Source organism: Nomascus leucogenys, chromosome 16 (assembly GCF_006542625.1).
Source record: "Nomascus leucogenys isolate Asia chromosome 16, Asia_NLE_v1, whole genome shotgun sequence".
NCBI lineage: Eukaryota > Metazoa > Chordata > Mammalia > Primates > Hylobatidae > Nomascus > Nomascus leucogenys.
In genome coordinates, this window is record NC_044396.1 from 60907553 (window position 1) to 60979641 (window position 72089).

Consider the following 72089-nt stretch of genomic DNA (forward strand, 5'->3'; position numbering starts at 1 on the left):
AAACAATAGCAAAGAAGTTAAAAACCTTGAAAAAAATTAGAAGAATGGTTAACTAGAATAACCAATGGAGAGAGGGGCTTAAAGGAGCTGATGGAGCTGAAAGCCAAGTTTCGAGAACTACGCAAAGATTGCAGAAGCCTCAGTAGCAGATGCGATCAACTGGAAGAAAGGGTATCGCTGATGGAAGACGAAATGAATGAAATGAAGCAAGAAGGGAAGTTTAGAGAAAAAAGACTAAAAAGAAATGAACAAAGCCTCCAAGAAATTTGGGACTATGTGAAAAGACCAAACCTACGTCTGATTGGTGTACCTGAAAATGACAGGGAGAATGGAACCAAGTTGGAAAACACTCTGCAAGATATTATCCAGGAGAACTTCCCCAATCTAGCAAGGCAGGCCAACATTCAGATTCAGGAAATACAGAGAACGCCACAAAGATACTCCTCGAGAAGAGCAACTCCAAGACACATAATTATCGGATTCACCAAAGTTGAAATGAAGGAAAAAATGTTAAGGGCAGCCAGAGAGAAAGGTCGGGTTACCCACAAAGGGAAGCCCATCAGATTAACAGCTGATCTCTCGGCAGAAACTCTACAAGCCAGAAGAGAGTGGGGGCCGATATTCAACATTCTTAAAGAAAAGAATTTTCAACCCAGAATTTCATATCCAGCCAAACTAAGCTTCATAAGTGAAGGAGAAATAAAATACTTTACAGACAAGCAGACGCTGAGTGATTTTGTCACCACCAGGCCTGCCCTAAAAGAGCTCCTGAAGAAAGCACTAAACATGGAAAGGAACAACCGGTACCAGCCACTGCAAAAACATGCCAAATTGTAAAGACCATTGAGGCTAGGAAGAAACTGCATCAACTAATGAGCAAAATAACCAACTAACATCATAATGACAGGATCAGATTCACACATAACGATATTAACTTTAAATGTAAATGGGCTAAATGCTCCAATTAAAAGACACAGACTGGCAAATTGGATAAGGAGTCAAGACCCATCAGTGTGCTGTATTCAGGAAACCCATCTCATGTGCAGAGACACACATAGACTCAAAATAAAGGGATGGAGGAAGATCTATCAAGCAAATGGAAAACAAAAAAAGGCAGGGGTTGCAATCCTAGTCTCTGATAAAATAGACTTTAAACCAACAAAGATCAAAAGAGACAAAGAAGGCCATTACATAATGGTAAAGGGATCAATTCAACAAGAAGACCTAACTATCCTAAATATATATGCACCCAACACAGGAGCACCCAGATTCATAAAGCAAGTCCTGAGTGACCTACAAAGGGACTTAAACTCCCACCCAATAATAATGGGAGATTTTAACACCCCACTGTCAACATTAGACAGATCAATGAGACAGAAAGTTAACAAGGATATCCAGGAATTGAACTCAGCTCTACACAAAGTGGACCTAATAGACATCTACAGAACTCTCCACCCCAAATCAACAGAATATACATTTTTTTCAGCACCACACCACACCTATTCCAAAATTGACCACATAGTTGGAAGTAAAGCTCTCCTCAGCAAATGTCAAAGAACAGAAATTATAACAAACTGTCTCTCAGACCACAGTGCAATCAAACTAGAACTCAGGATTAAGAAACTCACTCAAAACCACTCAACTACATGGAAACTGAACAACCTGCTCCTGTATGACTACTGGGTACATAATGAAATGAAGGCAGAAATAAAGATGTTCTTTGAGACCAACGAGAACAAAGACACAACATACCAGAATCTCTGGGACACGTTCAAAGCAGTGTGTAGAGGGAAATTTATAGCACTAAATGCCCACAAGAGAAAGCAGGAAAGATCCAAAATTGACACCCTAACATCACAATTAAAAGAACTAGAAAAGCAAGAGCAAACACATTCAAAAGCTAGCAGAAGGCTAGAAATAACTAAAATCAGAGCAGAACTGAAGGAAATAGAGACACAAAAAACCCTTCAAAAAATTAATGAATCCAGAAGCTGGTTTTTTGAAAAGATCAACAAAATTGATAGACCACTAGCACGACTAATAAAGAAGAAAAGAGAGAAGAATCAAATAGATGCAATAAAAAATGAAAAAGGGGATATCACCACCGATACCACAGAAATACAATCTACCATCAGAGAATACTACAAACACCTCTATGCAAATAAACTAGAAAATCTAGAAGAAACGGATAAATTCCTCGACAAATACACCCTCCCAAGACTAAATCAGGAAGAAGCTGAATCTCTGAATAGACCAATAACAGGTTCTGAAATTGTGGCAATAATCAATAGCTTACCAACCAAAACGAGTCCAGGACCTGATGAATTCACAGCCGAATTCTACCAGAGGTACAAGGAGGAACTGGTACCATTCCATCTGAAACTATTCCAATCGATAGAAAAAGAGGGAATCCTCCCTAACACATTTTATGAAGCCAGCATCGTCCTGATACCAAAGCCTGGCAGAGACATAGCCAAAAAAGAGAATTTCAGACCAATATCCTTGATGAACATTGATGCAAAAATCCTCAATAAAATACTGGCAAACCGAATCCAGCAGCACATCAAAAAGTTTATCCACCATAATCAACTGGGCTTCATCCCTGGGATGCAAGGCTGGTTCAACATACGCAAATCAATAAATGTAATCCAGCATATAAACAGAACCAAAGACAAAAACCACATGATTATCTCAATAAATGCAGAAAAGGCCTTTGACAAAATTCAACAACCCTTCATGATAAAAACTCTCAATAAATTAGGTATTGATGGGACGTATCTCAAAATAATAAGAGCTATCTATGACAAACCCACAGCCAATATCATACTGAATGGGCAAAAACTGGAAGCATTCCCTCTGAAAACTGGCAGAAGACAGGGATGCCCTCTCTCACCACTCCTATTCAACATAGTGCTGGAAGTTCTGGCCAGAGCAATCAGGCAGGAGAAGGAAATAAAGGGTATTCAATTAGGAAAAGAGGAAGTCAAATTGTCCCTGTTTGCAGATGACATGATTGTATATCTAGAAAACCCCATTGTCTCAGCCCAAAATCTCCTTAAGCTGATAAGCAACTTCAGCAAAGTCTCAGGATACAAAATCAATGTACAAAAATCACAAGCATTCTTGTACAACAATCACAGACAAACAGAGAGCCAAATCATGAGTGAACTCCCATTCACAATTGCTTCAAAGAGAATAAAATACCTAGGAATCCAACTTACAAGGGATGTGAAGGACCTCTTCAAGGAGAACTACAAACCACTGCTCAATGAAATAAAAGAGGATACAAACAAATGGAAGAACATTCCATGCTCATGGGTTGGAAGAATCAATATCGTGAAAATGGCCATACTGCCCAAGGTAATTTATAGATTCAATGCCATCCCCATCAAGCTACCAATGACTTTCTTCACAGAATTGGAAAAAACTACTTTAAAGTTCATATGGAACCAAAAAAGAGCCCATATCGCCAAGTCAATCCTAAGCCAAAAGAACAAAGCTGGAGGCATCACGCTACCTGACTTCAAACTGTACTACAAGGCTACAGTAACCAAAACAGCATTGTACTGGTACCACGACACAGACATAGATCAATGGAACAGAACAGAGCCCTCAGAAATGATGCCGCATATCTACAACTATCTGATCTTTGACAAACCTGACAAAAACAAGCAATGGGGAAAGGATTCCCTATTTAATAAATGGTGCTGGGAAAACTGGCTAGCCATATGTAGAAAGCTGAAACTGGATCCCTTCCTTACACCTTATACAATAATTAATTCAAGATGGATTAAAGACTTACATGTTAGACCTAAAACCATTAAAAGCCTACAAGAAAACCTAGGCAATACCATTCAGGACATAGGCGTGGGCAAGGACTTCATGTCTAAAACACCAAAAGCAATGGCAACAAAAGCCAAAATTGACAAATGGGATCTAATTAAACTAAAGAGCTTCTGCACAGCAAAAGAAACTACCATCAGAGTGAACAGGCAACCTACAGAATGGGAGAAAATTTTTGCAACCTACTCATCTGACAAAGGGCTAATATCCAGAATCTACAATGAACTCAAACAAATTTACAAGAAAAAAACAAACAACCCCATCAAAAGGTGGGCAAAGGACATGAACAGACACTTCTCAAAAGAAGACATTTATGCAGCCAAAAAACACATGAAAAAATGCTCATCATCACTGGCCATCAGAGAAATGCAAATCAAAACCACAGTGAGATACCATCTCACACCAGTTAGAATGGCTATCATTAAAAAATCAGGAAACAACAGGTGCTGGAGAGGATGTGGAGAAATAGGAACACTTTTACACTGTTGGTGGGACTGTAAACTAGTTCAATCATTGTGGAAGTCAGTGTGGCGATTCCTCAGGGATCTAGAACTAGAAATACCATTTGACCCAGCCATCCCATTACTGGGTATATACCCAAAGGACTATAAATCATGCTGCTATAAGGACATATGCACACGTATGTTTATTGCGGCACTATTCACAATAGCAAAGAGTTGGAACCAACCCAAATGTCCAACAACGATAGACTGGATTAAGAAAATGTGGCACATATACACCATGGAATACTATGCAGCCATAAAAAATGATGAGTTCATGTCCTTTGTAGGGACAGGGATGAAACTGGAAACCATCATTCTCAGTAAACTATCGCAAGGACAAAAAACCAAACACCGCATGTTCTCACTCATAGTTGGGAATTGAACAATGAGAACTCATGGACACAGGAAGGGGAACATCACACTCCGGGGACTGTTGTGGGGTTGGGGGAGGGGGGAGGGACAGCATTAGGAGATATACCTAATGCTAAATGACGAGTTAATGGGTGCAGGAAATCAACATGGCACATGGATACATATGTGACAAACCTGCGCATTGTGCACATGTACCCTAAAACCTAAATTATAATAAAAAAAAAAGAATAAATTTCCTCCAAATTGTTTTATTTTATTTTACCTTTCCACAGTCATTCCCATATTTCTTTATGTTCAACTAATGCATATTTCATGGAATGAATTATCCCTGCATCTGGCTGAATCCCAATTAAACCTTTCCTCTCTTCCCATTGATATGTTCAGGAAACCAACCCTTTTCCCCACTGTAACATTCCCATATATTATGCCTTAGGCCATCCCACATAAAGTAGATGTTGTGAGTCAGACACAAGGGAAAACAGAACACAAGGAGGTAAAGGCAAAGAGATGATTTTAAGTAATTCTGAAAAATGTTAACTGTACCTCTAAAGCACTAAAAATCTTTTCCTGATATTTAGCCATATAAACACAAATCTAGGCATGAAATAGTATGCATAGTATTCATATGTTTAAAATACAATTCAACTCTAATATTCACCAATTTTGGAGATATTATAAATAACATAAAAGAAACAATTGACACTTGGCATTTGAATTTAGTATCTGTGGTTTAGATTATTTGGGAATGACCATGAATGCCACCAGGAAGTATTAATTTATACCTTGGGTAAGAATGTCTACCCTTCATTATGGTGTTTAGAGTAATAAGTAAACGTATGTCAGCACTTAGCACTCAAAGCAGATGTGCAAGGCACCTCTCTAGTAAAAGATCTAATTATTTTACTGGTATTCTTTTTTCTATTAGTGAAATTCCACATCTGAATTAAAAGCATTCTTGATTTGAGAAATTATAACAATCTTCAGAGTTATTCCTCAGCCTGGTATAGGCTTACAGACAATTTGCATAGTCTTAGGATTAAACAATAATTCTTCAAACTTTTAATATTACAGGTTTCTGATTATTTAATCATTCTTGCATGCACAAAGCTTGACATAACAGTATTTTGGAAAAGAAAGTAAAAGAGTTAGTGAAAAGGCTCCCAGAGGGAAACAATTAGTAAACATGGATTTTTACCTCCTTTTTTTCCTTTTGTATCAACTCCAGAGGGTGGAAGTTCTGAGAATAAGTGAACCTTCAGAAACTGCCATTTCTACACATCGAGGGAAAACTTGATAGCATTTCACTCGGGGCATTCAATTTATCTCTTATCTCCACAACACAAACAAGATAAAGGAGAGGATGTCTCAATGGCAGATTCAGTCTAATTTACAACAATGGCATATCAACTGCAAGCAATGGGAGAAGAAAGACTAAGTTAACAGTGCAGGTGGCATCTGTAAGCCTTAGAGCTTTGATAGAATTTCAATAGGCTGGACATGTTCTATAGTCAAGACTAAACAAACACTAAAGACCAAACAAACACTAAAACTAAAACAAACAAAAACCTGAAACGTTTGCCAACGATTAAAAATGTGTCTTTCATAGAGGGATAAAGGGAAGGGAAGGGTTAAAAAGGTGAGAATAAAGTTCTGGTAATAACTGATAAGCAGGAGAATGAGGTTAAATAAAAGAGTAAATTCCTGGATGCCATGTACATTTTTTTCCTGTTCTGAAATAGAGAGTGCTTTGAGTTTAAGATGAGGATAATACCTTATCCCTCTGTATGCAAAAGCTCGTTTGAGACAAAAGGCCCTGCCTCTTCCTGCTGGATGCCATTCTAAGAGACAGTATTTCTTTATGCTGTGCTTGTGCATTAGGATCAGCTGGTGGAGGTCATGTCTGAATGGTAATAGAAGGAATATCAGCTTGAACTGCTATTCAAGGAAGGATAGCTCTTCTTCCAGCTCATCTCACTCTGTCTTATCTCCACTTACAATTTGCTGGCTGCTAAAAATGCTTGTATCTGGTCTTTAAAAACATTCTTTACTCTCGTAGGCATCTTGAGGAATAAGATTAGTCCCAGTTTCGCCAGAGATGAACTCTCTGCCTCATTATCCAGCTGCAGAAAATCCGTAAGAACTCAATGAAGCTGAGTTTATCAGTCTTCATCCACCGGCTTTATCACATTTTTAGGGCTCTGATGTGTCTGGGCCTTCTAGTCTCTTCCCCTTCCGTTTTCAGCCTATCAAGTCAATGTGGTTTCATTTTCAGGCACACAACTTCGACACATTCTCTGTGCTTGATTAACTTGTGGTTGGAAATAGGTGTAAGAGTTGAAGATTGCATAAGTGCACACTTGCTGTTTCTACACTAAAGACCTTGGCACTGAGTTCCAGGTTTGAACTGGTGATCATAATTTAGCCAATCCTGAGAAAAGAGGTTCGGGTCTGACAAATCTGCCTTACTTAGAGTACTCTCTGCTCTCACTGTCAGTGATACTGGAATTTTTAGTCAAGATTCTGAGAGGCTTCCATCATCCTGGACTTTAAGGGATGGTTATGAGCTTGGGGACCCCACAGGCAACACAACCTAACTAAGGTCTTAGCAGTTTGGAACTACTTTTTTTTTTTTTTTTTTTTAGATGGAGTCTCACTCTGTTATGCAGGCTGGAGTACAGTGATATAATCTCAGCTCACTGCAACCTCCACGTCCTGGGTTCAAGCGATTCTCCTGCCTTAGCCTCCCAAGTAGCTTGGGATTACAGGCACATGGTACCACACCTGGCTAATTTTTTGTATGTTTAGTAGAGATGGGGTTTTGCCATGATGGCCAGGCTGGTCTCAAACTCCTGACCTCAAGTGATCCACCCTCCTCAGCCTCCCAAAGTGCTGGGATTACAGGCGTGAGCCACTGCGCCTGGCCATCTTTAGTTACTTTTAACGTTAATAACAGCTCAAGATTTATCACATACTTAACAATCTATAGAGACAGAATTTTTAAACAGATTGACTGTACATATTGTCCTAAATTATTATACTTACATACAATAAATGGAATGGAGTATCCTTATCTAAAATCTAAAGTGCTCATAAGCATTTTGACAAATTTTTCTTATTGGGGGAGGCTTTCTCTCTAAATGTGAAAAAAATGTGTAAGAACCAAACTGTTTGGTTCATATCAGAGCTTTGGAAAAAGCAACAAGTATATTGGCAGATTATTTTCAGTAGCATTAGCATAATCTAATTAACAATGAAAATACTTGCATTTACTGGTATTCCCTAATATTTAAATAGGTATGGCTAAATGACCTCATCCAGCAGGATTTTAAAAGAGATCATATTTGAAGGTGTCCAGTGAAAGCAGCGATGAGGGATAACTTTATTATTATATTATTAATTTGGGGGTTATTTCTCCCTTCCTTCCTTCGTTCATTCCTTCCTTCCTTCCTTTCTTCCTTCCTTCCTTTATTCTTCCTTCATTCCTTCCTTCCTTCCTTTCTTATTTCTCTCTCTCTCTCTCTCTTTTTAACTAATCAAAAGAGAGCTGAAGTATTGGGTTATTTCATTTGGATCTTATGGGTTCATAGGAATGTTCTTTGTAGAGGCAATGAAGAGTTTGCTTTTTTGGCTGGGATGATAAATTATTGAAGTTTCCAAGCCAAAATTATATTCTTTAACCTTCAGTGGTAAAATTCTATAAGGGATTAAATAGATTCAAAGTAATTTTCCAAGTTAGAAGGACTTTTACAAAATTTGTAGAGGCCCTCATTCATGGAAACATGGTAAGGTCTTCCACGTGGGCCACCATAAAATGTGCCTCCAAAACTTTCACAATAGTCTCAACTCTTCTCCCATAGGTCTTTGAATTAGTCAGGGTTCTCTAGCAGGAAGAACAAATAGGATAGATGTATATATGAAAGGGAGTTTATTAAGGAAAATTGACTCACCCAATCACAAGGTAAAGTCTCACAATAGGCTGTCTGCAAGTTGAGGTGCAAGGAAGCCAGTGGTGATCAGTCTGATCCCAAAACCTCAAAAGTAGGGAAGCCGACAGTGCAGCTTTCAGTCTGTGGCCAAAGGCCCAAAAGCCCCGGGGCAAACCACTGGTGTAAGTCCAAAAGTCCAAAAGCTGAAGAAGTTGGAGTGTGATGTTTGAGGGCAGGAAGAGTCTAGCACAGGAGAAAGATGAAGGCCAGAATACTCAGCAAGTCTGCTCTTCCATCTTCTCCTGCCTGTTTTATTATAGCTGTATTGGCAGCTGATTAGATGATGCCCACCCAGATTGAGGGTAGGTCTACCTCTCCCAGTCCACTGACTCAAATGTTAATCTCCTTTGGCAACACTCTCACAGACGCATCCAGGAATAATACTTTGCATCCTTCAATCCAGTCAAGTTGACACTCAATATTAACCATCACAGTCTGAAACCTGAAGAATTTGAAATTTACTTTCATTTATACACAGAATGTCAAAAACCTAAACACTCATCAGAGAATTCAACAACAAAAGAGTAGAGATTCAGCAATTTTGTCAGAAGCTTGCTTGAAAATATTTAAGATTTGAGCATTAGCAAAACATGTTCACTATCCAATCCTCAAAAGATTTCTGGCCCCATTCCTTTAATTATCATCAAAAGGCAACCTACTTGAGCCATAGTATCTTAGTTTTCTGAAAAAAAGTATCTTCCCTTTGGACTCAATATTATGTCTTTAGCTTTTAAATAGGGTCAATATAGGAAAGATCCATTTTGAGAACATTTCTGTAGCTTTGGTAAAACCATTTTTTCACTGTTACTCAATGTCCTTTATATACAGATCTGTGTGATAAATTCTCCATAGAATTTTGTGTCAAGAAGTGTTTCTCTCCCTAAATTAATACTGGCCTTCATTTTTATCAAATATTTTGTAACTTTGATCAAATATTCTTCATCCCTTCTTAATTTTAACAGAAATCTCAAGTTAACTTAAACTTGTATTGGGGTTATTGACTAATTTCAGGGATCTAGTTACTTATATTTTCTTCTCTTTCTTATCAATTTCTAATTAATCTTTTTATTGTTAAGCTTTGGTCTAACATCTAAATTATATCAATTCTTTATGAAATAGATGAAGTATAAGTATAGTGACCATATACTCTGTTTTTTTTCCAGGGATATTTTGATTTCAAGTGGCTTTATTCTTTTACTCAAAGAAGATTAGTTGAAATCAAATGATACGCTTCCACATGTCTTTGTAAAAATTTCATGAAAATAAATTCACTGGCCATTGGAAATTGGAAAAACTCTGGATCCCAATTTTGGGCTGAGAGAATATTGTCACAAAGCTTTATATCATAAATAAGCCCAGCCTTACTCCAGTACTCCAGACCCATACTTCCACTGACCATTAGCCATCTTCACTTAGGTGTTCCCCACAGACTCAAACTCAACATATCCTTCCCATTAAACCTCGTGCTTTTTCCTAAGCTTTCCATACGTTGGCTAGTGACTAATAATTCAAGTAATTTCCTTCACTGCTCCACCCCATTCAAATTAACCATCAACTTTATTGATTTGATCTTTTAAATGACTAATCAATTGCCTCCTCTTGGTTTCTCCCTTCACCATCCTAGTTTATTATTTATCCCTGGACCCTTCATAATCTTCCCAACTATCCTCACCTACTTTTCCAATCTCATCTTGATCCTATCATCTGAGTTTTCTTTATAACATTAAAATCTGATTATGCTATTTTCATTTTTAAAAAAAGAGTAGCTCTTGCGTTATCTACAGAAAAATTCAACTTATATAATCATGACACACATAGGTGTTGTCTCTGACCGCAATACCACCAGCTCCTCCCGTAACCCAAGTGTTGTAGCCTTTCACACCCCCACTTCCCTCCCCTGTCATAGCACAACTCTCTTCAATGCCCACCTTCCTCTGGTAGGTCTGGGAAAAGCTGAAGGGGAGCCGGTGCATATGAGGGTCTGCTTTTCTGCTACCACCAGCTCCTACCTGCTGCTCTCAGGTCTGGCTCAAACCTTCACCTGTTTCCCTAAGGATCATGGAATTCTTGAACAACCATCTCCCTCAACTGCTGTCGCCTTTGCAAAGTAGACCTCAGTAGAAGGGTAATTCCAAGGGTAATTCTTTTCCATGTCTTATACTTAAATTTCCCATGGACCCTTTTTCATGAGGCTTTTACGTATGACTGACTTGTATGCAAGGTTTGAAGATATTGACAGAAAATATACAGAACAATTTGGAACAGGGAACAGCTTAATATTAAAAATGTCACATGAAGCAGGGCACGGAGGCTCACGCCTATAATCCTAGCACTTTGGGAGTCCGAGCCGGGTGGATCACTTGAGGTTGTGAGTTCAAGACCAGACTAGCCAACATGGTGAAACACTATTTTTAGTAGTAGTAGGTTACTACTACTTAAAAAAAAAAAATCTGGGCATGGTGTGTGTTGTGCCTGTATTCCCAGCTACTCAGGAGGCTGACGGACCAGAATTGCTTGAACTGGGAAGCGGAGGTTGCAGTGAACCAAGATTGCACTACTGCACTCCAGCCTGGGCGACAGAACAAGACTCTATGTCAAAAAAAAAAAAGGTCACATCACAGATCTTCAAAGTCCTTCAACCATCTTTGCAACTGAGAATTTCTCAGCAAGCACACCTTTCCTTTTTAAGCCTCCACCCACAGCCACCTTCTTGAGCCCTCTGCCTCTGTTTTTTTCTCTCTGCTGTCCTCTTTTCTCCCTAGTTGCCTGTGCCCAACTCTCAAATTCTTCATTATTTATCATATAGAGTAATGGGCTGTACTTTCCGCTCACTCTCTCTGACCCCAAACTAGGCCACAGCCTTCTCTTTATTTATTATTATTATTATTATTTTACTAAAATAAAGGGACCGTGTACTTTGGCAGAGACATTTGCCATTCCACTTTTTCTCTTTACCATACACAGATTATATTCCTAGCCTGGGCTTCTCTCTCTACTACTTTCTGTAAGCCAAAGAGGAGCAATTTTTTTTTTTTTAATTCACCACCTTTCTAAAACAGGTGCACAATGATCATTTTGTTCCCGTACAGATTCGATCTTAAGATACGTGTGAATTCCTTTCTAAGTTTTATGAGTTTTCCCTTCAACATTCTCACAAGAAGAAGTGCTTATTTGTTATCTATTAACACTTTTTGGGGCCAGTTTCCAATTTCCCTTCTAGCATCTTTTTTTTTTTTTTAAACCTGGTATTACAGTGCTCTACAAATATCTTTTATGGAGCTTTATCACATCATATCTTAGCTTTTTATTGCTGTTTCCTAGGTAAAATTTTTCATTACTTACTTACTCTTTGTTTCGTTGGACTGTCTCCATAGATCAATAGATCTTGTCAGAAATGTTTCCACCTACCAAGTGGCTCACGGACAGACTTTGTGAATATGACCAAATACAGAGAGGAGGAGAAAGAGGAAGTTCAATTTGTGAGTAAAAAGCTACAGAGTAGGTCCACTGTTATAAAATAAAATGATTCCTTTTAAAAGACTGGTATGGTTTAGTATAGTGAGAAAAAATAGCCATTATTATATTAAATTGTTCTTCTACTGCAACTGGATAGAGGTCAACAACAACAACAACAAAAACTTCCCGGAATCTTATAGGCCTTTTAACAAATTTGAATGTTTTTATTGTTAAACAGATATTTATTTTTCCTCCGATGTATATAATGACACAAAACCTAAACTCGTAAAAACCCCAAAAGAAAAGGAAGGAAAATGGATGAAGTACAGTTCAGCACAAATAATGCCATCTCGCTTCCACATGAATTATTCATGGTAGCTATTTATATAGTGTAATTCTTATACTTACCTGACAATATGCTGACAGGTTCTTCTTTCTACTCTATTTTCCTCAGTAGGCTTATTCAAGTCTGAAAAGAAAGGTAAGAGAACAGCGGACTCTCTCTCTTCTTAGAAAGTACTTGGATTATGTCTCAGTTGTAGAAAAATATATTAAGATATTATATTTACAGGAAGCAGTCTCATTTTTGTGGCTCCTTTAAAAGATGAGAGCATAAATGTAAGTAAAGGAAAAACTGGGTCCTCCCACCTTTCTTCATGATTTCATGAATCACTGAATCCTAGGCCTGGAAGGGACCTTGAGAGCCTCCTTCCTACCCCTACCCTCAGCATGAAGACATGAGCTGTTCAGAGGAGAACCAATCCCATTTTTCTGGTCTCACTGAGAAGGTCCCACATCGTCCCTTGTCACTCACTCCAGTGTAACAATCCTGACATCAGAATAGTCTTCCTGATGGATAACTGAGTTCTTCAGGTTGCTTTCTTATCCTCTTATATTAACCTGGGGAGGTCAAGATAATTAATTCATACTTTACTATTTTCTCTAATTAGGCATTATTTTATTTTGTTTCCTCATTTCAAAGTTTTTCACTGTCATAGCATAGTTAAGCATATGGACTTAACACCATATACTAGCTGTGTGACCTTGGGGAAATATTTTAACCTCTCTACACTTCGATGTCATCATCAATAAAATGGAGGTAACAAAACTACCTACCTCGTAGGGATCTTAGGAAGATTAAATTAAATGAGTTAATATTTGTAAATTCCGTGACTCAGTGCTGACGTATAGTGTTACATAAATGTTTGCTAAAAAATTTAAAGCATATTTAGAAAAAAGGAAAGACAAATTTAGAACATATAACAAAATACAAAAAAATTATCAATAATTTTACTGCAGAGATAACACTGTTTATATTTCAATATGTTTCTGTCTGGTCTTATGTATATATAAATGACATATATAGCACATAATTGGGATGATGCTATATTTGAGAGAAAGCGCCGCATCATCAGCTACTTCACTTAATGTTACTTTATAAACATTTCTCCAGATTCTTAAAAATCTTTGCAAATTATGTTTAGTGGTTGTACAGCAATCCAGTTTATGGGCCTACACCATCAGCAATCTCCCTGTTGTTGAGATATGAGGTTTTTTGGGTATTTCCTTTTTTTAGCTAATTCAGTGATAACTGTCTTTATAAATAAACTTTTATCCATCTTTTTGAATATTTCTATTCTAAATTTCCTTGAAGCAGGATGCTGGGAGAAAGGATACCTTGAAGATTCCAGATACATACTGTTAAATTATGTTCCAGTAAGAAATGTATTAATTGATGCTCCTAAAAGTAATGTATGAGGTATCATCTTTCATAGCAACATTAAATGTTGCTTTAAAAAAAGAAACATAATTTCCATTTTAACAGTAAAAAACTACCATATTTTACCATAGTTTAATATTTTAATTTGAATTTTTGATTCCTGGTTAGAGTGAATATTTCTATTAACTATTATATACTAATTATTGAGTGTATACTAGCTACTGTAAACTAGTACATTTTTATTAAGTCACGCCTTAGCATTTGGCTCTCCAAGTGGAATTCATTGTTCTTTTATGTTTTCCTTTGGGTCATGTTTTCTAACTTTAATTGACTTGTGATTTTCCTTTAGAGAGTTTTTTCTTCCTTGGGTTATTTTCCTATACTGGAAACCAAGGTAAGAGGCTGTGTTGGCATTGGGGCCCAACTGACTTGTATGTGGCATAATGGGATGTTCCCATCTTTGCAAGTCAGGAAAAACCATCAAGTGACTAGTATGAGTTAGTATTGATCTGGGTTCTGTGGAGATAAGAGAGGGTCCTTACTCTCCTAGAGTTTTAAAGTCTAGTTGGAAAGAAATGACCAATGCTTGAAACAATTAGTGATCAATTAAGGCAGCCTATACTGAGTGACTTGTGGAATACATACAAAGTGCTACAGCCATTTAAAGAAGGGAGAGATCAATGATAATGTGACTAATCATCATCCATGAGGTTGGCCTTGGCGGAGGGAAGGGCAAGCAGTTTGGGTGAAAAGAACTACCGAAGTAAATGGCAGCGTATCATAGATGAAAAGAGCATGAATTTTTGTGTCAGATCTGGGTGGGAAGCCTCGGCTACACCACTTGGTAACTTTAACCTCAAGCAAGTGTACTAAGTGGATTTTATTCTCAATTCTGCCACTTATGAGCTGTGTGACCTTGGGGAAATAATTTCTATGATAAGTCTAACTTTGCTCATGCATAACATAAGGATAATAAAAGGACCTGCCTCACAGGATTGTCATGGGGATTCAGTGAAAAAATGTGAGAACTGGGGCCTGGCACATTATAAGCACTCAATAGTGTTAGCTTTTATTATTAACCTATGTAAGCATCAATACGTAAGTTACTTATTAATATGATACAGTAATGATTCTCCACTATGTTAGATAACTATGGATATTCTGATTGAGAATTGGGCAAATTTGGCACTGAAAAGGAATGGAAGAGACTGGAACTGGAAGTTTTCCTCCAAATCATGATACACATATTAAATTTGGGAGTGCAGTGCTCAGCTCTGCACTCTGGTCAGTTATTATTCATTGGAGCACACACCCACAGACCTGTTCCTTCCATTTAGCTTGAGAGCCTGATTTTTCTCTGCAAGGCTCAAAGTCAGCTCTGATTTTTTAAAGATCAAATTCAACACTCTCATCAATATATCCTAAAAAAAGATACAGTTAACATTCCTAAAATAGGAATTAAAATAGACATATAATTAAAATACTAATTAAGTAAAGAGGTACTATATTAGCAACGCTAAAGAAAATAGAAGGATTTAGAAAAATCAAAATACTGAGAGTGAAGGTTTTAAAATATGTACGCATTCCTTCTTGACATTCCTCCCCTAAAATGGTGGAGCCTAGTTTCACTATCCTGGACTGTGGGCTGGAGTTAGTGACTATTTTAATGTATAGGATGAGGTGGAAGTGACAGTGTTTGACTTCCAAAACTGGGCCATAAAATCCTTTGCAGCTTCCTTTCTGTCTTGGGTCCCTCTCCTCAGGGGACCCAGCAGCCTTGTTTGGAGGAAACTCAAGAAGCCCTAAGGAGAGGTCCAAGTCGTAAGGAATCAAATCAAGACCTCCTGCCAACAGCCGGCACAAACTTGTCAGCCATGTGAGTGAGTAATTTTGGAATAGAATCCTCCAGTCGCAGGCAAGCCTTAAAATGCCCGTAACCCTAGCCAACCGCGTGACTGAAACCTTATGAGAGAACCCTGAGCCAAAACCACACAGTTAAGCTGGTCCCAAATTCCTGACCAACAGAAAACTGTGTGATAATAAAAGTTTAATTTTTTAAACTACACTTTGGGGTAATGTATTATGCAGCCATATATGACTTACACAGCAAATGTGATCTAAACTGAGATTTTACCATGAGATACTTAACCTAATTCACTTGAGGAAAAAAGAAGGCAAAGCTCATAGTGAACTAGAGGGAGATTTTGATATGTAGAAATGAAGAAAATAAGTAGAAAAGCAAACATTAAATAGGAAATTAACTATAAGCAGGTCATACCTTGTGGAACAGACTGGTTAGCTGTTCAAACCCATTTCTTCTTTCTCCCAGATATACTGCTGGATTACATTTCCCAGCCTCCCTTGCAGCTGGATGTGGCAATAATACCAATTGCTAACCAACTGGACTGAAAATCTCTCACAAAATCTCCAATGCTGTCCCTTTTTCTGTCTGCCAGCTAGTTGTTAACAACCAGAGTAATCTTGGAAGATGACAGAGCCTTTAACAGCCTAAGGTTTTCAATAATAGTGAAGCAGACAGCCCCCCAAACCAGGCTGCTGGAGGATTTATGCCTTCAATGTGGCTTCTGTAAGTTCTTAGGCAGCTTCATCCAGCCACCAGATTGAGAAGCGAAGTGCATAAAGGCATGCTGGCTTCTTAACCACTACAGCCAGGAGGTAACTCACGTCACTTTGCTCACATTCCTTTGGTGCAAATTAGCCATTTGGACCTACCTAAGTGGAAAGAGAACTGGGAAATGCAACCCTTGTTTAGGCTGCTGTTCTCTAGCAAAAACTCTACACAAAGTAAATGGGCATGGATCTTTGACAGATGTGCCATAGTCTCTCCCTTCCTTTTTTTTTTTTTTTTCTGTAGAGACCAGGTCTCACTACGTTGCCCAGGCAGGTCTCCAACTCCTGGCCTTAAGCGATCCTCTTGCCTCAGCCTCCCAAAGTGTTGTGATTACAGGTGTGAGCCACAACACTTGGTTAGTCTATCCTTTCTTACACACGAAGACTCAACTCCCAAGGAGGAAGACTAAAGGACCCATCCAGATCATGCCTCCAGCTCCAAATCCAAGATCTCCAAAATGTACATAGTATTCTCGTAAAGTTGCCAGATGTTGTGATCTGGCAAACTATAAACAGAAGATATGTTACACCTCATACAAAACATATAATAATGGAACAGGGACATGATAACCGTAAGAAACAATCTGACATAATCATTGTTTCATCAGAATGCTGAAACTCTGTCAGTCAGGCATTGTGCTGTATTTCTGCCCTGTGGGTAGGTAAATTCCTTGGATATGCCCTGTCCTTCTTTCTGGAAGGAATCACTTGTCCATTGTTTCCAAGGCCCCTCATTCAAGGCCCTAGGAGTTTCTTCCTTTTATTTTATCTATGGCCACATCTAAAATAAATATTCAGGAACATGCCCTCTTTGGGGGCTGTTCTAGCACATTTTCTAGCCTGTTTCCTACTGCTACAAGTTTGGGGACTCAAGTGTTGTTTATTAAGGCTCAAATAGTCTAAGGCTCACGGGTTCTTTGGCAATGTATTTCCCTTACAAACTTAGGCTTTTGTGTTACTTGCTTCCCATCAGTTCCGTGTGCCAATAACCATATTAAAATTTTCCTGCCTCCAGCCTGAGTTGTTTCTTTGTTTCCTGACCCATGGCTTCTCTTTTTCAGCTCAACGATGCTCTTTTGAGATTATAAAAAACAGCTTTGACCTTATAATGCTCTTTGACATAAGACAGCATCACTACTGAACTTTTATCACTCAAAGTCTCTTTCAGCTTCATATTTTACTGTTTAGGGTCTAGGCTCTGTCTCTCTTAGCCCCCTTATATTCTGTTCACAACCAATAAATTCTTTCCTGAGCTCATCATTTGTATAAGGTATGGCTGAAGGCTGGGGGTTCTACCCTCTTCCTGCTCTGGTACCCTGATTTCCCTCCTGTGGATCCACTCAGCAGCAGGGGGCATCACTGATTATGCCATTTCAGTATCAGGAGAAAATGAGTTCAATTTTTAACAACTGTTCTTAATGTCATTTGTATTCCAGAACAGTTACTTTTGCTAATTTGGCAGATGTGGACAAGGTTCAATAAAATTCAAAGATAAATATAAACACATGAACTCTGTGGTCTGGATAAATGGCAATGAAGAACAGTCTTTTGTCAGAGTGCTCATTGATAGAATCTTTTAAGTTTTAACACTATGAATGTTAAAAACAATTCAACCAAATGACAGGATTTTGTTGGGTTTTGGTGTGGTAAAAGCTATTTTGTTTAAAAGATAATTACGCTGGGCACCATGGCTCACACCTGTAATCCCAACACTTTGGGCAGCCGAGGCAGGCAGATCACTTGAGGTAAGGAGGTTGAGACCAGCCTGGCTAACATGGTGAAACTGTGTCTCTACTAAAAATACAAAAATTAGCCAAGTGTGGTGGCAGGTGACTGTAATCCCAGCTACTGGGGAGGCTGAGGCAGAAAATTGTTTGAACCCAAGAGGCTGAGGTTGCAGTGAGCCAAGATCACACCAGTGCACTCCAGCCTGGGCAAGAGTGAGATTCTGTCTTAAAACAAAAGATAATTAAATATTAATATTTTGCCACATGGCATGCTGATGATTGGAGTTATGACTACTCAAGGTCTGGAAGATTGTAGTACAAGATATTTACATACCATACTCCACAATTAAACAAAAGACTGTTTTCCAAATTGTTTTTCCATTCATGAAGGGAGATGTAAATTTCTTTCTTGGAGGGATGTATTTATGATGGTGGAAGTAAGAGACATCCAAATAAGCAGTTTCCACATGATGATGATGATGATGATGATGATGAAGGAAGGGAGGAGAGAAAGAGGGAGTGGGAAAAAGGAGGAAGAGGAAATTAAGAAGGGAAAGGAGGATGAGGAAGAGAAAGAAGCATAAGGAAAAAAATATTACGTTTTATCATGATGATCAGTAATCATCTGACAATTGGCCCAATTCACTTTGTCATCAGCCAATAAATCAACATGAACATATAGGATCCCAAGTACCTACAAAAACTCATATTCTGCAGTTACAAAGAACCTCACTTAAGATAATGGTAGCTGTTATGATGGAATACCAGAAAAGGATTTGTTTTCATTTTTCTCTAACTTTTCTTATTTATGTTCTATCAGAGTCTTGCAAGGCAAACAGTATTATTCTCATTTTACAGATGAAGAAACTTGGCTCAGATGTCATTACAAGAGTAGAGGAGCAGGCATTCAAACTTCAGGTCATCTGTCTCCATGGTTCTGAAGCCTTTATTATTCGATGTGTTGTGGAGATTATGCAAGACACTGCACATGAACGCAGAATGCCTGGCACATAGTAAGCACTCAAATGTGACTTTCTCTCCGTCCCTGGATCCCTCACTGGAGACTAGATAAACTCTATGTTCACTGTTGTGCACACAGAAAGAGTAACTACATTTTCTTTTCAATTCCAACGAAAAGTGTCAGCATGAGCTTACTTGAACCTCATTAGGGGTAAGAAGTAGGATGGCTGTGAGTTGATAGTTTTGACATATATTTTGATAAATCACTATATTACCTAAAAGCAAAATAGTGATATGATTTCTTTATAGGAAGCGTTCCTTATTTCTCAGATCACAAGCCTGCTATTTTCTTTAGTTTATAAAATGATAAGCATAAAATAAAATAGCTAGTATAAATTGATGTTTTTATGTTTTTATAAGGGTCATATTCCTTCTAAACTTGAGTAAGTATGTAATTTTAGTGAAGGAGTCCCAGATTTTAATTCTTTTCCTACCGCTTATTAGTTATATAACTTTGGCCAGTTATTTGACATTCTCCAGCTTCAGCTTTTCATTTGTAAAATGCAGATAACACTTGCCTTGCAGAGTTGCTGAGAGAATTAAATGAGGTGAGGTATAAATTCAATAATACATAGTAAGGACCCAAGAAAGTAAGCACTTCCTCCTGTCCATGAGTTGAAAGGACGAATGTTGGCCTAATCTCCTTTTTATGATTAAAGAATACAATAAAATCATATAGGTAATATTAAAGTATAATTGTGACAATTTCTTTTTAAGCATTTAATAAAGATCTACTAAATTTGCCTTCTCTGGAGATCTTTAGCATTTTTGGCCCCCAGTATAAATGTATTAATATTAAATTGATCAAGTGATCATTAGAGAAGATGAGAATATTTATGTTCATTGATACATACTCTGCTTGAACAAAACAAAGACCTTAGAAATTATGGTAGTCATTAGTGTCATTTGCCAAACAGTCCCAACTCTCCTCATTTCAGGGCTCATGAAGGAACTGCATTTCCTGGCTTAAGTGGGACTATATGACTAGTCCTGACTAAGTACGTGTTGACCTGGTGCAGTGTCTCTTTGAGACCTTTCAGACTCTTTTCCCCTCTACCTTGGCAACCAGGGACATGTAAAAAGGTGGCTGCATCAGACTGGGTCCCCTTGACTGCTGACCTGCAAGAGTCATATAGCGAGAGGCTGTGGAATTGTAACAGCATCACTTAGCTTATTCCGAATGATCAGAGGTGATTAACAAAACCCAAAAGAACTTCTAGAAAAAAAGATACCTAAAGAAGTAGACTTTCTTCCTATAAAGGATGTAGATAAGAATCTTGATCCAATTTTTATTCAAAATAGATGGAGCAAGATATGGGGCCTCACTTCCAAATGTCTCTTTAGAGTTTTTGACCTTGACAGCACTTATATATAATAAGGATAAAATTCCAGTTAATAATATAAATTGTGATACATTCTTCAAATGAAAATGGAGATCAAAATTAGATTACAAGAAGATTAAAAGCAGGTGCATAAGTTAGTTTCATATTTGTTTCTCACCTAAACGCTGTCTAGACACTCAGATAAGTGTTTTTGAAAAATATTTATTCATGTATTTTTCCATATCATAAAATGTATACTCTAAGTTTAATACTGAGTAATTTAGAGAAACCCAAATAACTTGTACTATTTCCTATAAAACAACAAAAAATAAGGCACAGTCTACATTATATAGTGAAATGGTAGCAAGAAGAATGACAAACCTAAATTAGGGGTAAATATTCATTTTACTTTTTTTGGACAAATAATTTCAAATATAATTTTAAAAGACCAAATCAGCATTACAGATTCCAAATTAAATTAAGCTTAATAAACACAATAAAGCATTTGAATAGTTTTATTTTAAAATGATATGACACACTTGCTATTAACATATAAGGCATCAAGTGCCCTAAGAAACAGCTCATAACCTTATTAATTGCCCTTGAAAATATCAAAAAGCACATAATCAATGTCAAATTATTTTTGTTTGGCAAGAAAAGTAAAATTAAAAGCACGATGAGAACCACATGGTACAAACTCTAAATACACAATATGTAATAATTCATCTTTCTTTCTTACATGATATTTGTTTGGAGCCTGGCTAGGAAGCCTGAAGATGGCAGTGAAAAAATAGGGAGAGCTGTTCCTGAAACACAGGAGAGTTACCCAAATTTGAAACAAAGGAATATACTCCCCATAGTCCCCTGAAATAAAATGACAATCCACGGCAAAATAACTTCTAAATATCTCACACTCTAATGAGCCTGAAATTGAGAAGTTAAAAAACAAATCAGTAAACATTTGTGGGAGGCTGAACAACCAAAACAGGTTTATAATAATTATGGCATCTCATTCTGAGGCTGATTCCAAATTCTTCATTCATGACTTGTTAAACACTTCTCTTCTTCTTAATGTCAACAGTAAGGCATGCCAAATTCCTATAATAAAATTATTCTAACAACAACTTTGGATATTAAAGCTGTATAACTATATAGTCCGAATGCACATAGACTTGAGTGCACATAAATCTGCACACAAACATAAACCACGAGTACACTCTCAAGTGTAAGCCACAGATTCTTGAAATCAGTTTTATGTGTTTAAAATAACATCTTGCTTTTTACAGTGTCAATGCACTAGGCAGCCAAATTATTTCCCAAGACTTATAAAATTTGGGAGAAGATATTACAGAATATTACGAACCAAAAAATGATATAGCTAAAAATCAGCCAAAAGACAATGATATGTTAATTCTCTTTCTTAAGTACTCTTTTTAGACTAGGAAAAGCCAGTAAGAGTTCATTATAATCTTCTCATCATAGTCATTCTTTATGTCCAATTCTGGGAAAGGTTAAACCCATTACAGAGAACAGTAAGTATTGATAGTATTATATCTTGCTGTAATAGGTGAACCACTGGCAAAGGTTGTGAATCTTTTTTGTCAGACCACGTTTTTTTGATGGCATTAATTGCTGCAGTGAAATCTGACCTTCAGGTTGAAAAACTTTCTCCTAAGAGATATACATATAGAACACTTTTTTAACTTTAGACAATTAATCCAAGTAAAATTTTGCATACACCTACCATTGCACATGTGAAAGATGAAGACCAAAATGTTCACATGCTCCTGCCTAGAATTTTTGCTTGTTGGAAAGTGGTAAAAAAAAAAAAAAAAAAAAGTAGAGCCATTGGGTTCAGGCTTTTAATTCTCAATATTTAACTAGCATGGTGCTCAGTCACTCATTTACCAGGATTAAGTCACCCCTTATCCTGGGGGACTGAGGTAAAGGCACACATAAGTTTGGTAGTGCAGTCTCTTTTCAGAAGTTGTACTTTGAAGGGCATGTGCCAGCACTGGTCCAATTGGGCCCCTAAAACAAATAAGTATGAGGGAGATGGACTCATATTTTAAGCAGACAGCAAAGCATGTGATATTAAGGCAAGTAACTTGATAGAACAGAATCAAGGGTTATAGCAGTCATGTGGGTAAAAGCAACCATGGCCTCCAAGAACTTCATGGTTCCAAGCAGTCTTGTCTTCCTCTGAACTATAAATCACCTACACAGTGGGGAGCATGAAGAAAAGCTGTTCTTTATATGAGGGGCCAGTACATCTTATTACGTGATCTGCTTTAAGAGTTCCCAATGGGTGGGAAGGACACACAGCACTGCAAAGAAAACTCTTTGCAAACTCTACCACTAACAGTTTAAGGTGCCCTAAAAAGAACTAGCTTATAAAGATATTAGGAGCCTGAAGTCATCCATCAGCAGCGTGTAGATCCCAGTAATAAAGAAGAAAGACAGCTTTCTTTCTGTAACTCACCCCATTGGGCCACACTGCTGAAAGACGAGCTGTCTTCTCATTGAGATTAGGAAGATGACTCTGAGTTTAGATTTCTAAAACCATGTAAATAAGCTAAAGAGCTAGAACCACTGAACTATGTTTTTCTCCTCTAGGACTAGCAATAAAAACTTTCATAGGTAACAACCAGCACCATGTTGAAGAGACAGATGGAAGGTCATAAATCTCCATGAAGGATGCACGACCAACACCATGGGTATTGTATGCCCAATGTCTGTAGAATGTATCACCTGGTCTTGCCAAAGTACCTCTAGAGCCAAAAACACTCTTTGTCAGATTGGGAACAACAGGAAATAAAGCACATGGCTTTTCTTTGCCTGTGTTACCATTATTTTAAATTCAAGTAATCTTCATATTGAATTCAGGCACTGCCAGGATGGATAAGGGCTACATAAACCAAATACCCAGGGAAAGTCGATTAAGGCAAGTATCTGAATAATGTCACCACAGCCCAAAAGGAGTCATTCAGATGATTTTCTAAATCATGTAATGTGTAATGGTTTGCCCTCAGATAAGTAGAACCTTAAAACAGATGTGCTCTATATGTTAGCAGATTTAAATAATGTTGAAGTGTGCATTTACTTCCCTCATTTCAATTTTAAATTTTAAAGGAAATTCTAGAGTTCTAGGGAAAAGGAAGGAAATGTATTTTGATGTGTTAGGTCTTTTTCTTCCCCATTGAATTTTTTTTTCCAAAATACCATTTTTCAAAATGTTACCTCTAGATCACATTTATATTATTTGGTAGCCCTGCAAGATTCATTAAATGCTTCCACATGAAAAGTTTTATTATCAAGTGAAAAGACTTCCTAACACTTGATTCCCAAACTCCTCTTCATAAACTGAAAATCGATTCCACATTAATTCAGTTTAGTCTGCCATTTGTCTAATTAATCCTGTTTCACCAATAAATAAAGCCAAAACTCAGTTGATCTCATTTAGCTTCTATGAATAAACATTAGTTTTTTCTTTAATGCCTTCTTTTTTTTAATGCCTTCCTTTTTTAACACACAGCTCAGACCTACTCACTCAGCAGATCGTTTCCTTCTTGTTTCAACATCATCCAAAGTGGATCCTTAAGCAGGCTAGAGCTGGACTTAGAAATCTTCAGAATATAAAACTTATACTAGTGGTAAGGCAGCCTCAACAAAAATCATGAAATGAGAGTCACAGTAAAACAAAGTTTGTTCAAAAAGCACAAAGAAACAGCAACGGAAAGCAAAAATCATGTTTATGTCATCTCAATTCTTTCTTTTCAGTAATCAGTATTGCTCTATAACATAAGGCAATTAACTACATCTAGCTTCCTCTGATGCCCATATAATTTCTCATTTTTACCTAATAATTCTTTCATATGCCCATCCTCTCTTTTTACTATCTTCGGAGCCTCGCTTTTTGTATTTCACTTCAACCCTTAGTCATGTGCAGCATATCTCACTCATCAAATCAATCTCTGACACCCATGAGAGCTCATCCACATAAATATCCTGATTCACACATTTTGCCAAAGTCACCTATGTATTCATTCCACAGTTGTCCACAACAACACAAACTTTAAAAATCTGCAAAGAAATCACTTTCTTACTTCCTCATTCCTGCTGTCTCATACCAATTCCCAGCTCCTGTCCTCTTTAAGAATGACCCCCTGATCCTGGTAACGCAATCATGGAAGTTACAACAACTCTTACAGCACAGGTTGGAAAAACCTCCAGGCAGATTTGCAAAATGTAAGGCATTTCTGAGGCTGCATTTCCCATCCCTTTTCTGAACCGTCACCATAACGAGGCGGTCTGTGACTATGAACACCCAGTGTATGTCTTGCAAAGTGAGCATCTTGCTCATCATGCTGCTCTTAGAGAAGAGTTTGTGCTTTATGAGGCAAGAGCTCACAGTTGCTGAATGACATCTAGACCATTGTGAGTGGGAGGTGAGTTCTGATGATGACTACAGTCCCCATTAAATCAGTGTATTGAATCTCTCTCTCTTTCCATTTTATTTGTTTTTTTTTTTGGCTTTGGGCTTAAGGACTGCTGCTACCATGAGGGAAGTGCTTGTTGCTTGGCCTACAGCAAGTGATACAGCCTGCTAGGCACAGTCCCCAAAAGTCTAGCTGTAATTATATTGGTGGTGTTCCCCAAACAGCAATAATAAGATGTCACCTGGAAGCACACCAGAGCCAATCATGACTCAGGCCTGTCTAGATGTTTAGATGTCTGGAAATATATTTAAAATGTCCCATGCCTTGCCTCTTTGGTGTGAGAACCAGCAGACTTCAAGAGCACAGATAACCAGTATGATGGCAAAATCACAAAATATAAAATTTGTATCAGTAACTAATTTGACTTCATTTTAAAAAAGAGCTGTGGTTTAAATTCACATTGGTCTTACAACGATTTACACAATTTTCTTTTATTAGAAAGTTTATCCTAATGACTTAATTACCATTTTTGAATAGAGGAATAATTTCAAACATAACATTTTTTACAATAAGAAAAGCCCAACATCCTCAAACTTCAAAATATTCAAACTAAAAATTCCATATTTTAGTGTTTAGCCAAATTACAAGAAGGATAATTTAGCAAGAAAATGGATAAGCACCTTTGAGAATTAGATATAAGCCTTATTACTGATTAGTGCTTAGTTCTTTTTCACAAAGCAGATTAGCAATTGATCCTACTGTGTGTAGGACCACCTGGTGTCCAAAGAATAACATCACATATTTGTGTAAAAGAAATAATTTGTATACTGGGTCATTAGAAATATTTTTCTATCGAAGTAGAAGTTCTTGGCCATTACAGATTAATTAAGCCTTCAGCTCTTCAGAAGGATAGGTGTGGCTGGTTGTGGTTTCTTATACATCTTACATGGCTTTTCTTCTAAATAGAAGACACATGGAGAACAAAAACACTTACTGGCTGTTGGTTTGTGAAATAAACTTTTCTTGCCAGGCAAATAAATTGCATTGTGAATTTTTATAAATTAACTTTTTTCATATTATAAAATGCCAAGGCAGACTCTCAAGATATTCACAACCAGAATTTTAACTCTGTACAGCGAGCGCATCTTCCTCTACCAAGGACAGTTCTAGAGTGTTTTCATTCGTGCTGGTTTTCATCCTGAAGTTGAAAGAACCATAGAGTTTTGCAGACTCTTTGGAAGAGGCAAATCTGTTTCGACGATAGAGCTCCCCCTTCCACATGGACATCATTAGCAAGCAGGACAGGACGACGCCCCCCAACGTGAGGAGGCAGAGCCCCGCAATCACACAGCGGTCCAGGTGAGCCCCCAGCCTCGCACTCTCCTTCTCCAGGCGCTCCATCTCCCGGGCTGCCACAGTGTTGGGGTCCACAGACACTTCCCGTGGGACAATGTAAGAGATGATCACCAGCAAGATCCCAGTGACCAAGAACAAGATGGCGCTGATGAAACCATAGTCTATAGACTTCCCTGAAGACGTGGCTTCTGAACTTGTATCATCCTCCTCTTCAGATATCAAAGATATGGCAGCCTCTTGGGACCACTCATTTGGATTTTCCCAGCCAAGCTCCCCAGGGTGATTATGCCCTTTTGCTGATGGCGAGCTCTGGTTCCGCTGCTCCAAGTTGATGTTTTTGTCCACATAGGTAAAAGAAGTTTCTAATTCCTGGCTGCAGCAGTTACAGACTTTTCGTTCCGCTGTTATTTGGTTGTTCCCTGAGTGAAGAAGTCCTGGTGGAAAGGCGTCTGGCTGAAGAGTACTGTTTTGCAGAGAGGAGGAGGGGGATGCTGGAGAAGAACTAAGTTTAGACCCTTCCATCTCGGTTGCTCTTGGGGTGGATGCAAACTGTCTCTGACAGCAGAGAGCAGCTCTCGTGGCTGCTGTATCTGCCTGGTCACCAGGCAGCCCTCTTGAACTCCAGTCCCTGGCATCACAGAGGTCTGCCTGGTTGCTCTTCTTAGCAAGGTAGTGGAGCTCCATGAGAGCTAGTCAGACATCCCCCAGCAGCTTCCGGAAAGTCTGCCAATAGCAACAGAGTTAGATAAGAACCCAACAGAAGTTAAGGTTGTACTTCTAGGAGTGTTGCTCCTGGGGTCCCCATTTCCTTCACAGCTGCACCTGTTTAGCCCCTTTTCCACCTTAAACAGGCAAAAGAAGGGAGGGGATACCTAGTGGCAGGAAAGTGTGGAAAGGGCAAATGCTCTCACTTGTCATAGTGATTAACACTGAGAAACCTAAGTCAGGGTAGAAAGGCGCGTGGAGGAAGTGGCAGTGTCTATTGAGAAAGAATACTGCCGTCACCAAGCCAGATTTATCCAAGGACTCGCGCATTCCTGCAAAGGGATCCCTCAAATGAGAAGGCAAGTTTCCTGTAAAAAGACAAATGAGAAAGGCAAGAGCCCTTTTTAGCAGAGCTGTCGATTTTCTGGAGGACTTGGGGAAGCATAGACTTGTTAATTCAGTTAGACTGTAAGTGTTTACACTCTCCCTAGTTCAGAGCAGATACTAACACAGATTAGCTTTGGAGCATCACCATCAGTGAATGACTATACACCCCTATCAGCTGGGCAGGAACTCAGCATTTTGATTCCATAGCTCTGAAGTAGATGAAAAAGGCCAGCTTAATCAGCTGCCTCTACTAACCTTACACCTCATACATCCAATGACCCTAGTGACACAGCCCTGTATTTACAAGACCATATGCTGCTTATTCACTGTGCTTCTACTCAGCCCCATTCCCTCACTGCTCCACGGGGGAAGCATGTTCTGGACCCCAAAGCATACAGGCAACAGACCTTACTGCAATCCCTGCAAAATACAATGGGCCAACCCAGTCCTCCACACACACCTGCCTGCTCCACCTGCAGGATCTGTTACTCCCGTTCCCTAGGTCTGTGTTCCTCCCTCTCTGCATGCTTTGCTATCACACATGCACAAGAAATTGACCATCTGGATAGTTTTACAAACCCAATCTAGAAGTGAACTGATAATAAAAGACAAACTATAAACCCAAAGAGTAAGAGTTCTGTGGAGGCAAATAGGTGAGAAGCTATTTCCAAGGTTACCTCTGGACTTTTATAAACATGTCACTTCTCACCCCCCACTGCAGCAAGGGGCATTTCTGGGAAAGAACTTTGGTTTGAGCAGAAAACCATCTGCCTTTCTCTGCCTCTGCCATGTTTCTAAGGAATAAAAATTCACTTTCCACTATCATTAGAGATTTTAACCAAAGGCTCCTTTTATTTTGCTTCCAAATCCAGGGTGATAATTGATTTAACCCAACAGCTTGAGGCTTCTTATGATTCAAAATCCACAGCTCCAAAGCTGGTAACAGAAACACAGGCAAGGGTCACCTAAGGTCAACCTGGCAACTCAAAATATGGGAGAGGGAATTGACATGTTTTCTGCTACCCATAAGAGTTTAAAACAAAACAAAAAAACAAAGCAAAACAGAAAACATTTTTCTCCTGTTATCGGAGTTTCTCTACAATGAAAACAGAAAAAAACAACAGGGCAAAAGAATCACTACTAAACCAGAACAAACCCCCACTAAAGGATCCCTCAATGAATGAAGTGATGGTAACACGCTTCATCAATTACGGATAACTCTTCTTCCAGTTTTCTCAGGCATTAGGGGCTCTGATTAACCTTTGGTAAAATTAACTCATCACACTAGCCTACCTTGGATAAAATCGGCAGGGTTCTTTGAGACTTTCGGTTTGTAACAAAAGAAGAGAGAAATCCCCACTTAATTCCCTACGGCCGCCTCTACCTCTCTTTAAAGAAAAGCTACTCCCGCTTGTTCGCTTGTGCTACCGGAGGTATGCTAGCAGCACAGTCGATTTCCTTTGCAGCTCCCTAATCCGGGGCTTCCATTCTCAGTGGAGAATGGATAATCCCAGGGGACCAGCTAAAGACTCTTTTCTTCCGTTCTCTCCCTCTTTTTCCTCTGATCTGCTTAAAAGCCCAGTTAACGACATTGCACCTTAAAGCGAGGGGACATGCACTTTCCCTCGTCCATCTATCATCAATTAAAAGCATTAATATTTGCTTCAAACTGACACAGGCAAGGCTGGTCTCGGGAAGGCGACCTCTGGATGCGCCCTGTGCGAGCACAGCCAAGAACGAGCCCCAAGCACCTGGCAGCGGCGCCCCCAGCAGTCGCCGAGAAACCCGGCGATCCATTTCTGGTGAACCCTGCGCCCACTGGAACACCCGAGATACGAATGTATCCGCCTACTACCCGGAGACGAAGAATGCACCTTGGACAAGGAGCGCAGATACACGCACCAGCTCTACTAAGCTCCAAAGCTTTCACTGTCGCACTCAACGCCTCCATCCCATCCCACTCCCCGCCACTCACCTTCTGCTTCGGCCACCGGGTGCGCCTCGAGCACCGCGCGCTCTCCCGGCACTTCTCCCGGAGAAAGTCCCCCAATCACCAGCCACGGCACTTGTAGCCTCTGCACGCCGCTCGGCTCCGCCGGGTGGGCAGCGCCCGCCGCGGCGGGCGGGGTGGGGCGGGGCGGGGCGCTCCCGGAGCATCCCGGGAGTTGTAGGCCAGAGGCGGTCCCTGCATCTCTCCTGTCTCTGTCTCCTCCCACGCCTTCTGGGCTTTACCCTTCCTGCAGATGAATTCCCGCAGTACCCTCTTACTCCTCCCCAGCACTTAAGAAGACAGCACTGTTTTCTAAGCTCAGAGTGGAGTTCCCTAGCCTCAGATGTGGCCACAAGACTGTGAAAAGGAAAGTATATTTGACTCCAAATGTGCCAGATAATTTGCATATTTTGTCTTTTTAATAGTCAAAACAAATCTTCCAAGTAGATTTTATTAATCCTCATTTTACAGATGTGGAAACAGGCTCAGAGAGGGCAAGTGCCTCATCCACAGTTACCAACAGCAGCTTCTGAAATTGCATCCAGGAGTCAGATTCGAAAGTCATTGTATGTCTCACAAAAATCAGAAGAAATGTGACCATTAGGGGTAAGAGATTGTCCCATGTACCAACACATCCCCTGTACTTAGCATAGTGGTATTCGTTGAATGTATGAATAATAATGACTCAAAATAACAGTTAACATAAATAGCGCTTATTATTGCCAGGCTCTCTTCTAAGGACTATAGATATATTATCTCATTTAACGGTCACAATTTATTGTTAAAGTACTGTAAAAAAAATCCTCATTTTAACAGAAGACGAAACTGAGTTACAAAGTAGAATAATTTGCCCAATGTCACACAACTAATACTTAGTAGAGGTGGGGGGGATGAACACCAACAGATTCTAAGCATTATACTATATGGAATGAATGGAAGAAAGAACAGAAGGCCAGAATAAAAGGGGTCAGGAATAAAGGAAATCTGAAGGTTGAATCTCCTGAGTTGTGACTCTTAGGATAGGACAAGGTAACCGTGTCACCAACCTCTTTCAACCAGAATGGACTGCAATAGCCAACAGCCACTGAAAGCCCAGGGTATGTGTAGCTTGTAGATAATCTCCAGTTTTCCAGCGTCCTGTTGGGACAATTCTAGGGGAGCAAAAAAGGATTATAGTATGGATGGGCTGGGCACGATGGCTCACACCTGTAATGCCAGCAATTTGGGAGGCCGAGGTGGGCAGATCACAAGGTCAGAAAATCGAGACCATCCTGGCCAACATGGTGAAACCCCGTCTCTACTAAAATACAAAAAATTAGCCGGGCGTGGTGGTGCGTGCCTGTACTCCCAGCTACTCAGGAGGCTGAGGCAGGGGAATCGCTTGAAGCTGGAGGCGGAGGTTGCAGTGAGCAGAGATCGTGCCACTGCACTCCAGCCTGGCGACAGAGCAAGACTCCGTCTCAAAAAAAAAAAAAAAGAAAAAAGGGATTATAGTATGTATGTATGACATTTTGCTTGTAGCTCACATAAATACTGTGGTTGCTTGCTTTCAAAAGACAGATCGATCTCTAATGACAATTATGTTGGTATTTCTTTACATTGGATAGAATCTATAGTCACATGATTACAGGAGTTCACAATGCTTCCTCTTTAAAATTCTTTTTCCCCCATATGATTATGTTTGTAGCCAGTGAGGCCCATATGTTGGTAAACATGACAGATGTATTATGACTTCTCCTTTGCTTACTACATGGTTCTCCAGCATGAATATCTTTCCTCCACTGCCCTATTCCATCCACACTTCGAGGACTAGTTTATCAAGCCAAATCTACAGGGATGCATCCAGTTCTTAGTACTACATATGCAAAAAGAAATAAAGAGAGAAACTAAGATGTAGAAGGAATTTGAATTTATATTGACGAGGAAAAACTGAAGGAACTTAGGCTATTTAGCCATAGGAGAATACTGAGAGGGAACAATAAACTAGCTTTAAATATTCTGAAGTTTCTAAAAATAGAAGAAGAATTCTGTAGCATATTTAAAAGGGTAAAAGCAGAACAAATAACAATAATACTATTTTTTTAGTGCTATTATGTTATCTTCTTTAATTTTTACACCAACTTCACAAGAGAGGCAGTATTATTGCACCATTTTGCAATATAGAAATCGAGGCTTGAAAAGATGTAGTTTCTTTTCCAAGGCCTGAAAACTAATATCTGGCAGAGCCAAGGTTCTAACTTGGGTCTGTGTGATTCCAGAGACATGATCTCTTTGCCAACACATTATACTGAGCAATGCTTCACAATCTTTTTTACAGCAGAGTGCACATAAGAGGTGATACTATTTATGGCAATGTAAGAAACACAGGAGGTTTCTCATGGCCATAGTTCTGGGGCTGTGGGTACTTCAGTCTCTGCCGGACAGCTTGGAGGGCTAAGGAAATAAATAAGTCAGCACACCTGTGACACACCGGGGTGCTGGAGGATGCCAAAGCACCAATCTGAGAAGCTCTGGATAGCACTATTAAATTTAAGAAGGAGGCTGATTTGAGACTTTGTATAAGGAAGGACATTATTTCTAAAACTTTTAAATTGATGTCTCATGAAAGCAAATTCTCTGTTACTGGTGAGGATAAAAAAAAAGGAGAGCCATTTAGTAGTGATTTCATAGAGGGGATTCATCTAGTTGGATTAGAGGACCTCTGTGGTTCCCATGCTGAGCTGATTTTAAGTTACATTTTTTTTTCCTGAAGCCTTTTTCTTCCAAGGATTACACCTCCTGTGAACTTTGCTGGGACTTGTCAGTACTGGTGTTTTTGATATTTATCATCCACTGCTTTACAACATTTCTTGAATGGCTAGGTAGCCACTGCATGTGGTTTAACTTCTCACTTAGGTGCCTAAATCTCTAAGGTAATCAATCATACACTCCTTAAGGTCAGCATCTACATGCTGAACACCTTATCTCCTGCAGAAAGTGCAGTATTTCTCTTGAGAGGGAAGATGACAAGACTGAACTGAAGACTCGAGATGATTACCTATAATAATACTTGACTGTCTACATACTCTTGAGCATTAAAAATGTATCAATTCCATACCAGCACCACAAAATCCCCTTTAAAAGTCTGCTGACAAAAAATAGAGATGAACCAATTGAGCACTTGAAAACAAAAGCTCCGCAAAAATTGCCACTTGCTGGAATACTTTCCCCTTCTCTCATAAGTCTATGTCTAAAACTTTCCTGAAAATTGACTCAAGAACGTTTTTCAAAAGCCTTTCTTGTTCAACATCCTCAACTTATCGTTACCTTTCTAATTGGCTTTCTAGTAGCATAATATGCTTTCTTTTATTCTGTCATTTTAGATATAGGAAAGTATTTCATGTATATTTTATAGTGCTTTCTATGTGATCTCTCTAGATAAAATTTAAGCTCCTTGAGAACCAACATATTCTTTCTATTACTTTGAAGCTGTATGTGGGCATGAAATAGTGCGACACATAGGCAACAGTAGTTCCTCAATATATGCTGATAAAACAACTCACAGTTGTAAAATGTTATCTAGAAATCTACATAAGGATTTTGGTCTTACGCTAATTTTAATGTCTCACATTTTCCTGTTTACTTATACTCTGTTTCATGTGGGAGGAGCAATCATTACTACAGTAAGTTAACTAGTTGAAAAATAAGAAAAATTCTGAGAAGTAAATTTACCACGTAAATCAAGGGTAGTGCTGGGACTTTCAATAACCAGCCTTTTGTAATAATTACTGAGGATGTGTTCCAGTTTCTTTTTCTTCAGTAATAATAATAAGGGCTGATTAGTGGACTTAGAGTTATTATTATGAGAGGCTGGGTCCTAGAGAGGTAAGAAAGACATTTTTGGAATAGGCTGGAGGGAGGATCAGTCATTGAATAGGGACAGCACGAGGAATATGGTCCTATACCCCATACTGGTGCTAAGAATGAAGGTGACCATAATTTAGAGAATGAAGATCTTGTTAATGAACAAGATTCTAGGAACAAAAAAAAGTATTAAATTAGAAAGGTTTCCATTTAATAAGAATGCTTACAGTGGCCAAGTAAGGATGTTACTTAAATAAAGTGGCTGAATACAGAAAATAGGGACGGGGAAGATTACCTGTTAACAGCAAGTGCCTTTCCCAAAAGGGGCAGTATCCCCTAACTGTTCTGCCTGAGTTTTGTCTTAAGTGAATTTAGACATTAATGAAAGTCAGATATCACAATTTTTTACTCAAAATTCAATGTATTTTAAACCCTTAACGGGTCAGAGAAAAAAAAATTTATTGGGAACATTTGTTTCCAGTAGTAATAGACTAGGTAGTTTAGACCTACCCACTGCTGAGGGTAAGTAGAAAATCTTAACAAAATATATAAAAGTCACTTGATTGAAGGCATAAACAGTTAACAAGATAGAGAAAAATTACTGGACTAGGATGCAGAGAAGGAGAAAATCTCAGAAAGACAAGTCAGGAGCTTGGAACTTCTTTTTAGTTGGGGATGTTACATGATCCAGAGAGGACAGTTTAGCGGCAAAAGGCTAAGAAGAGTGGGGATTAGGGTCCTGAGCTCACCAAGGGAGGAAGCCAGAGTGAATCTGCTCCATTCCCTGAACCTTGGGGTTGGAATCCTGGAAGGTTGCATCTCAGCAGTGTGTTATATAGGCCCTCACAGGGCATGCATCTCAGTTTGTGAAAATCTCAATTTCTAATATTTAACCAAGGTGACTTCAGAGTGCTAAGATACCAGGTACCTGGCTGAAGAAAGTAGACTCAGTCTCTTAAAAAATAAAGCATCAACTCAAACCAATTTTACCAACAATTTTGCAAATACACTGATACAATAGAAAATAACCATGAAAAAAGCCGATCTATAAATGTCACATATTGTATGATTCCCTGTAAATACAACATTTTCAAAATGCCAAAATTATAGAGATGGAGAGCAGATTAGTGGTTGTCAGGGGTTAGAGATGGTGGGAGGTGAGAGGGTGGGTGTGGCTATAAAGGGATACCATGAGGGAGCTTTTTGCGATGATGGAAAAGTTGTGTATCTTGAATAAAAAATGCACAAGGCCAATATGTATATAGAAAGAGACACAGAATAATCAGTCGTAAGAGAAATGTAATTTAAAACCACAATGAAATAGCACATCACATGCACTAGAATGGATAAAGTGACAAAATAATTGTCAATGCCAGCTTTTGGTAAGGCATAGAGTTACTGGAACCTTATATACTGGCTGTGGGAATGTAAATTGGTATAACCACTTTGGAACATTTTTGCATTATCCACAAAAGTTAACTATGATGCAGCAGTTCGACTCCTAGATGCACACTCAACAGAAATGCACACACATGGGCACCAAGACATGTGCAAGAAAATGTCCACCAACAACAGGATAGAGAAATAAATTGTAGAATACTTATACATTGGAGTAATATGTAATGAAGGAACTGCAATTGCATGCAACAAAATGGATGGATCTCACAAATGAAGGGTATAGAGAAAATATATTTGTGTTTATGTGGCTTTCTGAGCAAATTTGGCTGAAACTTGGGATCCTGAAACCTAGGCTGAGAGCAAGCATTGAAAGTTAGTTAACATACACAAAATTAATGAGGGAACTGGAAAGAGATTTATCTAACTCTGGAGGTAGATATTAAATGGGGAATGAGGCCCAGGATCTTAGAGACATTTCTAGGTCAAAAAAAACTGGAGACACTTGGGTGCATTTGGCTTTGAAGAAATGTATTTATATTTGAAACATTTACAGAATCCAACATTATTGCATCCAAGGAGCAAAGATTTTTTTTTCTTCTATCTTTTGGGGAGGGGTGGAAAAGATATTTTTCTCTTGCTTCTATATGTAAACAGACTAAATTTTTTTTTCTCTTGTTTCTCATCTGTGATACAGACTTCAAAGTTTGTATGCCTAGGACATCTGACCTGGCTTTCATTGTGTTGTGCCAAGGGTAAGAATTGGGATCCAGAGGACCGCATGGTCATTATTTGCTCTTAAGTAAATCATCTGTTTCTGATCCAACACCATCTGTACCTTCAGGATAAAATTAATAAATATGAATATTAAAAACACAACAATAAAGCTGAAGAAAAGAAGCTAGCCACTAAAAAATACACAATGTACAATTCTATTGCATAATTTCATTGATATTTAGTTAAGAGGCAAACTATACCAAAGTATTTGGAGATATTAGCGACACAATAAAGAAAAGCAAGAATGCAGTTACCATAAACGTCAAGAGGTAGGTTGCCTTTGTAAGGGAAGAAAAGAGTAGTGATTCTGAGAAGACTAAAGGGGAGGCTTCTGAGACACTGGCACTGTTCTATTTCTTGACCTGGATGTGTTTACAAGGGCATTCTTTTTGAGCTAAATTATCGGAGGTGACCCTCTTTATTTCATGTACTTTTCTATATGCAGTTGTTCATGATAAAAAGCTGTTGGATTGGATTCAGCTGTTGGAGTGGATTCAGGTTCCAAACACCTGATTTGCAATCTCTGCATTAAGGGTTTATATCAAAATCTAAGCGTTCTGTTTTACCTTAAGAAGAACCTGAAGAGAGTTTTCTCTGGCTTACCTTCACCTGGCATCTTGCTATGGCAGGGTGGGGAGTATACAAAGGTATGCTATTCAGATTCTCCCAAAACGCTTACAACATTAGGATTTAAAGTAATCCAGGCACTGATATCTCAAAATAAGAAATGTGGAAATATTTCATGTCTAATATTTTGTATATGAACTTTATGACACCTTTAGAAAGCACACTATGGGGAGAATATTGGATATTGGTGGAAGGATTTGGGTCTGTTGGTTGCATAAAGACCCTGTTGTCTTTAGGCCACAGATTTTCTTAATAATTAAACTCACCAGAAACAAGACTGCATTCACTGGCCATAATCTTGTACCTTCATTTTCTTTTCAATCTACTATTGCTGTTAGGGTCCATGTTAATTTAATTAAGTAAAAAACACAAGTTGACAGCTATGGGTTGAATCTGATCTAAATACATGGTTTTATTGGTGCATTGAGTTGTTACAATTTATTTAGGCATTTATCAAATTTGGAAATTTGGAATACTTGAGAAAGCTATTTGGATTTCTGGTTTCTCTTGAATTATATGAAAAATCCTGAAACAGTGGACCTCACTTTTGTATGTTAACAATTAACTAGAGCTTAGTAGGTTTTGCACTCTGTAGATGGGACATAAAGTATCCAGATTTTCATAGTTCTCACCCTTAACTTATATCTGGCTCAGTTCTCCCACTACTTAGCTTTTGTGGATATGTGGGTTTGCTACCAGTGCTTTAACAGTAAGTCTCCAGAGAGAGATATTTCACATGAGGCAAAATCAATAACAGGTGGCCTTCTGTGCACTCTTCTGCTATCTCCTTTCCCAACTCTTGTCCAATGCTTTTCTTCCACATTCACTCTTGATTGATGTGTTTTTATTAAATTTAGCCCTTTTTAGCTTGGCATTTTTGATATCTGCTCTGTATTTCCTGAGAACCCTTCCATTTGCTCATTTAAATGACTGCTTGCTGCTCACCTCTTCACATGACCTTTTAGGGAACAGAACCATTCCTGATACCATTCTACCATGATCTCAAGAAATGTTTCAATGTTTTAAACTATTTCCCTGTCTTTTTATTACATCCATTTCTAGAGACAAAACCCAGTTTATGAGGTCATCACTGCACTGAATGCCTGTGTTAAGGTCATTAACAAATTTAAGTAATTCAGCCATTCACTCAATAGCCATTAATTATCAGCAAGTTCTATGTTGGTTGCTGGAGGTGCAATAGTGAACCGAATAGATACGTCCTAACTTTCAGGGAGCTTACGGTCTGGCGAGGAACATGCCAGTTTAACAGGTAAGTATAACACCATTTCATAAGTGTTGTAACAAGGGAAATAGATAATACAATGGGAACCTACTGGAAGAGAACCAAATTCCGAATTGGAAGGGTCAAAGTAGGCTCCTACATGATGTAATATCCAAGTGATACAAATATAGAAAGAAACTGGCTATTAGAAGAATAAGGCAGGATGAAGATGAACTTCTGGCAATTCAGAAATGAATTATTGGAACTGAAAAACGTTTATTGTGTCTTCAGTATGAAGTGTGAGATGAGGAATGTCAAATAACGATAATAGAAATGTTAGTAGAGGACAGATCATCTTTGGTCTTCTAAGTAAGGATAAGGTGTGTGGACTTAATTCTGAAAATAGCAAAGTGCTAAGGATGGTTTTCAAGCAGGGGAATAATATCATATTCAAGTTTTGAAAAGATCCTTCTAGGGAATAGATTGAAGATGAGCTTGTCTAGTGTCATCAAATAGCTAATAATAATAATCCAAGCAAGAGGTAATATCAGTGAGATATAAATGTAAAGACACAGGTAAGTTATAAGGAAAAGATATATCCTGCAAACATTAATCAGAAGGAAGCTGAAATGGTTATATTAAAGTAAGCTTCAGGTCAAAGAATATTACCAGGGATAGAATGAAACAATAAGTATAAAAGCGTCAGTGTATCAAGAAGACACAACAATCTTAACTATGAATGCACTCCTTGAATCTCTGTTCGACCACCTTTCCAGTTCTAGCCAATGCAACATGTGTGGAAATGATGTACATTAACTTCCAGGCCAAAGTAGTTACATGTCTGATATTTCTGCCCTTGTACTCTTCATACCATCTTCTATCTCTATATGATGCTAAAATGACCTTGAAACCACGATACGGAAGTAGCCAGAGTCGCTGAATCACAATATAGAGGAGAACCACCAGATCCATATAAGAGATAGATGTGAGCATCAAAGCAACTTCTATTGTGGCAGTGAGGTTTTGGGCTTACTTGGTATAACAGCCTTTTCTCCTTAAAAAGGAGGTCAAAAAGGAGCTCAGAAAGTGGAAATGAGTGATCTGTTCATCTACCTATATAGATAGTGGTTTAAGCAACTACTGTATTTTGCTTTCTTTAATATTAAAAGGGATAAATATTTTAGTTTAGATTTTCCATGTAATTATTATTACTACTAATTTTTAAGTAATATTATTAAGTGCTTAAACTATCTTTCTACTTGAATTTTCCACTTTCATCTGCACCTTTCCCTTTTCTATAAAACAGACATGTTAGAAAAGCATAATAATACCTTATATCTATATTTTATCCTTTCAAATGTACATCAGAGGATTAAGTCAGATTCCTATACAGGCATAAACATATGTCTCAAGAGCAGAATGTCCCCAAATATATCATCTATATAAATATTAGTTTCATGAGATATCTAACTAAATAATTCTGGAAGAAAGGATTCTGCACTTTAAAAATTCAGCAGGTTTCATTACTGTAGGGCTTCTGAGACTCTTTGATTTGCTAATATATGATTTTAAGCTCCAAGGGCAAGAGATGTTTTTAAGGTTTTCCCAAACTTACAAGATTATGAATCTTTTATTTTTCATTAAACATCTTGTAGAACTGGTGCTGTTTAAAAAAAACCCTGAGATATACTGCTATAATTTTTCATAGCCATGTCAGGTAAGAATATTTCATATTTTGATTCATATTTTTGAGGTACTTTTATAGTTCAACTCTGCCATGCTATTATGTTATCTGTTATTGTGTTATGTGTTACGTTATTGGAGGCCTGACATTAACAAGTGTCATAGGTAGTGGCTATACTTCTTTAGGGTTTCTTTTTTCAATGTTGTTAGACTTTATGGTATGCGATTTGACTTTAGTATTTCACCATTATTATTAGTCTCAGCATTGGTTTTCTGACTCTGGTTGCTACTTCTTCCTTCTTTTTGCTTCCTTAGTGTAGGTTCTCATCATCTCTTGTCTGGACTGTTGCATTTATTGCTAGTCAGTACCTTGCCTGTAATCTTAAACTGCTAAGTCACACATAACATTACCCATAGATTGATCTTGATAAAAAATATAATCATGGAAATCCCCTTGTTAAAATCCTATATCTAATTTTCATTGCTTAAATTTGTCTTGTTTAGCACTCAGTGGCCCTTTTAAAGAAGAAACATCTTTCTTCCAAGCTAAGAAACTCTCAATTATCATTTATTTACTTACTTTTGCAAAGACAAGGTCTCACTATGTTACCCAAGCTGGTCTCCCACTCCAGGCCTCAAGCAACCCTCCTACCTGAGTCTCCCAAAGTGCTGGGATTACTGGTGTGAGCCACCATGCTTGGCCCAATCATGCATTTGAATATTGCTTCCTTTTGTTATTGTTAAGCTTTCCAGGTAGAATTTCTCTTAGATGCTAGAACTTCTATGTCTATTCCTCTTTATTTCTTCATACCTTTTTAAATTGTTATTATTTTACCTACTTGTGTTGCATTTAAGAGATTTCTAGGTTGAATCTTCTGTCTATAGAACAGTGGTTTAGTAAGTGTGCTTGGAGTCAGTTGTCTCGGGTCAAGTCCAGTGTCTGCCACTTACTAGCCATGTGGCTCTGAATAAGTTTTATAAAGGAGCTGTAGTTCAATTTCCATATCTGTAAAATAGGGATGATAATATTACTGCTTATTTGACTAGTATGAAAAAGAATTAAATAAAATATGCAAAGCATTTAGAACAGTATCTGACACGTAATAAATGATCCAATATGTGTTATATTATTATTTTTTAGTTTTTGCTTTTCAGCTGTTTCCATTATGTTGTTTTTAACTTCTTCACTATTTACTTTTTTTCATTTTCATTACCATCTGTGCTATTTCTTATTTTATAATGTGATGTCCGCCCTTAACTTTCCATGGAAATTAATTTTACATATCTTCAAATATAAAACCAGGATCCATTCTGATTACTCTGTTGACTATTTCTTGGGCATAAGGTCTCCATTTAGTCTCTCTTTCTCTCTTTCATGAGATGTCTTTTCATAGTTAGTTGGCTTTTGCCAAATCGTGCTCATTTTCATAGCAAAGATTTTCTGTCGGATTTACCCCTCTGTCTGTTTTGGTAGCTTCCTTGTAGTGGCTTCATATTTCTTTGGTCACATCTCATCTACTTTTCATGTTTTAGAAATTCCTCCTGATTTCATCCCCATTAGCTGTCCTCTTTTTTGAGAGTAGTTTGTTCTTTCAGAGAAAATTTATGACTGGCCTATGCCTACCTCTTCCTAATCTCCTAACCTAGGCTCCATTCTCATAAACTATAGGATTTTGAAATAATTTTCCCAGCTGTATGAAAATATCCCTTGTCTCAAGCTTCCTCCTCTACTTAGATGAGCTAGTTCAGAATTTTACTCCCCTAGCTATTTGTAAGTCCAGGTAGCACCTACATAGGAGTCCACTCTGTTAGGCTATGGTTTTCTTTATAAGCCTCTTCCTTAACAGCCCCCTCCCCATCCTTCCCCACTATTTTCTTTATACCTCAGCCTCATCTAATTATTACACTCCTATCAAAGAACCAGTAATATATTATTATCTTTATTTGTCTATGTAAAAATGGAGAACTTTAGTCATAATTTAATCCTTGATTTCTAACCTTCACTTCCCTTCTAAAGAGGCAAATGCAAAGGAGTGTCTTTCAATTTACTGAGCCTGGTGATATTTAAAAGTGCAAACCAGGGAGCTGAAAAAGGTTTAAGTAGTACTATACAAGGAAAGAGGTGGGGGAAGGCAAATCCCAGAATGGGAAGGAGGCTGAAACTAGACACTGACAGGCTAGAAGAGAGGGACTTTGGAGGAGGAGGGAGGGAAACAAAACAAAACAAAACAAAACAAAACAAAACAAAACACTCTGAAAGGAGATTAGGGAAGCTGTTTTGTGAGTAGGATGGACAAAGGCAAAAAGAAAAAAATGGCTAAAAATTTTTCTGTGCAAAATGGATTTTCAGGTTTCCAAATTTTTGAGTCAGATATATTTCAAGATTTGGGTAGGTTGTTTTCGGTTTTTTTTTTTGTTTTTGCTTTGGCTTGGTTTGGGAGTGTGTGTGTGCGTGCGCGCGTGTGTGTGTAATTTAGAAAGCTAACACTTTGCATACACAATGAATTTTGTAAAATCCTCATTGGAATTTGGGGCAGCATCCTATGGCAAAACACATTAATATCTTTTTCAGCAAAACATATGTGTATTCACACAAAAAGTTAGGATAAACGAAGAGTGCAAATAGCCTTACATAAGTTCAGATTTGGTTTTGCTGTGAAATGAGTCTCCTATAAATTAATGGAAATCCTTTTGCTTTTAAGAGTTTATTGGATTTCAGAATGATGACTAAGCAGTGGCCCTATAGGGTATATATAACCCTTGCTTTCGCCTCCCTGCCAGACACTCCTGGTCTTGACTGGGCTTATCTGTTTGTCTATGGTCAAAGACTGGGTCATTGAGTGTTCTAGAATGACCTGAGCTGAGACAACTTGTATTTTCTTCTTGTGGCCCCCCGTCCTCCAGCTAACTAGACCAGGCTAGGTAGCAGGATGGCAGCAGGAGTACAGGAGAGTGAGTGGGGGACACAAAGCTTCTTGGGGGACAGGCTTAAAACTGGCACACAGTTATTTTCAACACACTTTTATTATGTTAAATCAAATTGCCATTCCAGCTCCGATTCAAAGGATGGGGGAATAACCTCTACTTTTTGATGGGATGACCTACAGAATCATACCGCCAGTGATGTGAAACAATCAAGGCTATTTTTTTTCAATCGGTCTACTGTCCTATTAAAGTGCTGAGTTTGAACATTAAGTGGGAATGAGTGGAGAACCAACACTATCTATGGAGACTCAGTCACATAGTTATTGGTTGCCTTACCGAAATAGATTTCCCTTCATTCTCTTTCATAGCAGCACTTGGATTTCCCTTGAGGTAACTGTCTTCCTCTTTTATTTAGCAACTTTGCGGTTTGGAGGAGATTGACTCTATCCTCTGCTCGAAGGCACAAATCAATAAGTCTAATCATTTTCCCCATGCCACAAAGGAAGGAAAAAGTCCTAAGCCAAATCAAATATGGGACTTCCTTAGCCACAATGGTCTCAGAAATAGTCCAATCAAAATAAAGTTCAAAATGTTGACCACTGGTTGGGGGCAAAGGAAGCACGTAGTCCCTGTTTCTGCTTGTAACCACAAGGTAAGTTGGCCTGAGAACAAAGCGAACACACAGAAGAGTCTAAAGAATCACAAAGAAATAGAGTGATAGTCAAGGTTAAGCTGTGCAGAAGTTCTTCTAAATTTTGAGCTTCTTGGTGACTTGAGTCAACAAATCATCAGCTTGAGTTGGCTTTTGTGATAACTATGAAAGCATCCAAGTGTGATGTGCTTTAATTTTATCTCACTAGACTCTTTGAGGTAGTACTAGACTTAATTTACACTACTTACCAGTTTCAGTATAGTGCCTTTCTCATTTTAAGTGTTTAAGGACTCTATATAATCTGAAACCTACTGTAACATAGCCCTCCGGTATAAATAAAGTAGAAGCAATATTCATAAATTAAAAAACAAAAGGCAGTAAGCACACCCCAATTCACAGGGTTCGGGTGATATTTATAGAATGAAAGTATACATAAATCAATTGATAAATGAAGAACTTAAACCTAAAGTCTTTCATTCTATATAGTTCTCCCATTTTGCTATCATCATAGCTAAAACAAAAGCTATGAATAAATGCCTTTGGTTTAAAATAAAAACAAAGAAACACCAAGGACCAAGAAAAGCCTCTAACCAAAAGGAAGAAAATGTTCCAGAAAGGACAATCCAATCATTTTTTAATGAATAGTGAGTTTTAGAATAAAAGACTAAGAAAAGGAAAATACATTGCAGGAAAATTGAAGAACAAGTTCATGGCAAATATCATCAACACGGCAGTTCCCCAAACAGCATTCTCATTTTATAAAATGTACAAGCAAGCTAAGGCTAATTCTCTAAGTCCTTATTAACATTTTAATTTCAGTGTTCCTAGGAAAAGGGAGTTTGGTTATCTGGCAATGGCTGTTGCAAAAATTAACCAGAACGGGTGCTTTGCTAAAAGGAGAATCAAATAGCAATGTGGAGTGTTTAGTTCAGTGAGCCGGAGCTCTTTTATATGGTATAAATTCTTTCTTTCTTTGATCTTATGAGAAGTTGAACGTAATAATATATGTCTTAACCTGCAAGAAAAAAGCCCTTCCTTTTAAAAATCAAGACAAAGTAACTTTGAGCAGTGATAGAAATGAAGGCTAAATATTGGGGAAAAACACGATAATGAACTATAAAATATGTAATAGAAGAGTCCGTCACCATGCAGAATCAATGTCAAAGTCATATCTGCTAAACTATGACATCCATCTATCAAAAGTAATTTAGAAATAATTAAGTGGATCATTAAAGTATTACTCTATCTGCCCTTCACTGTGGGGGCAGACTGTGTAACTCATTACTAAATTTTCTTAACCCAGCATAGTCCTCACTTCTATTTTTATGCATCTATTAAGATCTTACATATTCCTCATAGTCATAACACATGAGGATATTGCATGCATTTCTTCAAGATTTATGAAGTACCACAGAAGTCCCAATGTTTTCTTCTACAAGCAATTGTTTCTATGTATTAAATGTCTTGCAGCTCATTTACCCACCTAAAGTTCCCTTAAATATCTCTCAAACTTAGCCTAGTTGTTTGACTGAACCACTTTAAATACTTGGCATTCTCCTGAGTAGAATGTGCTGATGTCTTCTATAAACTGAAAAGTTCTATTTCCTCTGTCTTCTCTCAACAACAGTGAGCAGCCAAGTTCTCTTGGGGCAAGATTAGAAGAAATTACCTTAAAATAATTAGAGATACAAGCATTGGTTTGATTCTCAAGCTAAACCAAAGGGGAAATAGTTGGCACATGTTATCATAGAAATTATAATGAAAGTAAAAAGAGTCCAAGGTAATTCTCCTTCCATCTAGCTATAAATTAATAGTGAAAGACACTATTATAGGCCTTTTATTCTCATAAATATTTAAAATTTCATGATCAGATGTACTTGCTATTTCTCTTTTAACTGAGCTGTGAGAATCCAATTACTGGAGTAGGTTAGCACTTCTGATTGTCTCAAGGGGTTTTTCTGCTATCAGCTACCCCCAAAGAAGCTGACCTCCAGTGGTTTGATGATGTGAGATATATGTTGATTTCAAATAAATGCCTATTTTCAGATGTTTGTATGAATGTGGGTAATATTATTTTTAAAAGAATCCTATTTTCAAGACATGTCCTTTATAAAATCATTTATATTTGGAAATGTATGATCCAGATATGTTTGAGTGTTACAGTTATGTATCTCAGATCTTGAATTTCTTCTCTCCCACTCTTAAAAATACATTGAATGTGAAATTTTACTGTTCTCTCTTGAATAACTTAGATGTTGAGGAGCTTTAGTCTTGCTTCAGCACTCCCATATCCTCTGCACAGATCTCTGCAATCACATTTACCACACTATTTGTCATTTTTAGTTCTCATCTCCCTCATCAAAATGTGAGCTACTGTAAAGCAAGGAATATGGTTTATTCATCTCAATGCCCTCAGTACCTAGCAGAGTGTGGGACCAAAAAGCCAAAGCATATTGGATAAGAAAGGAAGAAAGAGTGGTGGTGGATATGAAAGGAAGGAAAGTTGAAGGAATATAACAGCTATATGTGGAAAACTATTTTAATAAATGTGGCAAGAGATGGTTAGAAACTCTATTGTGAAATCTACTTGGCAAAATCAATATGTTTGTTAAAAGATTAATATGATATATTTGTCAAAGAGGAGAAAACACTCAGGAATAGAAGATAACTTCAAACATAATACTTTGAGTGGGGCTAACTTTAGTAAACTTTTAAAAAGCATAGGAGCTCAAAAATGCTAATTCGATTAGGAAGCCTCAAAAATAAAAATATGATCTTGGATTATAACAACTTGACATCACAATTTATACCTTCTATGGCTGTCTAAAACTAATAATCACACATATGATCCAGCAATTCCACTTCTGGGTAATTATCCAAAAATTTGAATCAGGATCTCAAAGAGATATTAGCAATGTTATTACCAATGTTCATTGTAGCACTATTCACAATAGCCAAAATTTGGAAACATCCTAAATGTTCATGAATGGATGGGTGGACAAGGAAAATGTGGTCTATACATACAATGGACTATTTTTGTCTTTTTTGAGACAGGGTTTTGCTCTGTCACTGATATGGTTTGGCTCTGTGTCCCCACCTGAATCCCATCTCAAATTGTAATCCCCAGGCATTGAGGGAGGGGTCTAGTGGGAGGTAATTGGATCATGGGGGTGGTTCCCCCATGTTGTTTTCATTATAGTGAGTGAGTTTTCATGAGATCTGGTGGTTTAAAAGTTTGGCACTTCCCCCTTTGCTCTCTCTCTCCTGCCACCATGTTAAGACATGCCTTGCTTCTCCTTTGCCTTCCACCATGATTGTAAGTTTCCTGAGGCCTCCCCAGCCATGCAGGACTGTGAGTCAATTAAATCTCTTTTTTTTAAATAAATGACCCAGCCTCAGCTAGTTCTTTATAGCAGTGTAAAAATGGATTAATACAGTCACCCAGGTTGGAGTGCAGTGGCACGATCATGGCTCACAGCAGTCTTGAACTCTTGGGCTCAAGCAATCCTCCCACTTCAGCCTTCTGAGTAGCTAGGACTGTAAGCATGTGCCACCACACCCTGCAATGGACTATTAATCAGCCCTAACAAAAGAAGGAATACTGTAATATGAGACATCATGAAAGAATCTGGACATTCTGCTGGGTGAAATAAGCCAGTCACAGAAGGATAAATACTTCATTATTTCATTAATAAGAGGTATCTAAAATAATCAAACTCACAGAAGTAGGGAGCAGAATGGTAGTTGACAGGGCCTGGAGAGAGGAGAAAATGGGAGAACTGCTACTCAAGGGACATAATCTCACTTAGGTAAGATAAATATGTTCAAGAGATCTGCTGCACAACAGTGTCTCTATAGTTAACAATACTGTATTGTATATTTAAGAATGTGTTAAGAAGATAAATCTCATGTTAGGTACTCTTATCCAAATAATTTTTTTAAAAAAATAAGAAAAAGGAGTTTCCTTTATAGGAGACTTGAGAGGGAGCTGAGTTTAAAGAGAACTTTCACTTTTGCTCTACATTTTGTTTGAATATTTTGTCCACTCACAAATGCTCAGTCCCTAGTGCAATGTCTGGCACATGGCAGTGACAAATAAAGATCTATTCAATAAATAATTTAAAAAAATAGTTACAGGTTTTTTGACTTGACCAAGATGTTGGACCAAGAGGTTGGATCCTATATTCCTTGAATTAGAGTGAGACTGTTTCTCATTAATAATCAAGAGAATGCAGCAGAAGTGGCACTGAATGACTTCCAAGGCTAGGTCAAAAATGGCAATGCAGCTGCCATCTTGTTTACTGGAATATCTTGAGCCCCGAGCCTACATGTAAGTCTGACTACTCTGAAAGCAATATACTGGAGTGGATATGTGGAGATGCTCAGTGGACCTCCCAGATGATCTCCCAGCAAACACCCTCCATCAATTGTTTGCCGCAGGAGTGAACCATCTGGGACTTTCATTCCATGGATCCTTTATATAAATGTATCCCCAGTTATGCAGTTTGGTGGTGTATTAGTCTGTTCTCACACTGCTAATAAAGACATACCTGAGACTGGGTAGTTTACAAAGGAAAGAGGTTTAATGGACTCATAGTTCCACACTTCTGGGGAGGCCTCATAATCATGGTGGAAGACAAAAGAGAAGCAAAGGCATGTCTTACATGACGGCAGACAAGAGAGTTTGTGCAGGGGACCTCCCATTTATAAAACTATCAGATCTCATGAGACTTATTCACTACCATGAGAACAGTAGGGGAGACACAGCCTCCAGGATTCAATTGTCTCCACCTGGCCCTGCTCTTGATACATGGGGATCATTACAATGCAAGGTGAGATTTGTGTGGGGACACAGCAAACCATATCAGCCAGGATCAATTGTGTAAGAGATTCTTTTTTTTTAATTGAGACAGAGTCTCACTCTTGTCTCCCAGGCTGGAGTACAATAGCACAATCTCTGCTCACTGCAACCTTCGCCTCCCAGGTTTAAGTGATTTTTCTGCCTCAGCCTCCGGAGTAGCTGGACATACCGGTGCATGCCACCACACCCGGCTAATTTTTATCTTTTTAGTGGAGATGGGGTTTCACCATGTTGGCCAGGCTGGTTTCAAACTCCTGACCTCAGGTGATCCGCCCACCTCGGCCTCCCAAGTGCTGGGATTACAGGCATGAGCCACCACGACTGACCCTGTGTGAGTGATCACAAAATTGTAAGCAAAATAAAATAGTTGTTTTTTGAAAATTTAATTAATTTGTCAAATTAATTTAATTTGACAAATGGAAAATGACAAATATTTCTGGTATATAATATGACATTTTGAAATATCTTTATATTGTGGAATGCCTAAATTAAACTAATTAACATATGTATTACCTCACATACATATCAGTTTCTGTGATGAGAACACTTCAAATCCACTCAGTGATTTTCAGGTGTTATACAAATTTTATGGGAGACTATTGTTTTGAACTAGCTTCCTGCATTAGACACCAGCAGACTAGACTACCTGTGCTAAGTGCCATGTGATCAAAATGAACTTTGAAATGGGCCAGTTTTCAAAATAAACAAAACAAAACAAAATCCAAACAGGAGATTCCAGTCAACTGGGGTCAATGTAACTGGTGAGTTTCCTCTATTTTAACCCTATGAGTAAAGTAAGTTTGAAATGACCAGTCTGTTTTTTATTCCCAGTTTCTCATTTCTTCAGCCTTTTCTGTCTATAAAGCCAAACTCTTCTGCTTAGCTCATCGAAACACTCATTCTGTTTTATAGAGCAAGATGTTGCTCAGTGCTAGAATCACAAATAAAAGCCAATTCGATCTTTAAAGATGTGGTAATTTTGTGTTTTGACAGTTTTTGGTGACCATGGCTAGACCCAAAAAACACTGCATATGATTCCTGAGGCTCCTCAAGGAATGTGAGAGGCACCACTGGCCCCTTTTAAGGTCCTTTGTCTTCCTCATGGAACCCTAAAAGCTGGAATCTGCTCTTTTTGCATTGAGCCATTGATCATTTTAGCTTTTGAATCCACGGTTAGTTTGTGCTATGAGAGAGCACACAACCCTTTGGAGTTTTGTGTGGTTAAGTCACTGGAAAGAGCTATGGTTTTTCAGGTATCTGACCGTGGTTGCAGTGGGTGGCTGTTACTGCATGAGGTGTACAGCTGTCGCTTTCAGAAATGCTCAGGAATTTGGGCTTATTCCTCTTTGTTACTTCTTGCATGCATAGGTAGGGGAAAATAGTTCACTAAGTTGATCAAGAGCAATTTCAGAGCCAAAGCCACAATTTAACTGGTGGACATGGATCAGGCACCTAAAAGCTGCTTAGAGTGCATACTACCTAAAAATAAGATTGCCATCCTGGGATGAGCTGGATTAGGGAATGGGTTAGTTTTAACACTCGGTTATCTGCCATCCTCGAGAAGATGTCTGTGCAATGAAGGAAACTTGTGAAAGTATTATACAACCTAACCTAATGATGTTTTCCTCCTTAAGCTTTTATCTTGGCTCCAAGAGACTCAAAATCAATGTAAAAATGGTATGCTTTTTTTCTTCTTAAATTATAAATTTATTTATTTTTTCTAGTCTAATTTTTTTTCCATAAGTTATTGGGGTACAGGTGGTTTTTGGCTACATGAGTAAGTTCTTTAGTGGTGATTTGTGAAATTTTGGTGCACCCATCACCCAAGCACTATATATTGCACCATATTTGTAGTCCTTTATCCCTCACCCCTCTCTCACTCTTCCCCCCAAGTCCCCAAATTTCATTGTATCATTCTTATGCTTTTGTGTCCTCATAGCTTAGATTCCACCTATCAGTGAGAACATATGATGTTTGGTTTTCCATTCCTGAGTTCCTTCACTTAGAATAATAGTCTCCAATCTCATCCAGGTCACTGCAAATGCCATTTATTCATTCCTTTTCATGACTGCATAGTATTCCATTGCATAGGGATTCTTAATTTCTAAAACACCAAGTATTCCAACTTGTGGCTGTACCTGCTGTTACATGTATACGTATTAGGCCCTGGAAGGTACAAATACTTACAAAAATGGCATCCTAAACATAATTTAAAATTATGATGGTCTTATTTGGAATGTTCAGATGAACAGTGTTGTACCATCTTCTCAAGTGTACTTGAGAAGCATGCTTAAAAATGAGTGCTCCTAGCCAGGCTCAGTGGCTCACACCTGTAATCCCAGCACTTTGGGAGGCTGAGGTGGGTGGATCACTTGAGGTCAGTAGTTCGAGACCAGCCTGGCCAACATGGTGAAACCCCATCTCTACTAAAAATACAAAAGTTAGCCAGGTGTGGTAGCAGGTGCCTGTAATCCCAACTACTTGGGAGGCTGAGGCAGAAGAATCACTTGAACCCAGGAGGTGAAGGTTGCAGTAAGCTGAGATCACACCACTGCATTCCAGCCTGGGTGACAGAGTGAGACTCCATCTTAAAAAAAAAAAAAAAAAAAAGAGGGCTCCCAAATTAGACCCATCCAAGAATACTGATTAATGTGTAGAAGTTTCTAAAAGGTTGTCATTTTTTTCTTTAAAAAACTCCTTATGAAAAGCAAATAAAAAACTTAAGCAACTCATCGATAATGAACATTAAATCTGCCAACCTTTTCACTTATTTACTATCTCACCTCACAGGCAAAAGGAAAGGTAGATGAAATGTTAATAAAAGGCCCTCAGATTAAGCAGTTTTCTTCTTCTTCAGTGCTATCCATTCTGAGTTCAGGCATAGAAAATGCTTTGTCTGTCCTATTCACTAATGGGCTGTGCTCTATGCTTAATCTAGTTAAGGAACAGAAACTAAGCTGAAAAGCCACCATTCTGGAATTTAGCTGGTTATTTTGAAACTCTTGTAACAAATGTACATATACAAAGAAAAATCACTAGAAATGCTCATAATGGGAGAAAGCATTGGTCTAAACAAACTTCACCTTTTATCATTTTTGTTTTCAGTGGGCTTTCTACCTATACCCTTCTTTGTTTTGGCAAATAATGGTATTTAGGTCTAAAATCTGAGTTCTGTGATTTTGAGATGTCAATTTTCTATCTTGTTTCACCTAAGAGCCATCTTTTTTGGAAATGCAAATTTAGGGTCCAAAATTTTTAGATGGCCACTAAAAATGGGATAAATAAAATTGACAGTGATGAGGTTGACACAAAGGTTTAATTCATCGAAGGTTGATGGGCCAGAGGAACACTCGCTGGTCCTTCAACATTACAGGGCCCCAAACCAGTCCACTCTATTTATCCCAGTTCAGAGAAATCTAAAAATCTAAAAAGGAAGGCAAAGATTACAATAAGCAACCCAGCTAACAATCACTTAAAGCAATAATCAGGTAGGTCAATCAAGGAAAAAACAAGTGTTCCATAACTCAGCCCCTCTGCTGAAACGGGTAAAATGATCAGGGGATAAAGAGAAAGATCCTTATTGTTAATGAATCTGGGGAAAGATGAATGGTCTTTGAAGAAGAGGTGATGGTTTTTGACAATCTGTCTGGGTGTGGTGTCTGACTTCTCCTGTGATAAGAGTTAATCTTTCCTGGCTGATGAAACTCCTCAGGGAGAGGACTGATGACAATCAAGTTATTTTTAGAGGATCTGTCTTCAGGCAGATGAGGGGGATTCACAGAAAGCCTCCCCTTGCATTCTGCTGTTTTTTGAGTGCCTCCAGCTCAAAGTAATCAATATACCAAACTGACATATTGGGGTGGCATTTCCTGAACTCCTTCAATGGCTAGCTTTGTTTAATGAGCTATTCATGCATACTTGTTAAGAATGAAAAAATTTGGTGAATGTAAATGGAATAAATGTTTATAAATAAACTTTTTATATTTTCAAAAATCTTTTTGAAATCTTAAAGTTATTTTAAATTAAATATTCATAAAATGAGTCATTTCTAAGTAAAATACTGAAAAATTAATTGCTAAACATAAATTTAAATATATATTTTGGCATCTTATTTTTATGTAATATAGACAATCTCTATACCCAAGTATATCTGGCTTTGTTAATGAACATAAAAAATTGGCCAGGTGTGGTGGCTAATGCTACCATGTGGCATGGGAGGCTGAGGTAGGCAGATTGCTTGAGCCCAGAAGTTCACGATCAGCTTGAGCAGCATGGCAAAATCCCAATTCTACTATATATATATATATACACACACAAAAAAGAAAATCAGCTCCTTGTGGTGGCATGTGCCTGTAGTCCCAACTACTCTGGAGGCTAAGCTGGGAAGACAGCTTGAGCCTGGGAGGTTGAGGCTGCAGTGAGCTGTGATCATGCCACCACACTCCAGCCTGGGTGAGAGAGTGAGACCCTGTCTCAAAATTAAAACAAAAATCATATTATGACATAGTGTTCATCTATAAAATGCTGATATAAAACACAATGCCTATTAGTTTTCATCAGAAATTAAGATTTCTAAGAATTAAAATAATTCTAATTAATATATGTAGTTAAAGCTATTAGAAATAATGAGGGAGGCAACTCTGTATGCAGAGTGTACAAAGAAAGATGTATATTTGGTAAGAAAAGTTACTGAAAGGCATGAGAACTTTTTTTGGTCATCGTTGAGGAAAAGAGTAATGTGTCTATTTTGGAGGTTATTTAAAGTTTGTTTCACAATGAGTGAAGGAAAAAAGAAGTGTAAGACAATTTGTTTATTTTTTTCTTTGTTGACTTTCTGTCTTGATGACATGTCTAGTTCTGTCAGTGTAGTATTGAAGTCCCCCACTATTATTGTGTTGCCATCTATCTCATTTCTTAGTTCTAGTAATAGTTGTTTTATAAATTTTGGAGCTCCCAGGTATGGTGCATATATAATGTCCCTCTTTGTCTTTTTTTTTTTTTTTTAACTGTTGTTGCTTTCAAATCTGTTTTGTCTGATATAAGAATAGCTACTCCTGCTTTCTTTTGGTTTCTATTTGCATGGAATGTCTTTTTCCACCCTTTCACCTTTAGTTTATGTGAGTCGTTATGCATTAGGTGAGTCTCTTGAAGATAGCAGACACTTGGTTGGTGGATTTTTTTTTTTTTTTTTTTTTTTAACCATTCTGCCATTCTGTATCGTTTAAGTGGAGCATTTAGGCCATTTACATTCAATGTTAGTATTGAGATGCAAAGTGCTGTTTTATTCATCATGCTAGTCATTGCCTGAATACATTGGGTTTTTTCATTGTGTTATCATTTTATAATCCCTGTGAGATTTACGCTTTAAGGAATTCTATTTTGACATATTTCAAGGTTTTTTTTTTTAAGATTTAGAACACTTTTTAGCATTTCTTGTAGTGCTAGCTTGGTAGTAGTGAATTCTCTCAGCGTTTGTTTATCTGAACAAAATTTATCTTTCCTTCATTTATGAAGCTCAGTTTTGCTGGATAAAAAGTTCTTGACTGGCCATTATTTTTAGGAGGCTAAAGATTGGACACCAATCCTTTCTGGCTTGTAGAATTTCTGGTGAGAAATCTGCTGTTAATCTGATAGATTTTCCTTTATAGGTTAACTGATGCTTTTGCCTCACAGCTCTTAAGATTCTTTCCTTTGTCTTGACTTTAGATAACCTGATGACTATGTTCCTGGGTGATGATATTTTTGTGATGAATTTCCAAGGTGTTCCGTGAGCTTCTTGTATTTGGATGTCTAGATCTCTAGTGAGGCCAAGGAAGTTTTCCTTGATTATTTCTTCAAATATGTTTTCCTAACTTTGAGGTTTCTCTTCCTCCTTAGGAACACTAGTTATTCTTAGGTTTGGCTGTTTAACATAATCCCAGATTTCTTGGAGGCTTTGTTCATTTTTTCTGATTCTTTTTCCTTTGTCTTTATTTGACTGGGTTAATTCAGAAGCCTTGTTTTCAAGCTCTGCAGTTCTTTCTTCTATTCCATTGTTGAAACTTTCCAGCACATTTTGTATTTAAGACGTTCTTTCATTTCCAGAATTTGTGATTGATTTTACTTTATGATATCTCTTTCTCTGTAGCATTTTTCATCTATATCCTACATTGTTTTGTTTTTTAATTTGTTTAAGTTGGTTCTCACTGGTATCTCCTTGAATAGCTTAATAATCAACCTTCCGAATTCTTTATCTGGCAATTCAGAAATTTCTTTTTGGCTTAGATCCATTACTGTGGAGCTACTGTGGTCCTTTGGAGATGTTATATAACCTTTTTTTTTTCATATTGCCAGAATTTCTTTTCTGATTCCTTCTCATTTTGGTAGGCTGTTTCAGTGAAAAAATCTGAATCTCATGGGCTGCTGTTTATTCTTTTGTCCTATGAGGTGATCCCTTGATGTGACGCCCTCCCTCTTTCCCTAGGGATGGGGCTTCCTGCCAGCCAGACTGCAGTGATTGTTATTGCTCTTCTGGGTCTCGCCACCCACAGGGGCTCCCAGGCTCTGGGATGGTGCTGGGGAATGTCTGCAAAGAGTCCTATGGTGTGATCCATCTTCAGGTCTCCCAGTCAAGGATACCAGCACCTGCTCTGGGGGAGATTTCAGGAGAGTGAAGTAGACTCAGTGAGAGTCATTGGTTGTAGATAAGTTTAGGGTGCTGGCTTTCTTGAATGCTGTTTATGGGAGCAGTGAAGTTGTCAATGGACAGACTCAGGACCACTGGTTAGCCAGGATGCTGCAGACAACAGAATTAGCTTTTGTTTTCTCCTTCCTTAGAGCAGGGTTGTTCTGTCATGAGTTGCTATAATTTCCTAGTTGGTAGGCCTCCAGCTAGGAGGTGGCACTTTCGAGAGAGCACCAGAGTTTTTCACCTGTCTTGTGGAATTTGCAGTGGCCTGCCACTTCTTTCAAAGGATCTGTGATTTCTTTCAGCTTTCCTCGTATGCTCCTGCAGTGGTTCCTGGAGAAAAAGTCCACAGTGTGTGTCTTCATGTTATGTCTGTCCAAGTGGGAGCTGCACATCAGCCCTCTCCATTTTTTTTTTTTTTGAAAAAAATGAATCCTTTTTTTTTTGAAAAAGATGAATCCATTTTTTTTTTACTAGTGAGGAAGAATAGCTATATAAAGGAGAATAGTGGTCACAAGGAGAACAGTGGTCATAACTACATCATTTAAAATATTTAAAATAGTTCAGTTTTTGACACAGAATTTCTTGATTTAGAAAACAAATTTGAATAATCTTTGATTAGCTCAACTAGCAAAAACATCTTATCTTTAAACATTTGTATGGCTTGTAATATCGGTTACAGTTGAGATATGTGTGATGGATAAACAAGGCAAAAAATAGAAAAATCTTACATAATAAAGCAGGTAACATGTTAGACAAAACTTAGTAAAAATGCCACCTTATACATCAAGCAGAGATTATATGAGTAACATCATACAGGGACTCCTCAAGATCACTACTGAGGTATAATTCTGAGATAGATATTTTAACCTAGGTAACATATGGTCAGAAATAAAGAAAAAAAAATTAATCAACAAAAGATTCTAATGGAATATTTTTAGGCCCTACAAAGTCTTTAAGTTGTCTTAAAAATGGCTGAAGGTTTTTTTTATTGTATAACAGTTTAATATGAAGTTTGTGGTAATCAACAGATATTGAAAAATCCTTCCCTTGGCAATCTAGATTTTTAAATGTCTTTTGAAGTTTCAAGCAGCTCACAATATGGCAAAGTCTAGGAATGAATGTTGCATAGATCTTTCCTTCTGGGTAGAACATTAATTCTGAAAATGAAAGTTTAGGATATTCAGCTTATGTAAATTGGCAGAAAACTAATGTTCCCTGGGGAAATTTTAGAATATGGGCAATAATTGTAATTGTCATAGCTTAGGTTTTATACATATTGTGTTATAAGCAATGACATTGCAAAGATATTTAAAGCACTCTCAGTTGCTCAGGCTTTTGCTTCAGTTTTTCTTACTATCCAGTTCTTACATTTATTTGGGCCTTCTCTCTGAATGCTTTTCAATTTTGTTCCTTGATTTTTAAAAATAAATTGTTGTTTTAATAAATGTATTGCATACAAAAATATTTGAAAGAAATTAAATGTAAATAGTATTAAAATATATAAAAATGATATTTACTTGATCCCTTTGTCCTGATCCTTAGAGACAAGTGTTTTTAACTCATTCAGCTATTTTCTAAGTATTTTTCTGCATGATTTTAAACAATATGTATATATTGCATTTTCTATCCTTATTAATGAATATTTTCTATTATGGTTGTCAAGGCAAAATAAGCAGGTGGGCATTAACCTGGAGTTTCTGAACCCAGAATTTGTATGTAAGTATACCAGAATTAACTTGGAAATATTTCTTGTAACTGACTTAAAAAATAAAACAACAACAAAATGAGATTCAGCAAATCTCAAACATCCAACAAGTCAACCGGTTGTGCAACCAGGGACCTCCCATTAGACCATACCATGTAAGACAAATACCTCATCACAGCATGCCCAAATAAGGCAGACACCTAGCTGTAGCCAATCAGCTGATTCCTCTACTTTGTTTCACGTTTTTCTGCTCATGCTGCTGAGTGGTGCTCTCTGAACCTCTTCTGTTCCTGAGTGCTGACCTATCTAGGAATTGCTCTTGGCTCAAATAAAGTCAGTCAAATTTAATTTGTCTAATATTTTTCTTTTCACATGGTATGCAAGCATTTAACTCACAGTTCCTCTTCTCCTTCCTGATCCTTCACATCTTCTCAGTATATCTCAATTTTAGTTAAAAGATTACTCAGTATTTTCACTATTTTGACTACATAAATATTGTTCATGCTGAACCAGGAAGAATACTATGATTTTTAAAAATTGTTGTTATTTTCTCTGTAGTTTACAGAAGCCCTCATGTTATTTGTTTGCTTTTCACTTAGTTTTCTTTGAACATCTAATTATTTTTTAATGTTTTCTAATAGTTCTTTAAATGCCTCTCAGTATAATTTTTCTGACAGTCAAACATAAGAGATGAGTTATTAATTCCAAGTGTTTTTCTTGGAAACAGCTTTTATGCTCTTATCTGAACAGGTTGCTCTCTATGTCAGATAAACATGTTCTATTTTTTCTGGGAATTGTTTAGTTTTATTTCAGGAATTGTCTTTATTTATATCTTTTGTTGATTATTTTTCCCTGAATCTCTTGTATATTATTTTAATTATGATTCAACTGTAAATAAAAGCAAAACTCCCCAAACAGACACTAAATAATGAAAGTTTACTTCTTTTTATATAAAAATAATCATATAAAAAGTAGATAGCTTTGGCTAGTACTGTAGTTTCACAAGTATCAGGCACCTAGGCTTTTCTTTTGCTTCTCTGCCATACCTATCATGTTGCCTCATGCACCAAGAGTTGCTCAATCTCCATCCATCATGTCTTCATTCCAACCAATATTGAGAAGAAAGGGTGAAAAAAAGTAAATCTCATCTTTTAAAAATACTTTTCCTATATTTCTTTAGCCAAAATAGTTCTTGGCTGTCTCAACTTGTGAGGAAGTTTGATAAATAAGTTATTTTACCTGAACTGAAATATTTCCATCTAAAATTTGAAATTATATTACTAAGTATAATGCCTATAATGGGTATTGAGAGTCAGCTACCACATCTGCCATAATCAGCTTCATTGGGAGAAATAGGAAGGTATCAAGAATGGGCAGAGGGAAAAGTCACACTGTGATATAGGCTGGATGACAGCCTAAACCAGTTCCATGGGAAGGTTGGAGCTAAAATAGCTCATCAGGGATGTTCCACTTGGGGCCTAAGTAGATGGGCCTTTATATTCCTGTGTCTATCAATCACTAAGTGTGGATCCCTCTAGGAAACATATGATCTTGGGTGAAGCAATTCTCTTTAACTAAGGCAATCTCTGAAAAGGCTGACAGTAGTCTCTGACAGCCCTTTATAAAGGGCAGCCAAAATGAAGGGTGATAAATTTTGCATCTGTATCCAAATCCCATCCAAATCTCATGTTGAAATGTAACCACCAATGCTAGTGGGGATTGGTGGGAGTTGATTGGATCATGGGGGCAATTTCTTATGGCTTAGCACCATGCCCCTTGGTGCTGTCATGCCAACAGTGAGTTCTCACAAGATATGTTTTTTTAAAGTGTGTAGCACCTCCCTCTCTCTCTCTTCCTCCTGCTCTGGGCCATGTGAAGTTCCAGCTACCCTTTTGCCTTCTTCCATGATTGTAAGTTTCCTGAGGCCTCCTCAGAAACTGAGGAGATGCTGCCATGCTATGAACAGCCTGCAGAACCATGAGCAAATTAAACCTCTTTTCTTAATAAATTACCAAGTCTCAGTTATTTCTTTATAATACTGCGAGAATGAACTAATTCAGAAAATTGGTACTGAGGAGTGTGCCGTTGCTATAAAGATACCTGGAAACATGAAAGCAGCTTTGGAACTGGGTAACGGGCAGAGGTTGGAAGAGTATGGAGGGCTCAGAAGAAGACAGGAAGATGAGGGAAAGTTTGGAACTTCCTAGAGACATGTTAAATGGTTGTGTCAAAAATGCTGATAGTGATATGGACAATGAAGTCCAGGATGAGGAGGTCTCAGATGGAGATGAGGAACTTATTGAGAACTGGGGCAAAAGTAACTTTTGTTATGCATAAGCAAAGCAAATGGCTGCATTGTGCCCCTGTGGAACTCTGAACTTGAGGGTGGTGATTTAGGGTATCTGGCAGAAGAAATTTCTAAGTACCAAAGTGTTGAAGATGCAGCCTGCCTGCTTCTAACAACCTATGCTCATATGCATGAACAAATAAATGATCTAAAACTGGAACTTATATTTAAAAGGAAAGCACAGTGTAAAAGTTTGGAAGACTTGCAGCCTGGCCACGTGGTAGAAAAGAAAACCCCATTTTCAGGGAGCACCTCTAGCCAGCTGCAAAAATCCACACAACTGAAAGTAGGGCAAATGCTGATAGCCAAGACAATGGGGAAAAGGCCTCCAAGGCATTTCAGAGACCTTTGTGGCAGCCCCTCCCATCACAGGCCCAGAGGCCTTGTAGGGAAGAATGGTTTTGTGGGTGAGGCCCAGGGCCCTACTGCCTTGCACAGCCTTGAGGCACTTCTCTCTGCATCCCAGCTGCTCCAGCTCCAGCTGTAGCTCAAACAGGCCCATGTATGGCTCAGGCCACGTCTTCAGAGTGTGCAAGCCGTAAGCCTTGGTGGCTTCCACATCGTGTTAAGACTGTGGGTGTACAGAGGGCAAGACTTGAGGCTTGGAAGCCTCTGCCTAGATTTCAGAGGATGTATGGAAATGCCTGTATGTCCAGGCAGAAGTCTGCTGCAGGGGTGGAACCCTCATGGAGACCTCTACTAGGGCAGTGAAGAGGGGAAATGTGGGGTTGAAGCCACTATATGGAGGCCCCACTGGGGCAGTGCCTAGTGGAGCTGTGAGAAGTGTATCACCATCCTCCAGACCCCAGAATAGTAGATCCACTGGCAGCTTTCACCCTGAACCTGGAAGAGCTTTAGGCCCTCAACATCAGCCCATGAGAGCAGTTGTGGAGGCTGAATCCTGCAAAGTCACAGGCGCAGAGCTGCCCAAGCTTTGGGAACCCACCTCTTGTATCAGCATGCCATGGATGTAGTGTCAAAAGAGATTAATTTAGAACTTTAAGGTTTAATGACTGCATTGCTTGGTTTCAGACTTCCATGGTGCCTATAGCCCCTTTCGTTTGGCTGAATTATCCCTTTTCTAATGAGAGTATTTACCCAATTCCTGTACCCCCATTGCAACTTGGGAGTAACTAACTTGTTTTTGATTTTATAGGCTCATAGGTGAAAGGGACTTGCTTTGTCTCAGATGAGACTTTGGACTGTGGACTTTTAATGCTGGAATGAGTTAAGTCTTTGGGAGACTTTTGGGAAGGCACGATTGTATTTTGAAATGTAAAAAGGACATGAGATTTGGGAGGGTCCAGGTGCATAATGATATGGTTTAGATCTGTGGCTCCACCCAAATCTCATGTTGAAATGTAATCCCCAATGCTGTAGGTGGAACCTGGTGGGAGGTGATTGGATCATGGGGGTGGTTTCTCATGGTTTAACATCCCTTTTGGTGCTGTCATGGTGAGTTCTCACGAGATGTTTCTTTAGTTGTGTAGCACCTCTCCTCTCTCTCTCTCTTTTCTTTCTGTTTTTGGCCATGTGAAGTGCCAGATCCCCTTTCACCTTCTACCATAATTGTAAGTTTCCTGAGGCCCCTCAGAAACCAAGGAAATGCTGCCATGCTTTCTATAAAGCCTGTGGCACTGTGAGACAATTGGACCTCTTTTCTTTATAAATTACCCAGTCTCAATTTTTTTTATAGCAGTACAAGAATGGACTAATACAAAGGGGAATCTGGAGGGCTTAGCCTCATTCTTATTACTAATCACATGAGGCTTATTTCTTCATAATATTTTATCTAACCAGTCTCCTTAGCTAAAGAAACATGGACAAGAGTCCTTGGGTGCAAATTTAAAACAAGACCATTGTGTGAATACAAAGTAATACTATTGAGGCCAATCACAGAGTATCCCTAAGGTCACTGATTATTGTAGAAAACATAATAAAAGATCTTAATCTCTATTTTTAAGTATATCTAAGAATCTATGCTTCCAATAGTACTACTTAGAAACTATTTCCTGCTCTGAAAACCAGAGCTTCCTCTTTGGGAGCCAGGAGACAAGTGTAATTCTAATTTTAGTGTATTCAGAATAAAAGGCCCATGTTCCTAACCTTGGCAAATTCCTTCTTGATATGCTGGCTATTCAGAGCGCCTTCAACTCATCCATATTCCTGAATATACACAGCCATGCATAATAGTTTATGTGTAGCATATTTATCTGTGCTCCCATGGAGCCTGACTGTGCACAAAACTCCTCCATATCATCTGAGGACATTTGTAGTGGACATCATCCTGATGTCTTCATCCTCTTGTCCAAGTAGGTTACACTAAATCTGCCTATTACTTCTACTTGCCCACTTTTATATGTGTCATTGCCTACATTCTCCTATGATTTCTATTTCTTTCAAAATTAGAGGAAACATTAATTGGCTGAAGAAAATAAACTATGAATATTTATAATTCCTAAATCCCTAACTTTCTCAGTTGTTTGGGTCTTAAGTAAGATTCTTTTGATTGTTCTCAGGATTTACAGATGAAAATGCAAATAAAGATGGTGAGTGAAGAATGAAGGTGCATTTAATGGTCACTTCTTTGTCTATCTAATTCTTTCTTCAGAGGAATTATTCTAATGACCCTTTCCAGTTTTGCAGGTGTAAAGGTACTAGGCACCCATTGTCCCATGGAAATTATATCACAGCATATTTATGGGCTTGGGAAAAGTATGTGCTTGTGAATAATAGCTCTGGGAATGTGGCTCTGATTGCTAGGGCAGAAATAAACAAATGTGCATAAGGACAAAGGACCCTTTTCTTTCAAAGTTTAAGCACTGCTCTGATAGATGGAGATGGTCTCACTCACCTTTAATAGCTGGAAAGGAAATCAAGGTCCCAAAAGAAAAGAAAGAAAAGTCAACACTCAAGAGGGGGAAATTTAAGAGCCTAGTAACCTAGGCTCAATGCCTGGACTCAAGTGTTGACGGCAAGAGCTGCATTCAGTTCAATGTTCCGCTGGTTGAACTGTCATCTTGTGATCCAGAACATGGTTGCCACTGCAATCTGTTCAGAACTGAGACCAATTAGGGAATCACTGAAGCATAGGACTCTGCAGAACCAGTGTTCAACTCCATCATTGTGGCAGAGATTGAAGCAAGGTAGTCAGAAAGCTGGGCTCTACTAAGAAACCATCTGATTTTTAATTTTTCTATGCCTAGTGTTGGAAAGCAGAACTGACCTTTTTGCAACAAGCCCTATTTGATTATAGGGGTACTGGATTAATTAATTTAAAAATAAAATACATGTGACTGTTATGGAATGAAAGTTGGTATCTCCCCTGACTTCATGGGAGTATTACTCTCAGGAAGTAATTATGGCTAAATTACGGTTAAATGAGATCATAAGGGTGGGACCCAATCTGATATGATTAATGTCCTTGAAAGAAGAGACTAGACATTAGAGCATTCTCTCTGCTCTCTCTCTCTCTCATTTTCTTAATGTCTCCCTCCCTTTCTCTACCAAGTGAGGATACAACAACAAAGTGGCAATCTGCAAGCCAGGAAAAGGGCCCTTACCAGAAACTGAACTGGCCAGAACCTTATCTTGGACTTCTAGCCTGGATAATTCTGAACAAATACATTTCTGTTATTTAAGCTATTCCGTCTATGATATTTCATTATGGCAGCATAAGCAGACTAGTATAGTGACCATTTTTGTACTCCAAGCTAAGGAAATAGGTCATAATGTTTACATCAAAATAATGAACTTTTTTCTTTGTTAGAGGTATAGGTATAGGGTTGAATAGGAACAGATGTATACAATACCACAAGCATAAAACTAGAAATTTATTCATAATGTTTGCAGACAGTCACATAGAAGCTGAATAAGAATTGTAAAGAAAATTTCTGGGTACTGAGGACCTTGTTATTCAAAGTCAGTTTAATATTGATACAGTTGGCTATCTATTACCCTGGGGTAACTAAGATGACATCTAAAAGGCTAGCCAGAAAAAGGTAGATTTTCTTCTCTGTGATCTAGATATATTGTCCATACAAAGTCCTGGAATTATTTTTAAGAATCCATATCTCCCTGTGATGACATTCATGCATGACAAGTTTTGTTAACATCTTTTATTATTGTTGTTGTAGTTGTTTTAAACAAGTCTATTGAAATCAATGGTCTCTGATTCAAGTCTAGAAAGATTAAATAACTAGGACACATTACCTATGACCATTTAAGGTGATATAATACTTCTGCTGTGGGAAGTCATACATAGAATCCTATTATACTTCAATGCTTCTTTTTTATATATAAATTAAGATAGACTCATTGTCTTTATTTACTAGTTTAAAAGGGCACTTGGTGATGAGGTAGCCACTTGGAGTGACAGGAAAAATGACCTTTTCAGAATCAATGTAGAAGTCACTGATTTTCCAAGAAATGTTACTTTCTAGTTCTCTACCTCTTACCTTTGAAACAGACTAAAAGAATAGAAACATTATGCTTCTATTACAACACAGGCAATGTATTATTCATCTCCAGTTAACACTGGGAGAAGGCAATTTAGAGTCAAGCCTGATTTCCTGGTCATTTGAAAAGTTTAAGCACTGGAATGTACCTTTTAAAGGAGATTTTGAAAATTAATTTTTAGCTTTTCTTTGCTGTCATTCTCCTTCTAGAGTGCTGTTAAGGGACAGGCCTGGCAACATAAAATCACCACTGGGAAAAAAAAAAAAAAAAAGCACCAATCCATTTTTCTGGATAAATTGCAATCTGCTCAATTCTCTCTTTTTATGGCAAGGTCATAGGTTTTTTGTTGTTGTTGTTTTCTTTTTTTGGACAGGGTCTTCTTCTGTTGCCCAGGCTGGATAGAGTGCAGTGGCACAATGGAGTGCAGCTCACTGCAGCCTTGGCCTACTGGGCTCAAACAATCCTCCCAGCTCAGCCTCCCAAGTAACTAGGACTATAGGCATGCACCACCACACCCAACTAATTTTGCATTTTTGTAGAGATGAGGTTTTGCCATGTTGCCTCAGCTGGTCTCAAACTCCTGGGCTCAGGCAATACTTCTGCCTCACGTCTCCCAAAGTGCTGGGATCATAGGCATGAGCCACTGTTCCAAGCCATGGTCATAGATTTTTAATCAGTTAGATTTGTATTAAATTTTGAGCTCCACCAAAGCTGTATGACCTTGGGTATGCTTCTTTTTCCCTTTTCTGCTAAGTATGTTAGGATGATAGAATTAAATGAGAATAGAAAAAGTTTAGCTCAGGGCCCAGCACACAGCAGCCATTAGATAATTCATAGCTACTGCTGTTGTGAAGATTCTTGCTGCTGCTGCTGACGGTGCAAAGTATGCTATGGCAAGAGTAGAAAGAGCCTCCTTCCTATATTTGTCGTATCCATTCAGCAATGATTCTGCCAATATTCATGAAGTGTCTACCATGTGTCCAACACAGAGTTAGACATCTGGTGTTAAGGAATAAACAAAAGTGGCATGACTCCTGTGTTCATTGTGCTTAGGGACCAGTTGAATATTAAATTGAGACATAAACATAAATATGGAAATGCAAATAGGGATAAACTCTCTAATGGAAAATTCACAGTTATATTCTCTAATGGAGAATATAAAAGGGAAATGAAATATAGCTGAAATGTGTAGAATAGCCTCTCTGAGGATCTACTGCTGAGACCTGAAGAAATAGAATGAGATAATAGGCAAATAAATAGATGAGGAGCCCTCCAGGCTTTGCATGTGCAAAGGCCTTTGAGTAGGGAAGAAATATGTGCACTTGAGGCACTGCCAGAAGACTAGTATGGCTGAAATTTCAATAGAGAGCGGGGAGAAGTGATATGATATGAAGAGAGAGAAGTAGACAGGGGCCTGATTCAACTACTTGTTAAAAGTTGGAGTTTTTTTTTTCCTAAATGCAGTGAAAAGTTGTTTTTAATAGAAGAGTTACACAGCTGAATCTACATGATTTAAAAAACAGTCTGACAGCTTTGTGGATGATGGAGTAGAGAGATGCAAAGCAGAACAGGATGACCAGTTAAAAGCATTTTATTATTCCAGGGAAGATTTAACAGTAGCTTAAGGAAGCCTCATGGCAGTAAAGAAGGAGATGAATGAATATTTATACACACACACACACACACACACACACACACACACACATATATATGGTAGATACAGCTTTATTTACCCTTATGTTTTTAAATCCGTAAAACAAAAATCAGAAAAGTTAAAATAACTTGCTAAAGATCACACAGGTAGAAAGTAGTGTTACTGGAACCTGACCTTATATTTGGCTTAATTCTGAAGTCCTTACTTTGAGCATTATTCTATGCTGTGTTTGCCACCTAATCCAGAGGATGAGTCTAGATTCTACCCCTCTGCACTGGCACCAGTGATTACTTTCAGCTTCTGAACCCTCAGGCTTTGCAGTGACTTAGGAGACAGCGGGTGTGCCAGGCACATCCTTGAGGCAACTGAAGCCAGTTTCCAATTGGTCCCAATATCAGTATCGCCAGTGGCCCTATGTGCTCTCCTCCAGAGTGCTCTAGGGTTTCAGAAAAGTGCCCGTAATAGAAAGTGAGGGGAACTATCTAAGCTTTACCCTCATACATTAGGAAAAGTAGAATGGTAATGGCTTCTATTGTGGGATGCTGCAGGTAATTAAACAGAGGAATGAAAATAACTGTTTTGAAAGGAATATGGAAGATCACTGAACCAGAAGTGTTTTGATCAGGTGGTGAATAAGGATTCAGAGGAGATTATTTAGAGAATATGATTTTGGAGAGGGAGGGGAAAGGAGGATAGACTGATTATAAAGCATCAAGATCTGGACATGGTTTCAGAGAGGAAACATGGAAAAATACATCAGATATTAGAGTTTGGGAAGTACAGTAATAATTGGCACCACTATTGAAAGGTTACTATATGCAATTAAATGGATCATCTCATTTAATCTAATCTCACAATAACACTTATTTACTTGATATCGGAGATACCAAGAAATTTGTCTTGCATCACACAACTAATAAGTGATGGAGTCAGGATATTGAATCTGTCTGTCCCCAAAGATAAACTCAAATATTAAATTCTCCTGATACTGAGAGGGGGAAGGGCATGAAATGGGTTTTAAATGAATCCTGTCTCTGATTCTTGCCTCTTATCCTAAACAGAAAGGGAGCCATAAAGGAGAGTGCAGAAGAGAGGAAAATAAGTTACCAGTACAGTCTTTGGGATGACCTTTCTTTAGAACACTGAAAGAATAAAGTGAAGGTTGAAAAGCTTGACAAATGGCACAGGCAAATCCTTGAAGGCTGTAACTCTAGTGACAGAATGAGGTTTCTTGGGAGTTATTGCAGTTACCAGACAAATGGTAGTACATTTTAAATCATGCACGGGGAATAATAACAGTGATGAGATTTCTGTTCTTACTGTCCTCTTCTTTTGTGTGATGTATTGTGTGGGAGGTGGGGGAGTTGTGTGGGAGGGGATTTATACTAGAGTTTAGAAATATTAATATGTGTGACATGCCAATAGTCAGAATTTAACTGATTGCCATTTGGTCAGGGGAGCTTATTTCTAGTGAGAGAATATATTGTCAGAGACAGAAGGAACTTCTACATTCCAGGCCAAGACTGTTTAAGGAGGAACATAGTTGCTGATAAAGTCTGTGAATTGCATTGATCATGGAGCTAGTTGCTAGCTGTAGTAACAGTTGCCATTTATCAAGCATTTTCTATGCCAGGCACTATTCTAAGTACTTCTCGTGTTTTACTACTTTATCATTCAATTATCATAAAACCCTGTGCATCAGTTGTTATCATAATAATTCCAATTTTATAGATAAGAAAACTGTGGCAGAGAAAGGTTAAGAAATTTGTCCAAGTTTGTACTGCTAATAGGTATTAGTTGAGATTTGAGCCTAAGAGATTTGACTGTAGAGCTCGTATGTTTAACCATTGTACTATCCTGCCTCTATTGCAAATCCCACATCTGTTTATTTTCTGAATAATAAGTATGCAGATTAGATTTTCTTTCAAGATCCGCTTCACTTTGCTTATATTAAAAACATTTAAAAACCATTTTTAAGCAGCATTGAAAATTGATTTCAAAAGAGCGTTTTTAGCACAGAGCCCTCTATAAATGTCTTTCTGTCTTATATATGTAAGACAGAACCCTAGATAGAAACTTAGGGAATGAATTACTTATTATAGAAGTAAATGCACAAAATAAATATTAAACTACTTGATAAGAGTAGGTGGAAATTGCCATACTTAATCGTCCAATTCTGTAAAGGTTATTTTTTCTTTTTTAAAAAATTTAGGCTTAACTTTTCTTCTCTGGCCAGGTATACTGGGGGGTGGGTTGGAAATGGATCACGACTTGATTTAGAGAGTCTTTGCCCTCAAAGTCATGGCCAGTGATGGCATTCGAAGATGAGGCAGGGGCCAAAGAATAAGAGGGAGGCTCACTCCACTAAGGCAGAGAAGGAAAGCCTAGTAGACCACCAGACTGGAGATCAAAAACTAACATGGAAAGTGAGGGTCCAGTGTCATGGTGGTTAGCAGGAAGCAGCAGCCAAGGTCAAGAGGAATTAGTGAACCAGTCAGTGCTGCTGCCCCTGCTTTCTGGTGAAGGCTGCCTCTGAGAGTCGTCTGGGAGAGCTGCCTATTTAAAGGGCAGCCACAGGTCAAGTTGAATGTCTGTGGCTCCATTTGGAAAATATGTATGAGTGGAAAGAGAACATGGAGCAGAATGACAATGCACTCTCCTTTAGTCAACTGGCACCGTTTTTCCTTCAAAAACTCACTCTTCTCACTGTACATGTTTTTTATCTTTCTTATCTCATCATAGTCACTCTCATTAAAGTCACCTAAACTTTCCTCCCCTATACCACACATGGTAGAAATAAAATTTCTGTCTTTCTTTTCTCAGAGGCAGTTTAATAGCACCTTGCAGATCCAAGTAGGAGACATGAGCTTTTCCAATGTCAGCCAAAAATACATTAATTCAAATGGGAGTCAAAAGAGGGTTGTCACTGTATTGTTTAAAAGCAAAGGTTTTGCTCAGAAATAGTGGGCTCCAACTACCTCTGCCACTTGCTCATGATGTTTCCACTGCCCTCTCTGTGAGGTTTTGGGCAAGGTTATCCAATCAGTTAAATGTTAAATTCTCATTTCAACTTTGTAAAATTGTTTGCAGAATTGAGTTGGAGAATGCAAATGAGGATTGTGCATAACAGGCACCTAACAGATGGTGGCTGTTATTTTTATTGATATTATTATTATCATTAAAAATGGTCAATAACTGCAAGGTTCAAACAGTAGGCCAGAAAGAACTTACTTAAAGCACTTAATCAATATATTATTATTGTTCTGAAATGCTACTATTTGCAGAACAGCCTAAGAAGCAGCTTCGAATCTATTAAATAAGGCCACTTTCATCCTCACTGCATTAAAATTCTCTCTCGCCCTTACATTTAACTATATTTCAAGCAAAGAAAATAACTGTCTTTACCTTGACATAAGGTTGTTTTCTAATTTAAAGTATTTGGTCCCTTGTTGGAATAGAAGAGAGAGAAGACATACTGTATAATGCTTGATTTAGGAATCAGGCAGAACTATTAATACCATTTCATCCTCCTATTTTGGGGTTCAAGGACTGGGGACTGGATTCCTTTTGCCTCTACTGAGGCACACCTGGCTGATGTAAATTTTGGACTCTGGTTTGAGAGCAGAAAATATGAGGCTCATGTATCCCACTGAATTTAGAAAAATAGATTGATAAGCTTTAGGATTAGAATGGGTCAGTGGAATAAAAAGTGAATGAAGAATAGCTTTGGAAATATAAAAATTATTATATCATAAAAATAGAACTAAGACATTTATTAATCTGAGCTTGAGAAATTCCATATAGATAATCAACCAAATTTCTCATTCACTTGTTCATGTATTCATTCAATAGACATTTATTTAGTGCTTTCTATGTTCTAGGTGCTTAAAATTTACATCATCTTCATCTCCAACAATGGGTCATAGACTTGGACTGAAAAATAAAAGACTAATGCAGTAAAATGGAATTTTATAGTGTGGAATAATAATACTCCATTTGTGATTTTTTTAAATTTAATAAGTTTATTTCTGGAACTTGTTTTGTGCCACAACCCCACCTCCCGGCCCCATGCAACCTCTGCTTTTCTCTGTCCCAGGTGATGGTAGGAAATTGGAGGGCAGGAAAAAAGAGGCCAGGGTATTTCTGCTCCCATCCTACATGGAAGACCATCATGCCCCTTCTTACACTTGCTTGGCTCAGGTGCACTTTCTCTCCTTGCTCCTTTAGGCTTAGAGGTGGTAACCCCTTTCCCCTGTTCATAGTTCATGACTGTCTCTCTACTCTACACCTTTCACTGGTTTCCTTACTTCTCCCCTCTCCTTTGTAGAGAATTCCTTATTATATTTTCTTCAAAATACTATCAGTGTGAACCTTCTTTCTCCTGCCAGGACATCAACTGATAGATACATGTAGCTATATAGTCAAATAACCATGCCTATAGAGCTAAGAACTTATTTGTTAACAATATAACAAAAGCAACAACAAAAACTACCTAAAACAGTTGTAATATTTCAAAAGATACACTTTGCCTACTGAGCATCTTGAGGAGAATCTACTTAGCTATTGTTTTAATTCATATTTATATACACATTTCTAGGGACCTATAGATAGGGCTTTGGTCATCAGTGACTCCCAGGCAATGGATTTGCTTGCTAGCTTTTATTGCCCTGAAATTTTTTAAACTTACATGTTGTTTTGTATACGTGAGCCCTACATGCTCGGACATATCTACAAAGGAACATTGAGGCCTTTTCCATAAGAGATTGCTTTACTCCTCCTACTCCTTGCCTCACAATTTCTCTTGATTATACAGAATAGTGACAAGAAACCAGAAAAAAAAAAAAGAAAAAACCATTATGTTTTATAATGTTAAAGCAAACTAAATATGGCCTGAGAAGGACTCCCTACTTCTATATTGGAGTCCTTGTGGATGAGCTGGAACCTAGCTTAATAGTCTAACAAAATTGAAAACCTAACTTAGTAGCATGCACCTATAACAAGAGCTGAGTGTTGGCCAATCCCAGTGGCCACACTTCAGCCACTCATAGACTGCTGAATGTTCAAACTGCTTTCAAATAAGGCAAATGCCAAGCTGTAACCAATTTCACTGTTTCTGTATTTCACTTCCAATTCCTGTACGTCAATTTTTTTTTTTTTCTGAGATGGAGTCTTGCTCTGTTGCCCAGACTGCAGTGCAGTGGCTTGATCTCAGCTTACTGCAAGCTCCACCTCCCGGGTTCACGCCATTGTACTGCCTCAGCCTCCCAAGCAGCTGGGACTACAAGCGTCCGTCACCACGCCTGGCTAATTCTTTGTATTTTTAGTACAGAGGGGTTTTCACCGTGTTAGCCAGAATGGTCTCGATCTCCTGACCTCGTGATCTGCCCACCTCCGCCTCCCAAAGTGCTGGGATTACAGGAGTGAGCCACCACGCCCGGCCATCACTTTACCTTTTTTGCCTATAAATTTGTTCTGACCACAGGCACCCCTGGAGTCTCTGTGAATCTGCTGTGATTCTGGTGGCTGTCTGTTCATTGCTCAATGAAACTCCTTTAAATTTAATTTGTCTGAAGCTTTTCTTTTATCAATAGTTTAATAGGAAAATCAAAAGAAACAGAAGGAGACAGGCAATCTGCTGTCCTCCCATATGGGTGACAATACAATTGAAAGAATAAGTACTAATTAGCTAAATGAAAAGCTCAAGCTGTGATTGTTGAGGAGTTTAATTTTAGGGCAAACTGAGATGCTTCCCCAATCCTTTAGAGGTAGAAAGAGAGAGAAACTCGGAATGTCTTACCTGCCAAATCTGGCCAATAAGACCCTCATATGTCCCAGAGGGAACATCAGTGAAATTATTTAGAGGAAATGCTAAGAAAAATACTAATTGAGAGTTAAGTAATTTGATTTTTCATACATCTCTTACTCTGAAAACCAAAGTTAAAACCTTGTTCTGAAATATTCTTTGATTATATTAAGAGCAAGTTATGGAAGTATATGTTAGAATTAGATCTGTTAAATAACATATTGATCAAGAACTCTATAGAATCTACTATACAACTATATTGCCATGGACTGAAGAGTGGAATAACTTATTTCTGCCTGGATAAGAAATAAATGGCCATATTGAAAATAAGATGAAGAGTATCACAGTATTTCCCCCCTCTGCCAGATTAGTAAACACATGTAAAAGAAAAATAACCATGTTTGCTCTTAGGATCATGGCTACAGACTGAATGTTTGTGTCTTCTCAAAATTCATATGTTAAAACCTAATTCCTGGCTGGGTGCGGAGGTTCACGCCTGTAATCCCAGCACTTTGGGAGGCCGAGGTGGGCGGATCACAGGGTCAGGAGATTGAGATCATCCTGACTAACACGGTGAAACCCCGTCTCTACTAAAAATACAAAAAATTAGCCAGGTGTGGTGGCGGGTGCCTGTAGTCCCAGCTACTCGGGAGGCTGAGGCAGGACAATGGCGTGAACCTGGGAGGCAGAGCTTGCAGTGAGCCGAGATCGCGCCACTGTACCCCAGCCTGGGTGACAGAGCGAGACCCCGTCTCAAAAATAAAATAAAATAAAATAAAATAAAACCTAATCCCTAACGTTAGGGCATTTGGAAGTGGTGCCTTTGGGAAGTGATTAGTCATGAGGGCTCTGCCTTCATGAATGGGATCACTGCACTTATAAAAGACTCTCAGTGGGCTCCCTTCCCCAATGTGAACTCAGTGACACTGCCTTCTGTGAACCAAGAAGTGACCTTTACCAGCCCAGGAATCTGCTGGTGCCTTCATCTTGGACTTCTCAGCCTTCAGAACTGAGAAATAAACTTCAGTTGCTTATAAGCTACCTACTCGATGACATTTTTGTTACAGCAGTCTAAACAAAGAAGACGATCATCATTTGCTAATCTAATAATGTGTAGCCCATTCCTTTTCTGAAATCTGACATATAAAACCTACACTTGGTTCCCATAATATTCTTTCTAAAAAAAAATCAGGATACTAACTTTACCTCCAGTCTTCTGATTTCACATTCATTACTTGTTGTTATTCAAAAACTAACAGAGTATAAATAATCTATAGTTTCTTGGTAACCTGGGTTATAATTTGACTATGTCAGGAGACAAACATTTCAAAATTATGTGCTATTACAAGCAGCTCACTTATCTTGAGATTCAGTTCTTTTTCCACCAGCATTACCTCCAATTACCTCCAGCTTTTTGTGATCTGTGTCCCTTTCTTCTGGGCATTGAAAGTATAAACAAGACAAAAAAAAAAAAAGGGAGGTGACTAGTTGAACGTTCCCTTTATCCTGGTGATTTTTTTTGTCTTTCCTTCTGGCTACTTCCTTGGTGTTCAATTACCTCTTATGAATACAAAATACCTGACTTTTAGAAAAGGAGATTTTAGCCTCTTTTTTTAATTCGCCTTCCAACAAAGTAATTTGGATAGAGACAAGATTGTCTGTATCATTTCGAGGCATTTGTCTTCAAAGCTTCTAAGTATCACCTTTTGAGATAGTTAATTCTTATAACAAAAATGTGTTCCACCTTGATATCAAGCTTTCTGACAAGGCTGGCCTCGGATATTTTAATACATACAAGCCCTGATGCTAATATGTGCACAGATTTTCTGAACCAAACATAGTCTTAGTTGACATCATGGTATTAGGAGATCAACATGATAGAACAGGGAGTGATTCTGAAAGGGATTTTTACATTGAAAATCTCATTTGGAAAAATTGTCTCCAACTGGCTACTATAATAGGAATACTATAACTACATTAATACTACATTAATAATTTCTTAAAACGTCT

General features: G+C 38.1%; 1 protein-coding gene across 1 annotated transcript; it reads right to left on the reverse strand.

Moving 5' to 3' along the window:
* Positions 1-21079: 21079 nt before the first annotated feature.
* On the reverse strand, positions 21080-29585 carry TMEM74 (transmembrane protein 74). The gene is made up of 2 exons (XM_003256108.3): positions 29443-29585; positions 21080-27098 (listed from the first exon to the last, which is right to left on the reverse strand). The coding sequence occupies exon 2, from the start codon at positions 27057-27059 to the stop codon at positions 26142-26144; it is 918 nt and encodes a 305-aa protein (XP_003256156.1). The 5' UTR covers positions 27060-27098; positions 29443-29585; the 3' UTR covers positions 21080-26141.
* Between the last annotated feature and the right edge of the window lie 42504 nt (positions 29586-72089).

Coding starts and splice junctions, on each gene's coding strand:
- TMEM74 (XM_003256108.3), bottom strand. CDS start 27,059: ATGGAGCTCCACTACCTTGCTAAGAAGAGCAACCAGGCAGACCTCTGT.